Genomic DNA, 72,089 nt, shown 5'->3' with positions numbered 1-72,089 from the left:
TTGTTGCTCCAATAACCAAGAAGGCCTAGTGCCTCGTCACGACCTGGAAGCTAAAATATTGAAGAAAAAAATGTTTAATTAACTTTCTGAAAAAGCATTAAACTAGAATTAAATAATGCTTTAAAAGTTCTTAAATCTTTTTAAAATTCTAAAAAGTCAGATTGTGAAAATTCAAAAATTTAAATTTGACTTAGAAATTTTTTTTTATTGACTTAGAATTTTTTTAAAATTCAAAAATTTGACTTAGAAATTTTTTTTGGAAAAATTCATATTGACTTAGAAATTTTTTTTTTGAAAATTCAAAAATTTGACTTAGAATTTTTTTTGTTTGGAAAAATTCGTTTTTGAATTAGAATTTTTTTAAATTCTATACATTTCACTTAACTTAGGTTATTTTTTTAACCCCATTTTTGCTGTGATCAAAGGGGGAGAGAAAAATACAAGTTTAGGGGGAGTTAGAAAATTTTGAAATTTCTTATTATAAAAGTGTTACAATTTTACTAATTGCAAAAATTATGCTTAACTTGTTAGTTTAGTAATTTTTCTTTAAAATTACTTTTATGTCTATTTTAACCCTAACTTGAACTTGGGTTGATGCACATCAAAAGGGGGATTGTACCCGTAGTAGTTTTGATGTGATCAACCAAGTTGATTAGGTCTCTTGTGTTTGATCCCGTATGCGGTGTGCGGGAGCTTGGAACACGAAGTCGGCGGAAGGCAGCTAGCGAGAAGGGCGACACGGGAAGGGAGCCGGCGGGCTCGGTGCGTCCGAGGGCCGAGGTGCGGAAGAGTACTCGGTGGGCGTGAAGGCGTCGCGACGTTCGAGGGCGTTAGGCTGGGACGGAAGGCGCTCGAGGAGAAGGCGGGGTGGGTTGGGTGAGCCCTATTCGGTTGGTGTAATCACCCAAAGAGCGGAGCTTGAAGCTAAAGAGGAGAAGAAAAGAAGACAAAAGAGGTGAAATTACTGTAGCAGGAATGGCGGTAACCTTGAGGCGCCTTAAACACATTGAGCGCCTTGAACACATTGAAGGCGCCTTGAATGATTGTTTAGGCGCCTTGAGCAGATCAGATTTGACCGTTTGCGCTGCGGATAAAGTTTTATCCGAGATCGAGTTGAGGCGCCTTAAACCTTGTTGGAGGCGCCTTGGACCCTCGAGATAGACTTTCCAGGAGCTATAAAAAGGCCCCTGGAGCTAGGAATTCAACAACAACTCAAGCAATCATTGTGTAGCCATTCCTAGCAATAGTTCTAAGCTTCCAAAGTGTAAAAGGCTTCTCCGCCTTCAGCAAAGGAGATTTTTCTACTGAGCTTTTTCTTACTGCCCTGGATTAACAACCTCCTTGGTTGTAACCAGGTTAAATCCTGTTTTCTACTTAATTTCTATTTCCTTGCTTAGTTTAATTTTATTTCTGCCTTTACTTATTTACTATTGCATTAATTGAGTTGAAATCCGAGGAGGGTATTTTTATTTTGTGTTTTCAGCAATTCACCCCCCCTCTTGCCGGCCTCCACTGCACCAACAGATTTATATGCTTGTGATGTTGGATTGTACTCGAGGATTTTATCGACTTCTGGTCTACTGCATTTGTTTTTTTTCGCTGCGTTGTTTTCTCTGTTATGTTTTGCATTTTCTGTTGTGTAGTGGAGTAGGTGGTTTTCAAATATAAACTGTGTGGTTGTGTCAGCTAGAGGCTGAAATATATAAATTGCGTGGTTGTTTAGTTGTATTTTATTATTATTGTTCCGACCGTGTTGGCCGAGGTATATGTGACGCAGATCACTTTGTAGTAAAGTCTCAGATTATCACCTGGACGGGGGAGATACTACCGAAATTTCTTCTAGCAGGGACTACCTAGGGTGTGACAATTTATTTGGTATCAGATCCAGGTTTCGATTTCAGATTTTTGTGTTCTGGACTTTCAAGTTAATCTGATACCAATTTATTTGGTATCAGAATAGGTTACGATGCCTGTTTTTCTTTTATGCGTTCTGTAGTTTTGAGTTAATCTGATACCAATTTATTTGGTATCAGAGCCTAGTTTTACGAGTCAATCTGGGTATTTACAGATTTGTATGTATTTCCGTTATATTCATGTTTCGGAATTCCGTTTCAGATTTGTATGGATTTCCGTCGATTTTCTCGTTTCGAAGTTACGAGGTCATAACTGGGGATTGGACAGCGACGAAACATCTTTAGACGGTAAATAGGTAAAATGTTAATTTTTATAATTTTGATACTTGTAGTAATATCTGCATCATAATCTAACAGATATGAGGCGAGATGCACGTGTTCCTGTGCCGAGACGTGGTGCAGGACGGCCACACAAGAGGACGTTGGAATCCTTAGCAGCAAATTCGCCAGAGACGTCTACTGGGGTTGAGCATGTTGGTCAGGGACAGACTCTTTATGGTGTTGTGGGCGCGTCGGGCTCCCAGACCTCGATGGTTTCTTTAGAGGTACCTACCTCGGGGGTACCTGCTGTACCCACTCCTACCGTATTTACGGTACCACCGGCATACTCGATACCTACTCCGGTCATGCCCACTGCGTACCATGCACCCCCGCCACTAGTGCCTACGGCATACCCGACACCACCGCCACCAGTGCCTACGGCGTACCAGGCACCACCGCCACCGGTGCCTACGGCTCACCCGACACCCGAACCAGCAGTAGTAGTTGCTCCACATCCGGTACCACCACCTACCGCACCTCCAGTCGCACCCACTTATGTTGACCCTACAGTGCCACCAACAACACTTGCCCCTATTTATGCAGCAGCACCGGGGATACCTCCCTTGACCTATCCAGCGGTACCACCTGTAGTACTAGTTGTAGTGGTTCCGCTAGTTCCCGCAGCAGTCCTTACTCACCTGATTGATATAGTTGCGCACGAGCTCGGATCCCCGCTTTGGCAAAATCGATGAAAAGTCGATTTACACTATTTTACGGAGAGACCGATCCGAGTGTGGCCTAGTACTGGATAGAGACTATGGAGTGGACCTTCTTCTACATGGCTTGCTCCGAGTGGGAGAAAGCAGAGCTGACTGGTTTCCATTTACGGGACGAGGTTGATATCTGGTGGAATACGCAGCGCTCCATTCTAGGCGAGCAGAACATTACTTGGGCGAGATTCAGATAGGCTTTTGAGAGCCAGTACTTTTCACGGGCATATCAGACAACTCGCCGACAGGATTTTCTGAGTCTACTGCAAAATAATCACACCGTGATAGAGTACAATGCTGAGTTTAATCGGTTGGCTAAATTTTGTCCAGAATTAGTTGCTGAGGACACATCTCGTATGCTACAGTTTGTCCAGGGACTGGATGGACATCTGTAAGTAAATATTGTTGGTTTTGGTAATTCTTCCTACCTGGAGACATTGGACATGGCTCTTATGATTGAGTCAACTCACCAAAGAGCGTACCCGGACAAGAAAATGAAACAGACGGATTGGACATTAGGACAGATTCAACCGCTACAGGCTACCAGACTACAGCAGAGTGGTCGCAGCCGGTTAGGGCAGGATACTTCTGGGCATCTGGTCAGCCTTAGAAGTCAGGGCGATCTTCATCAGGACATTTCCGATCTCCTCAACAGAACTAGAAATAGGCCGCCAACGACATTCACTGCACCAGATGTGGGGCTAGAGACCACATCACCTCAGCCTGTGACCTGAGACAGTCAGTTTGCTATTACTGCAAATAGCCCGGGCACCTGAGTCGAGATTGTTCGCTGAAGGCTCAACATATGGCTTCTGGAGTTGCTGTTCATGAGGGACAGTACAGTCAGTCATGGACTTATCGAGGAGGGCGGAGAGCCCAATCTTTGCATAACCTGCAGAGGGTAGATCCCCCTGTAGTAGCTGCATATGGCATGCACGAACAGGAACACTCCAACACCCTTATAGTATCCCAGAGCTCTATTCCGAGACCTCAGCATCTGACGCAGGGGAAATATCAGTCGCAACCTCAGCCCCTAGTTCAGTATCAGCCGCAGCCACAACCACTGGTCCAGTACCAGTCACAGCCCTAGCCACCGGTTCAGTATCAGTCGCATCCCACATATCCATCTCTGGCACAGTACCCGCACCGTTATAGTGGCAGGCTCAGACTCAGATGTAGCAGCCTTTGGCAGCCTTACCACCTCCACTACCGTTAGAGACTAGACGTATTCACGCGGTTACCAGAGATGATGCGCAGCGGGCCGACAGATCCGTTTTTCGTGGTATGGTTTTACTTTATGCATTATCCGCTGATACATTGATAGATACGGGTAGCTCACATCCTTTTATTTCCTGTGCATTTATGAAGGACATAGGTTAGACTACCTACTCTTAGATCACAACGACTGACCGTCTCCCTACCGTCCGGTGATACATTGGATGTCATTCAGGAGGTTAGAGGTTGTCCATTAGACTTTGGCAATATGATACTCATGGTTGATTTATTAGTACTGGAAATGGTCGAGTTCGACATTATCCTTGGCAAGGATTGACTGTTTGCATATCATGCCACGATTGATTGCCAGATGAGGGTGGTCACATTCCGACCTCCGAACCAACCCTCGTGGGATTTCACTACTCATGGTTGATTTATTAGTACTGGAAATGGTCGAGTTCGACATTATCCTTGGCAAGGATTGACTGTTTGCATATCATGCCACGATTGATTGCCAGATGAGGGTGGTCACATTCCGACCTCCGAACCAACCCTCGTGGGATTTCACTAGCATTAGGGACGACGACATATCGATCATTTCTACGATGCAGGCTCAGAAGCTGTTGTCACATGGATGTCACGGATTTCTTTTGTCTTTGATTAATACTGACGACAGTAGTAGTACTCAGCTCTCAAACATTCCAGTTCTCCGAGAGTATCCAGATGTATTTCCAGATGAGTTACCAGGCTTGCCTCCGAGAAGGCAAGTAGAGTTTGCTATTGAGCTGATTCCGGGAACCGCGCCGACATCGAAAGCTCCATACCGTATTACACCGAAAGAGTTGGACGAGCTAAAGGCCCAACTCCAGGAGTTATTAGACAGGGGATTTATTCGTTCTAGTGTTTCTCCTTGGGGTTCTCTGGTATTATTTGTCAAGAAAAAGGATGGTACTCTGAGGTTGTGCATTGATTACAGACAGCTGAATACAGTGACCGTCAGGAATAAGTATCTCTTACCACAAGAATTTGTTTGATCATCTCAGAGGTACATCAGTGTATTCTAAGATTGATCTGCGGTCCGGATATCATTAGCTGAGAGTTAAAGAATCTGATATTCAGAAGACAACATCCCGTACCAGATACGGACATTATGAATTTTTGGTAATGCCATTTGGGCTTACCAATGCTCCAGTCGTGTTTATGAATTTGATGAACCGCATTTTTCTGGAGTATCTAGATCAGTTCGTTGTCGTTTTCATCGACGACATTTTGATCTACTCGCAATCCAAGGAGGAACATGCACAACACCTTCGCATAGTTTTGGAGACTCTTCAACGACATCGTCTATACGCGAAGTTCAGCAAGTGTGTCTTTTGGCTACCCTCAGTTGGTTTTCTGGGTCACGTAGTTTCCAGCCAAGGTATTCAGTAGACCTCAGAAGATCGAGGTTGTCACCAGTTGGGAGCAGCCGAAATCAGTTCAGGAGATCCAGAGTTTCTTAGGATTGGCCGGATATTAAAGATGTTTCATCGAGGGTTTCTCTCGCATTGCTATGTCGTTGACACACCTGACCAGGAAAAGCGTGAAGTTCGCATGGTCTGAGGCTTGTGAGACTAGTTTTCAGGAGCTGAAGTGGATATTAATGTCGACACCAGTTTTGATTTTACCTTCTAGAGAGGGCGGTTTTGTACTCTACACCGACGCTTCTCTACAGGGTTTGGGTGCTGTGTTGATGTAGCACGGCAGGGTATTTTCCTATGCTTCTCGTCAGTTGAAGGAGCATGAGAAAAACTACCCAGTACATGATCTGGAGTTGGCCGCCATTATATTTGCTTTGAAGGTTTGACAACATCATTTTTATAGTATTACTTTTGAGATTCTCACTGATCATAAGAGTTTCAAATATCTTTTCACTCAGAAGTAACTAAATCTCCGACAGAAGAGATGGATGGAGTTCCTAAAGGATTACGACTGTACTATTAGCTACCACCTGGGGAAGGCTAATGTGGTTGCCGATGCACTTAGCAGGAAGTCCAGAGGGACTTTAGCTTGCCACCGAGTTGTGGTCACGGACTTGATTCAGGGGTTCTCTGAGTTGGGCCTTAAGGAGTAGGGATGAATAGAGTAGGGTATTCTGGTTACCATGGTTTCTCAGTCATTGATCAAGACGAGGATCAGAGAGGCCCAGGCTGGTGATCAAGGATTACAATCCATTGGAAGTCAGATAGCTTCCGGGCAGCAGACAGAGTTCGCTCGAGATGACGCGGGTATTATTTATTTCCGAGGCCGATTATGCATACCTCCATCTCACCCGGTCAGGGAGGAGTTACTTTAGGAGGCTCATCACTCTCGATTTGCTATCCATTCAGGTGGGACCCGCATGTATCGAGACTTGAGGCGTTCCTATTAGTGGAACGACATGAAGAAAGACATTACGAAATTTGTAGCTAGATGTCTTGTCTATCAGCAGGTGAAGGCTGAGCACCAGAGACATGCCGGATTACTTCAGAGAATTCCGATTCCAGAGTGGAAATGAGATCACATCACTATAGATTTTGTGGTGGGATTGCCTAGGACACGACGAGGCCATGATGCGATTTGGGTAGTCGTTGATCAATTAACCAAATCCACACACTTCTTAGCTATCCGGAAGACTGATTCTCTGGATCGATTGGCAGAGCTGTATTGCTGAGAGGTCATTAGATTACATGGAGTTCCATTGAGTATTATATCAGATAGAGGCCCACGGTTCACGTCCCGGTTCTAGCAAAGTCTGCAGCAGGTCTTGGGCACACAACTCCGTTTCAGTACAGCCTTCCATCTGCAGACAGATGGACAGTCAGAGCGGACTATCTAGACTTTAGAAGATTTGCTGAGGTCTTGTGTTTTGGATTTTGGAGGTAGTTGGGAGGACCACTTGCCATTGGTAGAGTTCTCTTACAACAACAACTATCATTCGGCTATCCAGATGGCACCGTTTGAAGCATTGTATAGTAGGCCTTGTCGGACACTCACCCTCTGGGAGGAGGTTGGGGAGGCCCAGCTGTTAGGACCTCAGAGTGCTCAGCAGGAGGCAGAGTTGGTCCGCACTATTAGACGGAGGATGTCCGAGGCGCAGGACCGCCAGAAGAGTTATGCTGATATGAGATGCAGACCCCTAGAGTTCTCTGCTGGTGACCATGTATTCCTAAGAGTTTCACCCACGAAAGGGGTGAAGAGATTTGGCCTCCGAGGTAAGCTAGCTCTACGATACATTGGGCCTTTCCAGATCTTGGAGAGGATTGGAGTAGTAGCTTATCGTCTGGCGCTACCACCGGCTCTAGCAAGCGTTCACGATGTGTTCCATGTGTCTATGCTGAGGAGATACATAGCTGACCCAACACATGTTCTGGCATATATATTAGTTCCCATTCAGCCTGATGTTACCTACGAGGAGGCTCCGGTACAGATTCTGGACCAGAAAGAGTGTCAGCTGCGGAACAGGACTATCCGGCTGGTTAAAGTCGGATGGCAGCATCATTCTGACGAGGAGGCTACCTGGGAGCTCGAGGATACGATTCGAGCTCGATACCCCTATCTGTTTACCTGAGGTATGTAAGTTAATTTTCCATTCAGCATTTATACTATCTATCTATTGATAGTAGTTGCTGACGATAAATAACGGAATTTGGGGACTAAATTTTTATTAGTGGGGGAGAATATAAAATATGACAACAAATATTAATTAAATAATAAGGTTAAATAGAGGAATAACATTAGCAAATTTTTTCGAAATTTTTAGAATTTTTTTGGAAATTTTTTGGAGACCATATGGCTTAAGTTACAGGGATAAATATTGGACCACGGGAAACTTGTTTGAGCTACCCTATTTTAACGAGGAAAAGTTGAATTTTATTTTTCTTTTTCTTTCTTTTCCTCTGTTTTCTCACCCGTGCCTTCGCCAACTCCCCCAACCCGAGCCGCTTCTTCTTCTCTTTCGTTTCCAGCCGACGGCGCTACCTCGACGATTCTCCTCCCACGCGGACAAAAAGGGGTGGCCAAAGGGGTAGTCGAGCACTTCTTCTCCCGACCTCCAGAGTTCTCCTCACCTCTGCCCTGATTTTCCACTCTTCTGATCTCTGCGCGCCGATGCCGACCCCCGATCGCCGTGCCCTAATTCCACGTCACCTTCTCCACCCGACGGCACCGACACCTGTAGATGCCTCGATCCCTCTGCCCTAGCACTGGCAGCCGACCGCCTCCCCTGTGCCTTAGTTTTGGTTCGGAGCCACGGATCGAGGCGATGCGACCCGATCGCCGGAGTGGAGGGCGTTCAAGACTCCGGGGAAAAACTAGCCACGACTGAAACCTTCTTCTCTCAAATCTTCACGACTCTGTGCCCTAGTGCTGTCGGTTCTTCTCTATCTCTCTGGTTGACGGCGATAGGATTTGGGAGGTAAGTGTTCTACACCTAATTGATGAGTGGGTATCCATCTCGCTGTATAGTTTTGATTTGGGTGCTGTGGATTTGGGTCACCTCTGGCATTGACAGGGGATAACTGCTTTCGCTAGATCCGTGATCAGCACCGGTGATTTAAGAGAAGAGGTAATAGAAGCTATTTGTTGCTAGATTGTAACAGTTAATAGATTTCTGGATTGATTTCCTTATCTCCTTTTTACTCCGGGCAGTGGGGAGGTGTCCAGCAAGAGCTGTGGTTTTTTCCTAGTATTTCCAACAGCTCACCTGGTGCCAACAACAACAACGGCTGTGAATTGAGGTAAGGTGTAGGAATTTGATACATGTTGTAGATGATTTCTAGATAGGTTATCAAGAAATGTTAACTTAGGTTTATGTTTTGAATTATGTATGATTTGGATTATGATTAGTGAGGGTTAATGAATAGATTGAATTAGGTTTGAGGATTTGATTTAGCTATTTAACTTATAAGTAATTAGCTAAATCTATATATGATTTACAGGACTTTGATTCGAGATGTGTGTCTCGACGTGAGATCTTTCGGATACGATCTCCATTTTTGAGGCGGGTACCCTGACTTATCTCTTTTGATATGTCATGTTGATATGCTTAGTAGATTTTTAACAAGTAGTAATAATTATGTTTATATCTGCATCGGTAAGTCACTATTTGTGTCTGAGCCTGTTTTGTATGTTACATGTTTAGCATTCATACCCCTGTTTATTCTTTATGTTATAGAGGTAGTGACATGTCATGCCTTATGATATACCAGACTGGTTAGATACCATACCTGACCTGTGTACCCAGATCATATTATTTGATCCACGTAATTTGGTACATGTTTTATGGAGGTAGATATGGTCAGGATCTTCATGCTTAGTGTCATGCATCATCTCACACGAAAGCCAGTTACATGAATCTGCACACACAACCACTCATTGTTAGTGGTATATCAGGCAAGGTGTGTGACATTTATGCTCTGTTAGGCTCCGCTGGTCCACTCATGGGTAGTGGTGATGCAACGTGGTAGCCGGCAAACAGATTTGCTCTGTTTGGCTCCATTGGTCCGCTCATGGGTAGTGTGATGCAGCGTGGTAGCCGACAGGAATCCCTCCTCTGAACTGGCTCAGGGAAATGAGAGCATTGAGCTCCCCCACTTATGATTTGGGATAGGAGGATAGGTGTACTCCGACAACATCCTATCCACTCGGTCACTCATCAGGAGCAGTGATGGCAGAGTACACAGTTGTCATAGCCCTACCCACTCGGTTTCATCATCATGTGTGAGATGGCTGGCTGGCGTCAGGGGTGACCAGGACATGTCATTTGCATCATATGCATTATTGCATTTATTGCTTGTGTTTGCTGCATTTATTTGTTGCATATTGGATGGATGCATATGATTGAGATGCATACAGGGACATGTTCTTTTCGATCTGACGACCTATCCTGATAGGAGGTCCTGGTGAGTATAGCTTCTCCCTTTTTCTTTCAGTTTTACATTGTATATTATCTCAGGAGAATGTACGCATATTTATTACTATTAGTTATAGTTTGCTATGCATGTCAACTTGGTATCCGCTGTGGAGTTGACTCACCCCGTTGATATTACCATTTCAGGTTGATGCTGTCGGGAGGTTCCAGTCGCTAGTCCCCCATCACTTCGTGTCGCGACGATTTTTGGTTTACGGACTTGGGTTCCTTGTTTGTGTTGATATACTATGTTGATTTATATGCTTGTGATGTTGGATTGTACTCGAGGATTTTATCGACTTCTGGTCTACTGCATTTGTTTTTTTTCCGCTGCGTTGTTTTCTCTGTTGTGTTTTACGTTTTCCGTTGTGTAGTGGAGTAGGTGATTTTCAAATATAAACTACGTGGTTGTGTCAGCAAGAGGCTGAAATATATAAACTGCGTGGTTGTCTAGTTGTATTTTATTATTATTGTTCTAACCGTGTTGACCGAGGTATATGTGACCCAGAGGGCTTTGTAGTAAAGTCTCAGATTGTCACCCGTACGGAGGAGATGCTGTCGAAATTTCTTCTGGTAGGGACTACCTGGGGCGTGACACATATATAAAAATTTAATCTAAATATGATTTTAGAACTCAATATAGGTTCCTACCTATTGAATTAATTAGAAATTTTTTCAGAACATATTTTGGTGATAATTTTCTAATTTTGACCTTTTTATATCTAAAATGTCAATTAAGTTCATGATAATTTCTAAAAATAGTAAAATTCGAACATGCAAAATTCTTGAAATTTTCTATTTGTTCTTTCAGTTTTTCATTTTCTATTTTTATTTTGTCGAAATCTTCTAGTCGACACGATTTTGTTAAAGTTCCTTTTAGCTCTTTATTTTCCATTAATAATTTTTTATTATCATTTTCTAATTGACAAGAATTTTTGGACAGTATTTTAATAACCTTGTAAAGCTAGTAAGGAGGTAGAGACCGTACCTGACTTATCTCCTCGATCCCTTTATCTGAAACTCCCCCCTGTAGTGCTGCTTCCTTCTGACGTTGCTCCCCTTTCATCGATGCTCATCTCGGATGAGCTTGCTTCATCATCTTCTTCGTGACTTGCCATCTGCGCAAGTCCGACGTAGGCTTCAATCTATGATTCTGATAATGTTTCGTCCCATATTGCTTTTAGGTTCTTGTATTTTTTCTGGATCAGTCTTTTGTTCTTGTCCTTGTCCTTGTTCTTCAATTTTGGATAGTTATCTTTGACATGCCCTTCTTCATTGCAATGATAACACCTCACTTTCCTTTTTCTTCTTACACTTGATTGAACTTATTAGCTTTAAAAATATTTTAAACTTCCTTACCATGAATGTTGTTTTGTCATCGTCAAGAGATCTGAGATGTTTTAGAATCTGGTCCGACTATTTTCTCTTTTAATATAATATTTTTCTTCTCCTCCTTTAAATCTGCACATCTAGTCTCATGAATTTCAAATGTAGAAACTAGCTTTTATAAATTACTTACTTCTAGATCTCTAGAGATGTAATATGCATCTACTAGAGTTGACCATTCAGGTGTTCTAGGAAAAGCGTTAAGTGCACAACTTAGTAATTTCGATTGGTTACCTTTTCTCCGATATTTGTGAGTTCGGTCACCAACTCCTTTAGCTTAGCGTGCAATTGAGGAATTATTTCACCTTCCTTTAGTCGCAGATTCGTCAGTTGATTCTGAAGAAGATCTCTTCTTGCAAGATTGGCTTCGGAGGATCCTTCGTGAAGCTCTAGGAATTTTTCCCAAAGGTCTTTTTGTTACGCTTCCGCAAGTGCACGGATTCGTCGTCAGTAATAAAGAATATCGATCTCACGAGCACTGGTTATAAGCACTAGTGATGACACACTTAGGATTAGCTACACTAATGATGGTTGTAAGTAATTTAAGAAAAGAGATTAGAAAGTGGGGAATGAGAACTAGCAACGAGAAGAAATCAACCTGGGTAATGAAAAGTTCTAGGAGTTCAGTTTCATTGTAGCTGTATTGATGTGTCACATACTATCCTATACTCATTGTCCATCAACATACATTCACCGGAAGCTAAAGCAACTATCCTTAAGCACCAAACAAAGACGATCCCTATGAAATCCTGTTACGGTTAACCCCTATCACTAGGGCGTCTCGGTAGATCACAAGGACACGACTCTAATTGTTGTTATCAAAGATAGACTTAAGAAGCTTAGTTTGGTCTCTTACTTCCTTGTGGAGGAGTCGCCACTCCTTTCAAGGAAGTACCCTAGCTGTCCGTGAACGGGTTACCCCTGTCACTAGGGCCCCTCGAGTGTACGATCTAAGATATTCCCTCTAGGAGGTTGACAATTCCTACACAATCAATCAACACGACAAAGAGATCGAGTAGTCGAAACAAAGCAAGCGAAATCATCCAATGAATATAAGCATAATATGAGTTTTACATCAAAACCAATCCACAATTACTCTCTCATCATAGAACAAGGACTCTACTCTATAGCCGCCGGAGAAAAACCCGAAGACATGATATATATAAACATACAAATTCTCAACACGAAGAGAGAAAGAAGAAGTATCCTTATCCAACGACGATGAGTGATCTTTGGATCCAATCCCTTGCTTCTGGAGTTGATGAGGTGATGAAAGATCGCTGGATCAATGTCCTGGATGACGTGGAACGACACTAGAGTGATTCTCCTCTTAACGGATTGCCTCCTGGCTCTCCCCTCGGAAAAAGGGTTAAAACCCCTTTTATAGGCTAGGGCGTGGCGCGGCGGCATGGTCGTGCAAGGATGGTACGACCGTGCCCTTTCTTGGCTCTGGATGCGCTGCACGACCGTGCCAATTAGCACGGCCGTGTGATGCTGGGACTCGACTTCTGGGGACACGACCGTTCAGGGTTACACGGTTATGTGCTGCTTGGTCACGGTCATGTGCTGCTTGGTCTCAGTCATGGGGGGCATGACTATGTAGGGTTGCACGACCGTGTTATGATCCGCCTCTGGATTGGCCGCACGGCCGTGCAAGGGTTGCACGACCATGCACTTCTCCTCTTTTGTTTGGCCACATGACAGTGTAAGGTTTGCACGGCCATGTTCTCTGGCTCACTCTGGTGTGTCGACAAACGTTGTTTCCGCTCAGAAAGTTGTCCCTATCAATACAAAATCAAACAAAGAGCAGATATCCGTACAAAAGAGTATATATGATGAGTACATGATAAAAGAGGCGATCATACAAAAAATATGTACGTATAAAGCAAGTGAATATGCGTAAAAACATGCATAAACCATCATAATATTTACGCACATCACACTCCCAGACTTGAACCTTTGCTTATCCTCAAGCAAAATGCTACAAACTATGTTCATGAGCGCATGACAGAGTTTCATAATCCTTAGTGCATTCGCCTAACTCTATCAACTAATTTCATTGATAAGTATGATTGTGGAGTTACCTAAGTATGGCCTAAGTATAAGTAGCTCAAACTCTTCAAGTTTCAATTCTTTGTCCTAGTTAAGTTATCATACAATTGAGTTCCTTATGTTCCCAGTGATAGACACTTACCTACCGCACACTTGGTTCATTTTTCTTAAGTTACACAAGGTCTCAAAGGATACTTTCCGGAATCAAGAGAAACATAACATTCATTTCCTCAGTAACCTAACTCGGTTTCAAAGGGGTGAATTGTTAGTTTCCACTCACGATAACTATTTTTTTTTATCCCTTATTCATTTTTTTTTGGTGCTATAGTGTAGCACTAAGTTCCAACACTAATCACACATGCTGGATGCATATGTTGGGATCAAGATTTTTCCAAATGAGCTTTCATGATCTGAGGTCATCCAGTAACCAAAATGTAAATAAGAAATCACTATGGGAACAACAGTACTAAACAATTTGGATGAATCATAACTATTCCAAAAGTATTTCTACTATTCAAGGTCAAGTACTTAAGTGTAGTGTAAATAAGATCCTTAAGGTTAGGCCAAAACTTATACCAAACTCCGTACAATACTTAGCTTATTTCATGCTACTAGAGATAGAGAAAGGAGATATATCAAACATACTAACACTATCTTGACACCACATAAACTAAGAAAATGCTAGTCATTTTGCTATTGGGCAAGTAGCAGCAAAAGTAGAAGGTTTGATGTTCTCAAATAAATAAAGCAAAGTGCAAATGAGATGCAAATAAAAACATGAAACTAGAAAAATGAAAATAAACAAAACAGACTAATAAAAATAAAATATGCAAAGCAAAAATAAAATGCAAAAAGAAAAGAAAACTCGACTTGACTCAGGTTGTGCAGACAGAAACAACACCCCCCAGACTTAGACTTTTCATCGTCCCGATGAAATCAAAATGGTCGATGAGGCCGAATGTCGGGGAGATCTGGAAGCTCAGTATAAGCCTTAACCACCCATCTCAGATCCCTTACCCATTTATGATATGCAAACAACTCATCGATATTACTCTGAAAGTTCCTCATATACCACCTAAAATCTTCGTTCCAAACCATTCTCTTTCTATGAGCCTCCATAAATCCAAGCATTTATGTGCATAACTCTCTCTCACTCTTAAAACAGTCTTGTAATTGCTTAAACTGCTCATCCTCCATACAAAAATTCCTAGTAAGCAATCTATTATTTTGTTCAAGATCATGATGAAGAGAGTCAATGATAGGGATAAACTCTTGAAAATCAAATCACAAAACATCCCGACTAATCGAAGGCATATCTCTAGGAAGGGAGGTTGGAGGTGGCCTAATCTGTTGCCTTGCTAAAGTCAAATGTCAATTCTCCTTAATATGGATCGTAGTCAAAGCCGGGTTGGGTAATCTAAGGGGAAAACTATCCTTAATCACAAGACTATACCCAAATTCCTCTTGGCAATCAAACGAGTGGTTAAACAAAAATTTAGATTCATTCGAAAACATCTTCAATCATTTCAAGACCACTCAAGTCATAGCCCAATACTACTGCAATGTGAGTAAGCAATCCACCTAAAACAATGGGGGTAGGGGAGGAAGTTTTCCCTAATTTTACCAAGTGCTTCAAAAAGAAATATCCTGAATTAATAGACACATTTTCTACCATTCCCCATAAACAATACAAGTCTGAAAGTCTTACAATTCCATCCTTATCGCCCTTCCAAATATCGTGTTTCTCATCATCATTTGGACATATTGAAAGATTGGGTTAATGATACTACTACCATTAGAAACGTGTGGATTAAACCCAGTCTCTCCACCAATTTGCTCCCACAAATTTATTTTTTCAAAAGCAGGTGGGATTATGTAAGCTCCGTCCCTAGGCAAATCATAGCATATATTAAAATCCTCAAGACTCAATTCATAGTCATCATTAAATAAATGAAATTTTAGTTTCCCTCCTTGAACATTATCAACAGAAATGGAGCTTAAAATTTTCAAGATAATATGAGGATAAGTTGGGTACCTTAGGGCCATTATGCTAGACCAACCTATTCTATCAAGCAACCAATCAATATCATTTCCAAACCCCAATGCTTCTAAGGTCTCTCGGTCCATAAATCTAGTGCTTAAAATGGGACATTTAGATAAAGAATAAAAACGATGCAATTGATCATCATTAGAGAAAGTAATACCAAAGTTGTTCGATATACCTTCGAAGCGTGCATTCTCCTCGTTTGAGATGACCACACTTCTTTTCCTTTCCTTTGACGAGAATTCCTTTTTGTGAAGTTTGACATCATGGATGATCGATTGGAATGAGATGAACTTGGGGAAGGAGTGGGAACACCTTGGGATGTTGGAGGGAGAGAGGATAGAAAGGAGGTGTGGGGGAGAAGGTGAAAACGGCGGCACGGGCGTGTAGGGTTGCACGACCCCTCCACGGTGATTCTGCACGGCCGTGCCAATTGGCACGACCCCCTCTTTTCTCCACTAGGCCGAAGTTGCACGGCCGTGTCAATTGACACGGCCCAATCCTCCCTATTCTCTGGCCAAGTCTCACGGCCATGCCAATTGGCAAGCCCTGAGTCACCTCCTTCTCTGGCAGTCTTGCACGGCCGTGCCAATTGGTACGACCTGTGTCCTTCTTCTCTTTGCATAGGCCACATGACCGTGCAAGGTTGCACGACCCGTGGCCTTCATCCTTCTGTTGGCTTCGCACGGTCGTGTGTGGTCATATGACCGACTCCTTTAGGCTCACGGTGACTCGCCTTTCGCTCTTTCGGTTCCTCTGACGCCTCCACGCCCATGAAATGCTCACGACCAGCTCGTGGGGGCTCTGCACATCCTGAAAATGAATACCCAAAAATAAAGAAATAATAAAAATGCTCAACTAAACTAGAACAACGAACTAGAATTAAAAACCCTTGAGTTCCCTCCCAAGAAGCACTTGTTTTAGGTTTTTAGTTTGACCCCGTATCAACTCATTCAGGTGGACGTGGATCTGAGAAGTATATGTGTCACGCCCCAGAGGAGTCCCTGTCCAAGAAAATTTCGGCAGCATCTCCCCTGTACGGTGGACAATCTGAAACTTTCTACAAGCACTAAATACCTCAGCCACATGCGGCTGGAATAATAACAACAAAATAAACCATCACCACGCAGTTTATATAAGTAAACAGAAAGATAATACTCTGACTCGAAATCCACCCTACTCCACTACACTCGTAAAGCTCAAATCCGACGAACTCACCTCTTCTGCCGTTCAGGCAGGCATGTAGTAGAATAAAATCCAAATCATACCAAAAATCCATCAACATCTCAAAATCCATACAAAGTCCAAGTATCCAAACAAACCAAGTCTATAACATAGTCAAAAAGAAAACAAACAAAACCAGTAGATCCGTAAGTCTTCGGGTCTTCAGGGGACCAACAACTAGAACTCTCTCTTGACAGCATCATCCTGAAATATAACAACAATGGAGGCGGGGTGAGTCCAACACTCAGCAGGTACAATTGATATACAAAGTAGGGAAATAACACCTAACACTAATCATGCGTACAGTCTCCTGATGAAATAAAGATAAATGCCAAACTGAGGTAAGCAGGAGAGAAACTGTACTAACCAGGACCTGAGTATAAGATCAAACAGTCCGAGTGATATAGAAATCCTGTATGCATGTCAAACATAGGTATCCAAACAATATGCAGCATATAAATGCAGCAACCACAAACACAAACAATAAATGCATCATGCATATGATGCCAATGATGCGTCCTGGTCACCCCTGACGCTAGTCAACCATCTCACACAATAGTGAGGCCGAGTGGGTAGGGCTGTGACAACCGTGCACTCTGTCGTCACTGCTCCTGATGAGTGACCGAGTGGACGGGATGCTGTTGGAGTACACCTATCCTCCTACCCCAAATCATAAATGGGGGAGCGCAATGCTCTCAACTCCCGGTACATGATGACGGGGAGGAATCCCTGCCGGATAACACGTTGTGTCACACTACCCATGAGCGGACCAACGGCGGTGTGAGTCCCTGCTGCAACACACTCTGCCTGAATCGACCACTAACCCATGAGTGGTGGTGTGTGCAGATCCATGTAACTGGCGATGTGCTCAACAATAATGGAGCGGACTATCGCACAGCATGCAATCATGCAAATGGTGCATGACAATAACCATAAAAACATCCTGACCTAATCCATATATATAGAAAAGTGCACCCTAGGTCAACGAATCATATCGAATCAAAGGTACACAGAAGGTATAAAAACCTAGGTCCTGAACATGGTGAAGCATGGTATATCACTACCCCCTATAAGCATGTATAAACAAATAAAGTATACATGGGATGCAAATCAAGCAATCAATCAATCATGTATCAGATATTGGGTAGTGACTAACCGAAACAAATAAAGGACATAATTAATGCAACTTGTTAAATTCACTACTATGTATATCAAATGACATAAGTCAAAAGTACCCGCCTCCAATCGAAAAGGTCCAATCTGATCCAAATACAACGTCGAGATACTCGTCTCGCGTCAAAGTCCTGTATCACCAACATAAATATATTTTATTTAGCTAAAATTCACATAAATAGCTAAATAAAACCTCTAACTCTAGATTAGGATAAACCCTAATCATACCATTAAAATATTCCAATAGGTATATTTTTATTTAGCTAAAATTCAATTGAATTGCTAAATAAAACCCTTGAAACTATTTAGGGCAAAACCCTAAATCATAATCAACCTAACCTCATCAATTAAACTAAAACCTAAATCAATAATTATTGCTAACACAACTAGCAATAATCTACCACAAAGATCAAAACCATAAACCTTACCTCTAACTCTCCTTCAGTCGTCTGTGATGGCAACGGACCCGATTCACAACGGAAAGACCGGAATCCAGCAACTTCAAACCATTCACTGCCAATTGGAAAACAAATTCCAAATCCAACTAAATAGAAAACCTTATAGTAGTATACCTCAATCCATATCACTGTTGACGTTAACAAAAATCCTTACCCAAATTTTTCGATGCCTCAACACTGCTCAAATCCTGTAGAACTTACTGCCAAGATCCGGAGAAGCTTATCCCACCTTTGTATCAGCAGTCCCTTCCCAACCAAACCACTGATGATGCTGGTTTAAGTGCTGCCGGCAAGAAACACCACCGGAACCAAACTTCCCTGCTGGAGTCTTCCTCCCGTATGGTCTAGAGGAACACCAAAGTCCACTTCCCGATGACCCTCAACCATGGTTGGTTGCTGCCTGAAGAAGACTCCACCACCAGTTTACCTCAACAATCCTCACGGTACGCTGCTTACCTCCAAGATCCGGCTAGGGCACGGGGCAAGGAAAGAGGATCGGCTCGGGCAGAGGAGGGAAGGTCGTCTGCCGGCGCTAGGGCAGAGCACCTGGGGGTGTCGGCACCATCGGGTATGATTCCGCAGTGGACGGCAGCGACACAGCCTCGGCAGAGAGGAAGAAATCGCCGTCGCTCGGCGAGGAAGAAAAGAAGGGGGTCTCGGTGGCTGGCGGCTCGGGCACAGGGAAAAAGAAGTCGGTGCCGGCGCGCAGAGGAGAAGAGACGGAAGGGAGGCTCTCGTCGCCGGCGGCCTGGTTTCGGGTGGAGGAGAAGAGGGCGGTTAGGGCAAGCCGTCGGGTTCGCGAGGGGGAAAGAGTGAACGGCGACACAAAGAAAAGAAAAGAAAAATAAATAAAGAAAAAGAAATTTAGAAATTCAACTTTTCCTCATTTAAATGGGGTAGCCTAAACAGGCTTTTCCGGACCCCGTTTTTATTCTCGTTAACTCGTCCGTACGAACTCCGGAAAATTCCCGAAAAATGTCCAAAAATTTCAGAAAAATTCCCTTATTCATATTCGCCTATTTCCGGTATTTTACATTCTCCCCCACTTATAAAAATTTGGTCCCCAAATTTCGTATCTACCATCAGCAAGTACTAACAATAGACAGGAAGTATAAATGCTGAACGGTAAACTGAATCACATACCTCAAGTAAAAAGATGGGGATATCGAGCTCGGATAGTATCCTCGAGCTCCCAAGTAGCCTCCTCGTCTGAATGATGCTGCCATCCGACTTTAACCAGCCGGATGGTCTTGTTCCGCAACTGATGCTCCTTCCGGTCGAGAATCCGTACCGGAACCTCCTCATAGGTAATGTCAGGCTGAACTGGAACTGGGATATTTGCCAGCACATGTGTCGGGTCGGGCACGTATCTCCTCAGCATCGATACGTGAAATACATCGTGAACGCCTGACAGGGACGGTGGTAGTGCCAGTCGGTAAGCTACTGCTCCGATCCTCTCCAAGATCTCGAAAGGGCCAATGTACCGCGGAGCTAGCTTACCTCTGAGGCCAATCTCTTCACCCCTTTCGTGGGTGAAACTTGCAGAAATACCTGGTCGCAAATGAAGAACTCTAAGGGTCTCCGACTCCGATCAGCATAACACTTCTGGCAGTCTTATGCCTCTGACATCCTCTGCTGATAATATGGACCACTTTACCTCACGTTGAGCTCCATGAGGTCTCAACAACTGGGTCTCTCGGATTCTCTTCCTGATCGACGACTGAGCAACCATCGTAACAAGAATACCCTGCTCTGTCTGTCCCTTCTCCTCAATGTCTAACTCAGATAAATCCTAAATCAAATCTGTGACCACAACTCGGTGGCAAGCTAAAGTCCCTCTGGACCTCTAGCTAAGTGCATCGGCAACCACATTAGCTTTTCCCAGGTGATAGCTAATGGTATAATCATAATCCTTCAGGAACTCCATCTATCTCCTCGGTCGAAGATTAAGTTCCTTCTGAGTGAACAGATATTTGAGACTCCGATGGTCAGTGAGAATCTCAATGTAATATCATACAGGTACTGCCGCCAAATCTTCAGGGCAAAAATAATAGCGGCCAACTCCAGATAATGAACTGAGTATTTTCTTCTCAGGCTCCCTCAACTATCGAGAAGCATATAAGAATACTCTACCGTGCTGCATCAGAACAGCACTCATACCCTGTAGAGACGCGTCGGTGTAGAGGACAAATTCGTCCTCTCTAGAAGGTAAAAATCAAAACTGGAGCCGACACTAATCTCCGCTTCAGCTCCTAGAAGCTGGTCTTGAAATCCTCAGTCTAAATAAACTTCATGCCTTTCATGATCAGGCGTGTAAGTGGCATAGCAATCCGTGAGAAACCCTCAACGTATCTCCGGAAATATCGAGCCAAACAAAGAAAGTTATGAGCCTCTTCTATAGACTCTATCTACTTCCAACGGTAACAACCTCTATCTCCTGTGGAACCATGGTATACTCCTACTGGTGACCGTGTGTCTCAAACATCTCACAGAAGACAATCAAAATACGCACTACTAATCTTCACATCTAGACGTTTCCATCGAAACATCTCTAGAACTATGCAAAGATGATGTGCGTGACTCACCGTGGATCCAAAATAAATCACAACATCGTCAACAAAGACAATGGAAACCGATCCAAACATCCTGAGAATACCAAAATCATCCAGTCTCTGAAAACATCTAAGGCTTCCTAAACCCTAATGGTAAAATCATGACACATAATGTCCATATCACAGACATTTCTAACCATAAGATCTCTGACAATAAGTCTGAAATATGATCACCATCGATAAAAATCACCTAAGCATAGATCCTCCAGTGTGAGAGCAACGCTCCATCATAGAAAATACCATATATGGGGGAGCAACGCTCTTCCACAAGAAATCCTCAATATGTAGGAGTAACACTCCACTACAAATAATCCATAACATGTATCTGCAATAGATATGGGAGCAATGCTCCGCTACAAGCAATCCGAAATATGTATATGTGGGAGCTTCGCTCCACCACAAACGATCCATAAGTGTCCAAGGTACCTAACTATCCAACTAAAGGCTGCACGAGATCACTCGACCACATATCACTGTGGGCAGCCAAAGGTATAAACAACCTAATAAACAAATAAATCCATAGTCAACTCTATCATCATCCTAGTGGGTTGGTCACCCACTAATAGGAGAATTAGTTGACAGGGTTATACAACCAATAACATAATGTAGACACTCAGCATTCTACATTCAACATAGGTAGAATCATCATGATGCTACCCACCATACACCTGGCACACATGCACACACAACATATGTATGATCGACATAATTCTCTAATTAGTACACACCAAACATACTCACAACATAGGCATAAATCATCGTGCTACCTCCAACAATGCATACCGAACCCGTGTGCATATATCAACATAGATATAATCGACAATACACCTCAAACAACCTCACATGGCATATATACACCTATGCTAAGAGTATAACAAACATATACTTCCAATAAAGCATACTAAACCCAGGTGCACTCACATATCAAACATAATCAAAAAGATACCTCAGATACCACACCAAACACATATGTACATATCACAACTCAGATTAAATCGACAAAATGCCTCCATCAAAACACCACCGATGTACTTATACTACATCTCGGATTTAATCAACAAGATATCTTCAATAATACCTTCAGATACATACACCCAACTACATATCTATGATCCACAAGGAACCTTCAAACCATGTCAGAACATGGATACATATACTACTTGCAAATGGACAGTCTACCACAGGACTCCTACAACCCAAAACAATCATGATATACATGCAAAATCAGCATACCAGCTCAATCAAAGAGACCAACCTTATGCTACCAACACTCATGGGTTACCGGTATATCTAAACAAAATTCATGCATATGTATCAAGCATGAATACATCAATCAAAGGCAACCCAAAATAAAGCAGCCTAATCATCCAGTAACAACCCTGCTCTAGGTTCAAAGGAACTGGTATCGGACAAGAAAAATATACACACCGTGGTATAACATTGCCAGTCAATGTCATACACTACCAAGACTATATCCAATGGGAAAAATTTTATCATCATAAATCCAAATGTACTCTCCCAGTTTACACTAGTAACGATTGTATCCCATAAGTGTTAAGCAATTAGCTCTACACTTCCTTACACCAGCGGGGTCACATATCCCAACGCACCCTCTTAGTTATCCCACCAAGTATATACAGTCCACGGTCAAAGTCTTCATGGAATAGGATACATCGATCCTTTATAAACTATCCAAGCTGAAAATGATTTCTGACTAAATCAGTCCTTCCCACGTCAGTACAAAACATGTACTCAAAGGTGCTCTAGATACATAACTAAGCACAAATAAGCTAAAAGTTCGAACCTCTAAAAATAGATCATGGCAATCCTTTACTGATCAACCAACAAAACTAAATCATTCATCTACTAACTAATCAAGAATACCTTAATCCTCCACAAGCAACTAAAGTATATCCAACCACATAATATCATATGTATAAATGTGTACGACCCAAAAGAAAAAGTCAGAATTTAGGAACATCAAGACACTCTCATCTTCATCCTCAAAAACATCAGCCCACACTATATCAGATGAATAAATCTCTACTCCCCATGAGGGCAAGTTAGCATTCAAAACATCAATCATTATTTATCTACATAGTCCCATATCAGAGGAAGCATATATCAAAATTTTTTTTTCATCCTGTTAACTATCCATAACCAACCAGACTTATTAAAATCTCATAGGCACATTCAACCGTAAACTCTCCAGCACCCAATTTATAATCTGATCACCAACCATAATCATCAAACCTGTGAATATCATAAATGACACTCACTATGTCACCATCAATGACAACCCAAATATAAATCCTCAAAATAGTTATCCACTAATAGATCATCAAAACAAATATCTAGTAATTGATCATCAGACAACCACATAAGATTTTACTCTAATAAATCATTAGAAATCAACATATCATAATATCTGATCTCACAATATCCCTCAACCTCAAACCATTCTCAACAATGATCAAACATGGTAACCCCCAATGATCAATTTCCATCATACCTGATACCCTAATATCCAAAAGATATGAGTATAAAACTCTCCTGGCTAAGTCAACAGGAATATGTAGGTATCATCCACTACCCCGCTAACAATAGCAGAGGCTAGTATGTGCCTCCATCTCCTACAAGTAGTAATAGAAGCTAACACTACTGATGGTATGATAAGAAAAATCACCAGAGATTATAATCCTTTATCTCTATTAAGGTCAACCATCCTCAATGGCTAACCCATCACAAGTAATATGTGCTACAGCAACCAGATAGGTACTAAATAAAGAATGCTAATACCTGTCATAAACTATAAAATTAAACATCATACCTATATGTCGTCCGGAGATGTTCCGTCACTGTCCAGTCCCCAACTTGACCTCAAAATTTCCGATCATAAAAATCACCGGAAATCCATATAAATCTGAAATGGAAGTCCAAAATATATACATAATGGAAAATCCGTGCAATCCAAATAACTACCCAGTTTACCTCGCAAACTTGGGCTAATTCAAAAATCCAGAATACCAAAAGCAGGTATCATAACCCACTCTGATACCAATAAATTGGTATCAGCCAAATCTCGAAAATTCGTAACACGAAAATCAAACAAATATCGCCAAACTTTGGCGCTCTGATACCATATCAATTGGTATCAGGTTATACCAACTATCCAAAATACGAAAACAAAGATCGTAAAACCTAAGCTCTGATACCACTAAATTGTCACGCCCGGAGGTCCGTCAGAAAATTTGGCATCTCCCTGTCGGTGGACAATCGAAACTTTCTACAAGCTAAATACCTCGTGCGGTGGAATAATAACAACAAAATAAACCATCACCACGCGGTTTATATAAGTAAAGCAAAAGAAAACACTCGAAATCCACCCTACTCCACTACACTCGTAAAGCTCAAATCCGACGAACTCACCTCTTAGCCGTCAGCAGGCATGTAATAGAATAAAATCCAAATCATACCAAAATCCATCAACATCTCAAAATCCATACAAAGTCCAAGTATCCAAACAAACCAAGTCTATAACATAGTCAAAAGAAAACAAACAAAACCAAGGTGATCCGTAAGTCTTGGTCTTGAGGGACCAAACTAGAACTCTCTCGGCATCGTCACGAAATATAACAACAATGGGCGGGGTGAGTCAACGCTCGGCAAGTACAATTGATATACAAAGTAGGAAATAACACCTAGCACTAATCATGCGTCCAGTCTGATGAAATAAAGATAAATGCCAAACTGAGATAAACAGGAGAGAAACTGTACTAAGCAGGACCAGGGTAGAAGACCTGCATGCATGTCAAACATAGGTATCGAACAATATGCGGCATATAAATGCAGAACCACAAACACAAACAATAAATGCATCATGCGTATGATGCCAATGATGTGGTCACCCCTACGCCAGTCAACCATCTCACACGAATAGTGAGGCCGAGTGGGTAGGGTTATGATACTCTGACGTCACTGCTCCCGATGAGTGACCGAGTGGACGGGATCTTGTTGGAGTACACTATCCTCCTACCCCAAATCATAAATGGGGGCGCAATGCTCTCAACTCCCGGACGATGACGGGGAGGAATCCCTGCCGGATAACACGTTGTGTCACACTACCCATGAGCGGACCAACGGTGCCTAACAGAGTCCCTGCTGCAACACACTCTGCCCGAATCGACCACTAACCCATGAGTGGTGGTGTGTGCAGATCCATGTAACTGGCGATGTGCTCAACAATAATGGAGCGGACTATCGCACAGCATGCAATCATGCAAATGGTGCATGGCAATAAGCATAAAAACATCCTGACCTAATCCATATATATAGAAAAGTGCACCCTAGGTCAACGAATCATATCGAATCAAAGGTACACAGAAGGTATAAAAACCTAGGTCCTGAACATGGTGAAGCATGGTATATCACTACCCCCTATAAGCATGTATAAACAAATAAAGTATACATGGGATGCAAATCAAGCAATCAATCAATCATGTATCAGATATTGAGTAGTGACTAACCGAAACAAATAAAGGACATAATTAATGCAACTTGTTAAATTCACTACTATGTATATCAAATGACATAAGTCAAAAGTACCCGCCTCCAATCGAAAAGGTCCAATCTGATCTAAATACAACGTCGAGATACTCGTCTCGCGTCAAAGTCCTGTATCACCAACATAAATATATTTTATTTAGCTAAAATTCACATAAATAGCTAAATAAAACCTCTAACTCTAGATTAGGATAAACCCTAATCATACCATTAAAATATTCCAATAGGTATATTTTTATTTAGCTAAAATTTAATTGAATTGCTAAATAAAACCCTTGAAACTATTTAGGGCAAAACCCTAAATCATAATCAACCTAACCTCATCAATTAAACTAAAACCTAAATCAATAATTATTGCTAACACAACTAGCAATAATCTACCACAAAGATCAAAACCATAAACCTTACCTCTAACTCTCCTTCAGTCGTCTGTGATGGCAACGGACCCGATTCACAACGGAAAGACCGGAATCCAGCAACTTCAAACCGTTCACTGCCAATTGGAAAACAAATTCCAAATCCAACTAAATAGAAAACCTTATAGTAGTATACCTCAATCCATATCACTGTTGACGTTAACAAAAATCCTTACCCAAATTTTCTGATGCCTCAACACTGCTCAAATCCTGTAGAACTTACTGCCAAGATCCGGAGAAGCTTATCCCACCTTTGTATCAGCAGTCTCTTCCCAACCAAACCACTAATGATGCTGGTTTAAGTGCTGCCGGCAAGAAACACCACCGGAACCAAACTTCCCTGCTGGAGTCTTCCTCCCGTATGGTCTAGAGGAACACCAAAGTCCACTTCCCGATGACCCTCAACCATGGTTGGTTGCTGCCGGAAGAAGACTCCACCACCAGTTTACCTCAACAATCCTCACGGTACGCTGCTTACCTCCAAGATCCGGCTAGGGCACGGGGCAAGGAAAGAGGATCGGCTCGGGCAGAGGAGGGAAGGTCGTCTGCCGGCGCTAGGGCAGAGCACCTGGGGGTGTCGGCACCATCGGGTATGATTCCGCAGTGGACGGCAGCGACACAGCCTCGGCAGAGAGGAAGAAATCGCCGTCGCTCGGCGAGGAAGAAAAGAAGGGGGTCTCGGTGGCTGGCGGCTCGGGCACAGGGAAAAAGAAGTCGGTGCCGGCGTGCAGAGGAGAAGAGACGGAAGGGAGGCTCTCGTCGCCGGCGGCCTGGTTTCGGGCGGAGGAGAAGAGGGCGGTTAGGGCAAGCCGTCGGGTTCGCGAGGGGGAAAGAGTGAACGGCGACACAAAGAAAAGAAAAGAAAAATAAATAAAGAAAAAGGAATTTAGAAATTCAACTTTTCCTCATTTAAATGGGGTAGCCTAAACAGGCTTTTCCGGGCCCCGTTTTTATCCTCGTTAACTCCTCCGTACGAACTCCGGAAAATTCCCGAAAAATGTCCAAAAATTTCGGAAAAATTCCCTTATTCATATTCGTCTATTTTCGGTATTTTACAATATGAGCATATCTTCCTCTGTCGGCATATCATGGAGGTATTTTTTTAAACGCTGCCTGTTTACTTTAAATTCTCAATGCTCCTTGCTCCATATGTCAACAACTCCAAACGGGTAAACCTTCTTGACTTGGAATAGTCCTGCCCATCTTGATTTCAATTTTCCGGGAAAACTTTCAATCTTGAATTAAACAACAGCACTGAGTCCCCTTCCTTGAATTCTCTCCGCATGATATGTTGATCATGCCATCTCTTTGTTCTTTCTTTGTAGGATTTGGCATGTTCGTAGGCATCCATCCTCAACTCATCAAGCTCATTTAATTGGAATTTCCTTCTGTCTCCTGCTAACTTCAGGTCCATGTTAAGCTGCTTGTTCGCCCAATAAGTCTTGTGCTCTAATTCTACTGGAATATGACATGACTTTCCATATACAAGTCGGAATGAGGTCATACCAATTGGAGTCTTGAAAGCAGTATGGTATGCCCATAAGGCATCATCCAATTTCAATGACTAGTCTTTACGGGAATTGGACACTGTCTTTTCTAATATTGCTTTGATCTCTCGGTTGGAAATCTCCGCTTGTCCATTGGTCTGGGGATGGTAGGGTGTTGCTACTTTGTGGCTAACTCCATATTTCTTTAGCAGATTCTCAAACTATCTCTCAATGAAGTGCAAACCCCCGTCGTTAATAACTGCCCTAGGTACATCGAACCGTGGAAAAATCACCTTTTTAAATAGTCTAATTACTATTTTGGCATCACTAGTAGGAGAAGCTATGGCTTCTACCCATTTCGACACATAGTCCACTGCTACCAAGATATAATTATTTCCACATGCTGAAGGAAAGGGTCCCATAAAGTCTACTTCCCATACATCGAACAGTTCCACTTCGAGGATGCAATTCAGTGGCATCTCATTTCTTCTAGTAATGTTCCCGGTCTTCTGACATTGGTCGCAGGACTGCACAAAATTCTTCGTGTCTTTAAATAGGCTTGTCCAAAAGAACCCTACTTGTAAAATTTTTGCAACTGTTTTTAACACGCCCAAATATCCACTGTAAGATGATGAGTGACAATGAAATAAAATGTCCTTAATTTCATCTTCTGGCACACACCTTCGGTAGATTGTATCTCTGCATTTCCTAAAAAGTAGTGGTTCATCTCTTATGTAGTGTTTGACGTATGAGAAAAACTTTTTCTTCTACTGCCAGGTGAATTTTGGGGGAAGTACTCCACTTGCAAGGTAATTAACAAAGTCCGCATACCAAGGAACTCTCTCAGAATTTACTACCAACAAATGCTCGTCAAGGAAAACATCATTTATGAGAGGATCAAAATCCACATCTTTTTGCCCATTTGGCCATACTCAGGATAGATGATCTGCCACAACATTTTCAGCTCCTTTTTTATCTCTAATTTCCAGATTAAATTCCTGAAGAAGTAAGATCCACCTTATCAAACGGGGTTTGGCATCTTTCTTATTAAGCCGATATCTTATGGCAGCATGATCAAAATACACTATCACTTTTGAGCCCACTAGATAGGACCTGAACTTATCGATTGCAAACACTATGGCCAACAATTCCTTTTCAGTGGTAGAATAATTCATTTGGGTTGCATCCAATGTCTTGCTCGCATAGTGGATTGCGTGCAGTACTTTGTCCTTTCTTTGTCCTAAAACTGCACCTACTGCAAAATCACTAGCGTCGCACATGATTTCAAATGGGAGTTCCCAGTCTGGAGCTTGAATTACGGGAGCTGAGATGAGAGCACTCTTGATTTTCTTAAACGCCTCATTGCAGTCATCATCAAAACAGAATTCAACATTTTTAATCAACAGATTAGTTAGTGGCTTGGAAATTTTTGAGAAATCCTTGATGAAACGCCTGTAAAATCCAGCATGTCCTAAAAAGCTCCTAACCCCTTTTACATTAAGAGGTGGAGGTAGTTTCTCAATTGTCTATATCTTGGCTTTATCTACCTCAATTCCTCGTTCTGAAATCTTATGTCCTAAAACAATTCCCTCTTGGACCATGAAGTGGCATTTCTCCCAGTTCAGAACTAAGTTCACATCTTCACATCTCCGAAGAACTTTAGAAATGTTCAGAAGACAAGAATTGAAGTCATTCCCATAAATTGAGAAGTCGTCCATGAATACCTCCATAATCTTTTCTGTGAAATCTATGAATATTGCCATCATACATCGTTGAAATGTAGCTGGTGCGTTGTAGAGTCCAAACGACATTCGTCGATAAGCATAGGTACCAAAAGGGCACGTGAAGGTGATCTTTTCTTGATCTAGGGGATGTATTGGAATTTGAAAGAAACCAGAATATCCATCCAGATAACAAAAATAGGAATATTTTGTCAATCTTTCTAGCATCTCATCAATGAATGGTAAGGGAAAATGATCTTTCCTAGTCTCCTTGTTTAGCTTCCTGTAATCAATACACATCCGCCATCCTGTAACTGTTCTTGTTGGAATCAATTTGTTATTTTTATTTCTAACCACGATCATTCCCCCCCCCTTCTGGGGACCACATGGACTGGACTCACCCATTCACTATCCGATATAGGATAAATAATCCCAGCATCAAGAAGTTTCAATACTTCTTTCTTCACCACCTCTTTCAAATTTGGATTTAGCCTTCTTTGATGCTCAATTGAATTTTTATATCCTTCTTCGAGCAGAATTCTGTGCATGCAGATCGAAGGGTTGATCCCTTTAATGTCATCAATGGTGTATCCGATTGCTTTTCTGTGCATTCTCAGCTCCTGGATCAATTTCTGAGTCTCCATCTCCGTCAAATTGGCGTTAATTATTACTGGGAAAGTGAAATCTGGACCAAGAAACACATATTTAAGGTTAGGCGGCAGAGGCATTAACTCCACTTGAGGTGGTGCAATCTCAGGCAAGGTCGGTTCCTGCTCTAATAGTCGTACTTCTTCGTTTACCACGACTTCTTCTGGGGCTCCCTCAATTTCTTTAGCTATTCCCTCAATGTCATCGTCATCATCTAAGTCCTCCTCCATACATGATGCTGAGGTAGATATCAAACCTCCTGACGATTTTAATAAGATCTCTCCACACCAAGGGAACATTTTTTGTACATCCTCGGACCGCACACTGATGGATTCCTCTAATTCTACCTGATCCTCGTTCCCTACGTGTCTTAATTTATTTTTATTTATTAACACTTCCATATCCTCTCCTATTTTGACCGGGTGTAGAGATAAGTTTAGCACGTCTTGTCCTGACCACTCGTTGAGATTTGACACCACCATATGGATTATTTCTTATGCTTCATCCAAACTTTTTTTCATGAGTGCCTAATGTGAGCTCAAGTGTCGTGCTACGGGAGCTTATCAAATTACAATTAAAGTTACTGAGCCCCTCTACATTAAAGTAGTATGGAGATGACTCGGGTCGTCTCCCAAAGAATATAACGATAGGATGATAACTTCAGGATTGGTTATGACTTTTGGATTTTTGATATGAAACTGGGGGTTTAGGTTTTGAATTTTGAACTACGATATGAAATAACGAAACAAGTATGAAATTAAACCTAAACAACAAAAGAGTAAAGCAAGTATAAAATCTAATTCTAATTAATGAAAGACATCCTATCTCTCCATTAGTAGTGATATCATAACGCATTGTCACTCTACGCTACGATTTCACCAATAATAGAATTAATCTAAGGAATGAAATAGCAAAACATTAAATGAACCTAACCTAGTAAATGAAAGACGATGCAAATAAGAAAACCTAGTCTAACTTAAACTATGATTGCAAGGAAATTAAAGACAACATAGAATAAACAAATAATGAAACTAAGCATGGAATGTACCTTAGAGCATTAAAGAAAGCTAATCTACCCTAGCCTAATTACATTCAAACGAAGAATAAAACTTATAGTAATTGCAAAAGACAAGATAAGCAAACATTAAGTGAAATAAAATGCATGAATTTAACCCTACTGTTGTAAGAAACATTTTGTCGAACACCTTATGAGCATAAATCAAAATGACATGAGTACGTGCACTAAAACATGGGAGAACAATTTAGTACAAGCATTAAATAATCAACCATACAAATCAACATATCAATACAAATCAAGTGAAGAAATGCAAAGATCAAAAGCTGGTGGAATCTGTCCGAAAGAAGATCTGCTGCTGGAAGAAAAGGTGGTGTTGTGACTGGCCAAACCTGGTGAAGATCTACTGCTTGGACTTGCCGGAACGAAGAGAATGGCCATTGGAGCTTGAAAAAGATCAGATCTATAGAAGATGAATCTAAGTCTTCCCAAATTTGGTCTGGATGAAGGAAGTAGAGCTGGAATTGAAGTCACGTGCCCTAGCTTCCTCCTCTAATTCTCCCTGCGTCACACGAAACGCCAGCTCCAGAACCCCCGGAACTAATGAACAACAACTAACTCTACTGGTGTTGCTTGCTTCAACAACGATGGGATTAATGTAAACTTCCAACGAAGAACCCCTTCGTTGGACGTTTGCTGGAGATGAAAACTAACTGCTATGAAATGGAAGAACCACCGCTCCTCTGAAATCTACCGCCTGAACCCCAGTCGGAAGACACTGTCGGAAGGTGGATGTCTTGCCGAAGAAACCCTCTCTGGCGAGGTGAAGATCGTTGCCGTCGCTTGCCGCTCCCTGCCCGATTGCTGCTGTTGCACGCCGCTAGAATCAAGGAGAAGAGGAAGTGGTGGGCTGAGGATAGATGGCCGGCCAGCGACAGTGACGAGAAGAGGGAAGAAGGAGGTGCGCTGTGCCCTAGCCGAGCAAGAAGAAAACGCGAGCCGAGGGATGTCACGTCCCTGTTCATCCGCTTGAGAAGAGGTTTTGGTTTCTTAATGGATCGGGTTGTGGAGTTAGGATTTGGGTTAAGAGAAAAGATCCAAATCCAATAAGAGAAATTGAAATTGGGTTTTTTTTGGAATTGGGCTTTAAGAGTGGGCTTTTGGATTTGGTTTGAATTGGAGCTCCACTTCTTGGATGAAACCTTAAGTATTTGATCTTGATCAATGGTCCAGATTACTTCCCTACAAAACATAATGCACCTTTTAGATGAAATACCAGAAAATATAGGAAAAATTAGATCAATGCTCCAAATAAATCTCAACTCATAAAACATGATATAAATATATAATTAAGCATATGAAAGGGTAAAAATATCAAGTCTAAGAGCAAAAATAACATATAAAAATGCTAGTTATCAACTCTCCCGCACTTATTTTTGCACGTCTCGAGCAAATAAAATAAAACTAGGAAGCAACCAAAAACTTATCTCCCTATCAATTCCCTAACCATACTCTGAAATTAGTAAAAGAAAATGACTTAGGATCATCAAGTTTTAAGAATCAAGGTATTCATGGTTCCAATTCTTACATAAGTCAACAAGCATGGAAATTTCAATCAACTTGAATAGATTAAGTATGATAGAACCTCACAAGATGGGTATATGCACTAATGCTCACATAAATAATAGACATGAAAGTGGAGCTCTCTCCAAAGCAACTCATGATATTGCACTACCATATGCTTGCTTATTTTCTAGTTCTCCACTAATGTAAACATAAGTGCACATAAATCAAGAGGACTTTTCATGAATAATAATGAAACCACACATGTAAACAATAGAACAAGAAGGATAGACAACAATGGAATTCAAAGAGAATATGAGAGCATTGGGGTAATCAACATGAAGGATACAATCAAATAATATACTCAAAAACTCATTCAAACATCCAACACTCAACTCTCTTTGCACATTCTCATTGTGATATACATCAACCACTATAACATCTCCAAAATACATGTATTCACAACTTAACTCATGAGAATCTCTCAATAACAATATAAAATGAGTATACATCAATCTTTCCATGGAGACTTCCTTCTAGTTCATCACTAACAAAATAACAAATGCTTGAGAATTTTTTTCCCTCTCTTTTTATTTTTTTTTCACCATTTTTTTTTATGTTTTTTTTGTACATAGAGAGATTTTTTTTTCAACAAGCATTCGTCCATATCGTCCATACATATTTGCCTCCCCCCACACTTAAACTTGTCCGTCTTTGACAATATAACAAATCATCATAAAACTCCCAACAATAGGGGGCTAAAAATAAATCAATAAAGATGTGACAATGAAAATGTAACTCATCATGCAATCGCTCAATGCTCTCATCAAAGGACTAGGGAATGAATGAATCGATAAAGATATGATAGTGAAAATATAACAACAATGAGAAGATATAACAAGGGAAGTACAATGAAACATGAAAGCAATAGGTGAAATGGTTACTGGTAAGAACAACAACGTAGAGGAACAACTAAGAGATGAATAAGAAAATTTGCCTCTATCATATTTATGCAAGCTTATGTTACCATAATTTCAAAAAGAATCAAAGTAAGTTCTAAAGTGTCAAGTATCACAAGTACTATCACACACAAGAGGATTAAGGATAAACGTGGAAAAAACCTCACTAGGTGAATAACAAAATATCATGCATAATCTAACAAGATAGATTCCATCACCACAACAAATGACTAATGCAATTAATGTACCCAAATATACCCAGAAAACCAAGACTTGATAGTCCAACTTAACTATCTTTTACAATTCTCAAAGCATTATAAAGGGACATCTAGGGAGATATGACTCAAAATCAAGCAAGGTATAAAAAAAACCAAACAAAATGCAAAACAAGAAAACAAAGTATGAAAGCCAAGTATGGAAGCAAACAAACATGTAAATATAAAGATAAAGGAAAGCAAGAAAAAGAAAGGAAAGGAATGAACTCTCCTTTATTCCTGGTGGTTGAAGATGGTTCTGAAGTAGTATCCACGCAGGTAGTGGAATGATCCTTCATGGTGGTTGCAAACGATTAAGGTGCAAAATCCAAGTTGGGAGTGGAATGTTTACATTTGAAGTAAAGACCGCTCCCTTCATCCTATTCTTTTTGAAAGTTTTTCCAAGAGGTTGAAGGCGATTCAACTTAAGCATCCACTCCAAGGGCCTGTAAAAACCTGCAAGGCCAAGGACAGAATGCACCTTCCACACACATGTGGGGTAAGGAAGAGATGAAACAATATCAAACTTAGACAAACATGAATCCAAATATGAGTCACATCCAATAAAATCAATATTTGGAACCTCTATGGAATTCTCTACAATATCACAAGAAATATTTACCTTGCTGTACTGAAATGTACCTGGAGGTTCTAGAACAGTGGATGTGACCTCCTCTTCATCAAGTAATAACTCAGACTCTAGTTCTAGCTCAGGTTCTGGTGGTGCATCAAAATGAAGTGATTCTTGGGGTTCTGCCTCCACAACACAAGTCCCTACACTCTTATCATCAGGTGGTCGTGCAACAAAACTAGGTGATTCTTGAGACATTGCTTCCACTATGCAAGTCCCTACACTTTCCTTATCGATAGATGCATAATCCAGCTCAGCTACCTCCTCAACATCACCAACAACACCTGCATCAATAATATCTACAACAACAATATCATCAGAATTAAAATAATCACAAATTGCAACATCATCACACAAAAGGCTAGAGGAATCCTGTATAGGAGTAGAATCAGGTCAGGGCTATGACATTCTCTAGAATCCATCTCCTCACTAGATAATTGGGCTTGTCGTTGGCTGATGGATGCTACAATTTGATCCAGATACATCTGACAATTCTGTAGTGATGCTTCATTTCTTTGTTGAGACTGGATATATACCTCTTGTTGTTGCTGCATCTGCTACATTACATCCTTCAAATCTTGAAATATTGATTGATTAGGGACATGAACTTCTTTAGTGCTCTCTTGAAATGCCCCCCAAGGAGCTGGTTTGGTCTGCTGGACTGAATGTGACCATGTAGGCATAGGATCATCCTGAAATCCTTGTGGCATTTGATATGTTGAAAAAAATTGATTCAATTATTGTTGCTCGTTCCCATGCATAAAATTTGGATGGTTCATCCAGTTTGAATTGTAACACTGAGGATGCTCAAAAGCTTGTTGTTGTGTATTCTCATACTGCTGTTGGGGTTGATAGCCTTGGGATTGTAAGTATCCATGCTGCTCTGGAATCTGGGTTTGAAAGTACTGAGTCGAATAATTACCCCAGTCATGACTATAGGTACTAGGAGTTGGATCATATGCCTATTGATATTGATGTTGGAAATACTGGGGTTCCACAGGAAATCTAGCAATCTTTTGGATGAGATGGCATATAGCAACTGGATGAGAAGGACTGCCACAATTAGTACATATGTGTCTCACTTGCCCAGTATCCAAATTGTGATATTCATTGAAGCCTCCAAATTGCTGAGAATAAAGATCCATGTTGAGCTGAAAGAATTGTCTTGGTCTTACACTGAAACACTAACAGACAAGATTAGAAGACACAGGAGTATATGATATCAAACACATGAATCTATGAACATTAAAGTATTTGACAATTTTTTTTAGAATTTTTTTTGTAGAAAAATAAGAAAGCAATCCTAAAATTATCAAACACCACTACAATATCCCCGACAACAATGCCAAAATTTGATGTAGAGCTCGAGTGTCATGTTACGGGAGCTTATCAAATTACAATTAAAGTTACCGAACCCCTCTACACTAAAGTAGTATAGAGATGACTCGGGTCGTCTCCCAAAGAATGTAACGATAGGATGATAACTTCAGGATTGGTTATGTCTTTTGGATTTTTGATATGAAACTGGGGGTTTGGGTTTTGAATTTTGAACTACGATACGAAATAACGAAACAAGTATGAAATGAAACCTAAAGAACAAAAGAGCAAAGCAAGTATGAAATCTAATCCTAATTAATGAAAGACATCCTATCTATCCATTAATAGTGATATCATAATGCATTGTCACTCTACGCTACGATTTCACCAATAATAGAATTAATCTAAGGAATGAAATAGCAAAGCATTAAATGAACCTAACCTAGTAAATGAAAGATGATGCAAATAAGAGAACCTAGTCTAACTTAAATTATGATTGCAAGGAAATTAAAGACAACATAGAGTAAACAAATAATGAAACTAAGCATGAAATGTAACTTAAAGCATTAAAGAAAGCTAATCTACCCTAGCCTAATTGCATTCAAACGAAGAACAAAAGTTATAGCAATTGCAAAAGACAAGATAAGCAAACATTAAGTGAAATAAAATGCACGAATCAACCATACAAATCTGTTGGTTGCTACTCGGAAAACCTAGAGGTTCCACTGTACAAAAATTTTGTACAAAGGTCTGAACCTTTTCCTAGCTACCATGTGTTCTTTTAAATTAAATTTTGGATCACCTGCGGAACTTAACACGTTTGATCCAAAACTTAATCTATTCGTTCTTTTAGGTTTTGACTTGGGTCTCCTGCAGAACTTAACACGTTCGACCCAAATCACCTTAAGTTATTAATTCCATTAAATATTAATTTCCATAATTGATTCCCAGTACTGACATGGCGAGGCACACGACCTTCTTGGATATGGGAGCAACCACCACCGACTAGACAAAACCTTTTATGGAAAGCTAATATTTAATTTCCTAAAATAACTTTAGGTTAACCGAAAAGAACAATCAAATCGCAAGGATAAATAAAACAAAAGAACACAACATCGAAAAACATATTCGAAATACTAGAATCGTAAGCCTCTTGTATTTGGTATTATTTCCATAAATAACTAGTATGATGCGGAAAAGAAAAATTACTAGTTATACCTTCTAGAAAGACCTCTTGATCTTCTACCGTATTCCTCTTCTAACCTCGGACGTTGTATGGGCAACGATCTTCCGAGATGAGAAAACACCAACCACCTTCTTCTCCTCCTAGCTAGGTTCGGCCACAATAAGGAAGGTTTACCAAGGATGAAGAACAAAACACCAACCAAGTTCCAAGAGATGCAAGCTTTCTCTCCTTCTTCTTCTTCTTCTCTAAGTAGTATCCGGCCACCACAAGAGCTCCAAGGGAGATGAAGGATTCGGCCACCACAAGAGGAAGAGAGGGAGAGGATGATGGCCGGCCACAACACCAAGGAAAAGAGGGAGAGAAATAATAGAGGTTGTCTCCAATGAAGGCACCCTTACCCCTTCTTTTATATTCCTTGGCTTTGGAAAATAAGAAAATTTATTTATAATAAAATTTCCTTAACTTTCCTTGACAATAATTAATTAAGAAAAATTTCTTAATCAGCTAATCATGGCCGGCCACCTCAAATAGAAAAATTAGGAGAGTTTCAATCAACAATTAAACTTCCTTATTTATCTTTGGAAATTTTAAAAAATAAAATTTCCCTTTATAATCCCTTCATGGTTGATAAAAAGAAATTTCTATAATTTTAATTTTTCAACATGTGAATAATTTTTAAAGAAAAAATAAAATATCTTTCCAATCTACAAATAAGGAAAGAGATCTAATCTCTTTCTTTAATCTTTTGTAGATCCTTTTAAGAGAGATATTTTAATTTTAATTCTCTTTAATAAATTATATCTTCCACATAATAAAAATTAAAATTAAAAATCCTTTTTAATTTAATTATGGCCGGCCCTCTCTAGCTTGGGTTCAAGCTAGGGCCGGCCACCCTAAACCATGCTTAGGCCGGCCCTAGCTTAATTCCAAGCTAGCTTGGCTGGCCCTCTTTAGGTGGGTATAGAAGGTGGGTATAGGTGAGTATAGTACTCTATAAATAAGAGGCTACGATAGGGACCGAGAGGAGGAATTGGTTTTGGTCTCCTGATAAAATTAAGCATCCCGTGTTCGCCCCGAACACACAACTTAATTTTATCAATAATAATTCATTCCACTAGAGAACTATTATTGAACTACCGCACCAATCCCAAATTACATTTTTGGGCTCTTTCTTATTATGAGTGTGTTAGTCTCCCTGTGTTTAAGATATCGAATGTCCACTAATTAAGTGAGTTACTGACAACTCATTTAATTAATATTTTAGTCCAAGAGTAGTACCACTCAACCTTATCGTCATGTCGGACTAAGTCCACCTGCAGGGTTTAACATGAAAATCCTTATGAGCTCCTCTTGGGGACATTATCAACCTAGTATCTCTAGGACACAGTTTTCTTCTATAATCAACAACACACACTATAAGTGATGTCATTTCCCAACTTATCAGGTTTATTGATTCATCGAACTAAATCTCACTCATTGATAAATTAAAGAAATAAATATCAAATATATGTGCTTGTTATTATATTAGGATTAAGAGCACACACTTCCATAATAACTGAGATATTTGTTCATTTATAAAGTCAGTATAAAAGAAACAACCTCAAATTGTCCTACTCAATACACTCTAAGTGTACTAGTGTAATTATATAGTCAAGATAAACTAATTCCTAATTACACTACGACCTTCCAATGGTTTGTTCCTTTCCATTTTGGTTGTGAGCTACTGTTTATAATTTATAAGGTACTGATAACATCATTTTCTATATGTGACACCACATACTATGTTATCTACAATATAAATTAATTGAACAACTACAAACAATTGTAGATAAATTGACCAAATGTGATTCTTTATTTAACATAAATGTTTACAAAAGCTTAGACTTTCAGTATACACTCCAACAAAATCAACATATCAATACGAATCAAGTGAAGAAATGCAAAGATCAAAAGCTGGTGGAATTTGTCTGGAAGAAGATCTGCTGCTGGAAGAAAAGGTGGAGCTGTGACTGGCCAAATCTAGTGAAGATCTGTTGCTTGGACTCGCCGGAACGAAGAGAATAGCCACTGGAGCTTGAAGAAGATCAGATCTATAGAAGATGGATCTAAGTCTTCCCAAATCTGGTCCAGATGAAGGAAGTAGAGCTGGAATTGAAGTCGCGTGCCCTAGCTTCCTCCTCTAACTCTCCCTGCGTCACACGAAACGCCAGCTCCAGAACCCCCGGAACTGATGAACAACAACTAACTCTGCTGGAGCTGCTTGCTTCAACAATGATGGGATTAACACAAACTTCCAACGAAGAACCCCTTCGCTGGACGTTTACCGGAGATGAAAATGAACTGCTATGAAATGGAAGAACCATCGCTCCTCTGAAATCTGCCGCATGAACCCCAGTCGAAAGACACTGTCGGAAGGTGGATGTCTTGCCGGAGAAACCCTCTCTGGCGAGGTGAAGATCGTTGTCGTCGCTTGCCGCTCCCTACCCGATTGCTGCTGTCGCACGTCACTAGAATCAAGGAGAAGAGGAAGTGGTGGGCTGAGGATAGATGGTCGGCCAGTGGCAGTGACGAGAAGAGGGAAGAAGGAGGTGCGCTATGCCCTAGCCGCGCAAGAAGAAAACGCGAGCTGAGGGATGTCACGTCCCTGTTCATCCGCTTGAGAAGAGGTTTTGGTTTCTTAATGGATCGGGTTGTGGAGTTAGGTTTTGGGTTAAGAGAAAAGATCCGGATCCAATAAGAGAAATTGAAATTGGGTTTTTTTGGAATTGGGCTTTAAGAGTGGGCTTTTGGATTTGGTTTGAATTAGAGCTCCACTTCTTGGATGAACCATTGATTATTTGATCTTGATCAACGGTCCAGATTACTTTCTTACAAAACATGATGCACCTTTTAGATGAAATACCAGAAAATATAGAAAAAATTAGATCAATGCTCCAAATAAATCTCAACTCGTAAAACATGATATAAATATGTAATTAAGCATATGAATGAGTAAAAATATCAAGTCCAAGAGCAAAAATAACATATAAAAATGCTAGTTATCAGTGCCCCCATAGCTGCTGTGTCCAGAAGGCTCTTGTTCTGGAACGAGAGTCCAATGTAAAATATGTGGAGAACCAGCCAACTCTCAATACCGTGATGTGGACACTGATATAGAATTGACATGTACATATCCCAAGCTTGATGCAATGCTTCTTCGTCATGTTGCTTGAAGTGCAGAATCTAATCCCTCAACTGAACAATTCTTTTTGGAGGGAAGTATCTGTTTAGAAATTTTCTCTCTAATTCGTCCCATGTCCTATTGCTTCTCGGCTGTAGAGTGTTGAACCAAACCTTTGCATTACTTCTGAGACTGGATGAAAAAGCTATAAGTTGTATTGAATCAGCCGAAACCCCCTCAACTCTCAGTGTGTTGCAATAGTTGTGGAAATCTAGGAGATGCAAGTAAGGATTCTCTGAATCTAATCCCCAAACTGATTTTCCTACACTTTAGAGATGAATGAAGGCCTGAGCATAAAATTCTTCGATGGGATTTCTGGAAACAAAATGGGCCCCAGCTCTTTAGCAGACTTCGGTGCTCCATAATCCTTTAAGGGTTTTAACATCATGTCCTATCCGAACAGACTGGGAGTGCAAAGTAGACAGACATGCAGGGTAATTGAATCTCCTGCAAGGTTAGCTTTGCATGCAAAAACAATATATGGAATAAAATACATAATGTAAAGAAAAACAAGAATAAAATTATTTAGCTCTAAATGCAAACTAAAGAAAAGATAAAGGAAAAGAAAGCAAAGTCTAGTCTAATCTAGTATGACTATCACCAATGTTATAGACGTAGTCCCCGACAACGACGCCAAAAACTTGTTACGCTTCCGCAAGTGCACGGATTCATCATCAGTAATAAAGAATATCGATCCCATGAGGACTGGTTATAAGCACTAGTGATGGCACACTTAGGATTAGCTACACTAATGATGGTTGTAAGTAATTTAAGAAAAGAGATTAGAAAGTGGGGAATGAGAACTAGTAACGAGAAGAAATCAACCTGGGTAATGAAGAGTTCTAGGAGTTCGATTTCATTGTGGTGATATTGATGTGTCACATACTATCCTATACTCGTTATCTATCAGCATATATTCGCCGGAAGCTAAAGCAACTATCCTTAAGCATCAAATAAAGACGATCCCTATGAAATCCTGTTACGGTTAACCCCTATCATTTGGACACCTCGGTAGATCACAAGGACATGACTCTAATTGATGTTATCAAAGATAGAATTAAGAAGCTTAGTTTGGTCTCTTACTTCCTTGTGGAGGAGTTGCCACTCATTTCAAGGAAGTACCCTAGATATCCGTGAACGGATTACCCCTGTCAGTAGGGCCCCTCGAGTGTACGATCTAAGGTATTCCCACTACGAGGTTGGCAATTCCTACATAATCAATCAACACGACAAAGAGATCGAGTAGTTGAAACAAAGCAAGCGAAATCATCCAATGAATATAAGCGTAATATGAGTTTTACATCAAAACCAATCCACAATTACTCCCTTATCCTAGAACAAGGACTCTACTCCATAGACACTGGAGAAAAACCCGAAGACATGATATATATAAACATACAAATTCTCAGCACGAAGAGAGAAAGAAGAAGTATACTTATCCAACGACGATGAGTGATCTTCGGATCCAATCCCTTGCTTTTGGAGTTAATGCGGTGATGAAAAATCGTTGGATCGATGTCCTAGATGACGTGGAATGGCACCAGAGTGATTCTCCTCTTGACGGCTCGCCTCTCGGCTCTCCCCTCAGAAAAAGGGTTAAACCCCTTTTATAGGCTAGGGCGCGACGCAGTGGCATGGCCGTGCAAGGATGGCACGACCGTGCCCTTTCTTGGCTCTGGATGCACTGCACGGCCGTGCCAATTGGCATGGTCGTGTGATGCTAGGACTCGGCTTATGGGGACACGACCATGCAGGGTTGCACGGTCGTGTGCTGCTTGGTCTCGGTCATAGGGGGCACGGTCATGCAGGGTTGCACGACCATGTTTTGATCTGCCTCTAGATTGGTCGCACGGCCGTGCAAGGGTTGCATGGTTGTGCACTTCTCCTCTTCTGTTTGGCCACACGGTCGTGTAAGGTTAGCATGACCGTGTTCTCTGGCTCACTCCGGTGGTTCAACAAACGCTGTTTTCGCTCCGAAAGTTGTCCCTGTCAACACAAAACCAAACAAAGAGCAGATATCTGTACAAAAGAGTATATATAATGAGTACATGATAAAAGAGGTGATCATACAAAAAATATGTATGTATAAAGCAAGTGAATGTGCATAAAAACATGCATAAATCATCATAATATTTATGCACATCACTTTTGTAGACTCATAGACTCTGATTCTATTTACCTCTTATGGTGGCAGCACACTTAGTGTTGGTGCAATTGACCTCTAGGGTTTCGATGTTTGACAATGTACCTTAGTTTAGTTAGTTTAACTAAGACTTGATCCAAACAAGACTTGATATTTGGAAGAGAAAAGTCTAGGGGTAAGTCTTAACCAGACCCTAGTGAGTGAAGCTAGATAGTAGAAGTACTGTGAGTGAAGCCGAACCCTAGTGAGTGAAGGTATGTAGTGGAAGTCTTGATGAGTGAAGTCAGACCCTAGTGAATAAAGCTAGGTAGGGGAAGTCCTAGTGAGTGAAGCAGGGCTCTAGTGAGTAAAGCTAGGTAGTGAAAGTCTTGGTGAGTGAAGCTGGACCCTAGTGAGTGAAGCTAGGTAGTGAAAGTCCTGGTGAGTGAAGCCGGGCCTTAGTGAGTGAAGCTAGGCAGTGGAAGTCCTAGTGAGTGAAATCGAGCTCTAGTGAGTGAAGCTAGGTCGTGGAAGTCATGGTGAGTGAAGCCAGGCAATGGAAGTCCTAGTGAGTAAAGCTGAGCATCCCTAGGGGTAGGCAACCCTTGGTAATATGTGATCGACTGGTTTCTGGTCGACTACGCGCGGTCGACCAGACCAACAATTATTAATAATGCTAACACTGTTTTGTCTTTACAATTTTATATCTATGGTGCTAACTTAGTGTTGTAGGCAAGTCTTAGTAGATCATTTTGGTCAGATATTAAACAAAGCCAAAGAAAGTCCAAACAGATCTGAAGGACTAGATGTTTGGCAAGTAAGAAAAGGTAAGTCACTAGAGGAGAGTGACTCGGTGAGGACACGCCCTGGTTGAGGAGCAGTAAGCGTCGGTCCAAGTTAGGTCCATTTTGGATCCCTAATCTGAGACCTTGACTAGTTCCTGGTCTTGGGAGGATAAGAGCTAATTACTATTCTTATTATCACTATGCTAAACTTGTTTTGCAGGTTAGATGTTTTAGATTTGGATTAACATAACTTGCAGGGCAAAAGTAGCAAGCCTTCGGATGAAGGGTACTTGAAGGCACCTTCATGCATTGGAAGGCGCCTTCGCATTGTTCATGGAAAGCGCCTTCAATGACTTGAAGGTGCCTTCCAAGGGATAAATTTTAGATCTCGTCACAGATAAGGCACAGCGAAGTGGGGACCAGATTTACCACATTGAAGGCACATTCAATGGCTATGGAAGGCACTTTCCATGCCCTTTATAAGCCAGTCTCGACCAAGCATCAATACACAACTGATATACGAGCTACTATGCGTCCATTTGAGGTTCCAACTACTCCAACTTCTTACTGTGTCTTTGCTGTGAAGTTGTTGCGCCTAACTACTGCTCCGAGGACTTCTAATCGTGGCCGGTAGTCCGACACCAACACACGAGCATTTTTCACTTTGATCCTTATGTGTCGGTAATGAAGTTATTTCCTTGTACTTAATTACTAAGAAAGGGAAGTATAGCGTGTTACACTTCACCTATCTTCTTTATACTCGATCCCCTCTTCCAAAGGTACCAGAAGAGGTAATTTAGTGGATTGTCCGTCGATAGGTCCGCATGACCTAGATCTTGGAGTAGGAGTCGCCGAAAGCTCCGAACCAATTAAAATTGATCGTCTTTTATTGTGTTCATTTTTTACTTAGTTTTTCCCTGCATACTCATTTTTTTAAAATTAAAAAAGAACAAGTTTTCAAAATCACATGATTCACCCCCTCTCACGTGCGACTCAATCCAACACTTAGCAGATAGAACTCTGCTTTCCTGTTGGCCACAAATTCGGCTTGTTCCTTCTTTGTCCAACTTTCTTCTTTCTTTAACTCACCGCTGCAATCGGTAGGTACTGTAAAACCATTTTTTAAGATAAAAAATATAAAAAAAATCAGTTTTGAAATAAACCTCCATCTTCTTCTTCCATTATACAAAATCTCCCTCAAATTTCTACGAATGGATGCTTGTTCCGGCCATTGTCTTTTGTGCTTCGTTTGGCGGTTAGTCCTTCTAAAGCACTTGGGCTCTGATTCCAATTGTTAGTCCCTTGCGGTCGGCAAGAGGGGGTTGAATTGTCCCGTACATTATAAAATAGCAAACACCTTTCTCAACCAATAGGGCTTTATCAATTACACACTTAAACAAAATATAAAGGAATTAAAGAAAAGTATGAGACACATAAATTTTTACTTAGTTTGCAATCAGACAATTGCTATTCCAACGAAAGTCGGCTCAGTAGAAAAATCTCATTCTCAAACAAAACGTTGGAGGCGGAGAAGCCTTGTACATGAAAATGATGCACGAAAATGAAAGATAGAAAGAATACTTGAACTACAAAGTGTGTTATCGAAAAGGAAAAGACTAGGGCTCTATTTATTTCTCACTGGTCGAAATGACCGTTTGCTTATGTGGCACTATTCGGGTGCCCCCAACGTGGCAAATCTTATCTTCTCGCAAACGGTTGTGCAACGGGCGCGGGATAAAAGTTTATCCCACTCTGGGCACTCGGACCCTCACTGATCTGATCCCGCCGCCAAAGAGGTCGAGGCACCCTAGATGGCACCAAACTGGTCCGAGCGCCCCGGACTAGATTCAACTGAAAGTTGACTTTCTATCCGGGCTTCCGCTCTGGTTCCACTCACTTGGATGATTTCGGCCTTCCGGAATAGGGCTCACGTGAATCTATTTTTCTATCTTTTCGAGCAGTCTTCCGCTCCGATTTCTCGTCTCTTAGAAATGTCGCGCACTTCTTTATCGTCCTCCAGCGTACTCTTTTGAGGTACCTCATCCTTCGGGTGCACTGAGTCCGTCGACTCTCTCCCTTGTCATCCTTCTCACTAGATGCATCTTCGCTCGACTTCTTGTGCTCCTAAGTTCCTGCACACTTAGACATAAGACATCAAAAGATAATAGGACCTAACTTGACTTGGTTGATCACATCAAAACTACTATGGACTAGTATTGGTGCAGGAAGCATCCGACGATCAAACCTAAATTTTGATAATGACAAAGGGATTCAAAGTTAAGGTTATTTGTTATCTGATATATTGAATGAGTTTGCAGGAAAGTCCTAACTACGGTTAGACAGGTTGGAAGCCCTAAGGGGCGGTAACCTTAGGTCCTAGGGGGTGGTAAGCCTAGGTGGAGGAAAACCCTAAGGGGTGGAAACTTTAGGTCCTAGGGGGTGGTAACCCTAGGTGGAGGAAAACCCTAAGGGGCGGCAACCTTAGGTCCTAGGGGGTGGTAACCCTAGGTGGAGGAAAACCCTAAGGGGCGGCAACCTTAAGTCCTAGGGGGTGGTAACCCTAGATGGAGGAAATCCTAAGGGGGGGGATAACCTTAGGTCCTAGGGGGAGGTAACCCTAGGTGGCGAAAAAATCCTAGGGTGTGGTAACCCTAGGTCCTAGGGGGTTGTCACCCTAGGCAGAAAGTCCAGTCGGTCTGGAGGACCGGACTGGCATCAGGTATGCTCTCCTGAGTGGAGTAGGTGAGGACGCGTTCCCTGGAAGAGGGAACAACATGCGTCGGTTCGACCTAGGGTTTCTGGTCAGAAATTCGAAGTCAAAACCGGACAGTACGGTGACTGTCGATTACTTAATTTATCATATTTATATTGTGCTAACTTTATCTTTTAGGGTATGTTATTGTTTTGTGGACTAACATATTTTGCAGTGACTAAAGTGCACATTTTACCTCGGATGAACAGTACTCGATGCGCCCTCTATAGAGCTTGGAGGCGCCTCGGGTGCATGGGTGAGCTAGCTGTGCAGAGGAGCTAGAGGCGCCTCCATGGAACTTGAAGGTGTTGGACCCCGTAGTTGTTTTGATGTGATCAACCAAGTTTAGGTTAGGTCCTATTTGTTTTCTGATCCCTATGTCTAAGTGTACAGAACTTAGGAGCACAGGAAGTCGAGCGGAAGACGCAGCTAGCGAGAATGACGACACGGGAAGGGAGCCGACGGGCTTGGTGCATCCAAAAGACGAGAGAGCTACGGAAGAGTACACCGGTGGACGAGAAGAACGTGTGCGACGTTCAAGGGACGTAAAGCCGGGACGAAAGCCTTCTCAAGGAGAAGGCCAGAAATTGGGTTCGGGTGAGCCCCATTTCGGTTGACCGGAATCACCCAAACTCATGAAGCTTCGGAAGTGAAAAGCAAGGAGAAAGCAAGCTTGAAATAAAGCTTAAGGCGCCTCAAGCCAGTATTGGAGGCGCCTCCACCTTGGAGGCGCCTCAATCAAACATTGGAGGCACCTTCAATCTTGTTTGAGGCGCCTCCGACTGGTCAAAGATGACCGTTTGAGCACGGATAGAGTTTTATCCGCTTGACTTGGTAAGAGGCGCCTTGAACCTTGTTGGAGACGCCTTGGACCTTCGAGACAGGATTTCCAGGAGCTATTTAAAGGCCCCTAGAGATAGGAAATATTTATTAATTCAAGCAATCAACTCTGTAGTCATTCCTAGCAATAGTTCTAAGCTTCCAAAGTGTAAAAGGCTTCTCCGCCTTCAGAGAAGTTGATCTTTCAGAGCTTTTCTTACTGCCTTGGATTAACAACCTTCTTGGTTGTAACCAAGTAAATTACCGGGTTCTTTTTCTTTATTTCTGTTAATTTACTTTATTAACTATTGCACTGTTTGAGTTGAAAGAATCGAGGAGGGTATACTTTTATTTTGCAGGCAATTCACCCCCCTCTTGCCGGCCCCGCTGCACCAACAAGTGGTATCAGAGCCCGACAACCTCAGAAGGACTAACCACCGACTGAAGTACAAAGATTAGGACGATGGCCGACGCGAACATTCATCCCCCGAAGTTTGACGGAGACTTCGCTACTTGGAAACGAAAAATGGAGATATTTTTTAAAACTGAATTTGATATACTTTTAATAATGAAATATAGATATGAAGCACCAAAAGACAAAGAAGAATTCAACTGGACAAAGAAGGAGCAGGCCGATTTCGTGGCCAACGGAAAGACGGAATTTCACCTGCTCAGTGTTCTGCCGCCTCAGGAGGTAAGTCGGATCGAAAGCTACGACTCTGCGAAAGACCTCTGGGAAAAATTCCTGGAGCTTCATGAAGGTACCTCCAAAGCAAAGCTTGCAAGATGCGACATCCTCCGGACTCAGCTTACGAACCTCCGGATGAACAATGGCGAGAAGGTAGCGCAACTCCAAGCAAGGATTAAGGAGCTAATAACTCAACTAAGCAACCTTGGAGAAGAAGTATCGAACCAGGACTCGATCTGGTATGCGTTCAACGCTTTCCCCAGAACTCCAGAATGGACGTCCTTAGTAGATACATACTACATCTCTAAGGACTTCAAGGTAAGTACTTTAGAAAATTTATTTTCTACTTTTGAACTTCACAAATCTCGAGTTACAGAGCCTAAATAAATAGAAAAGTCGAACCTCAACATTACCCTACAAGCCTAAAAGGACGATCCCGACTCCGAAGCGTCGATCGACAAAACTGAAGCGGCTCTTCTAGTAAGAAAGTTAAATAAGTTCATTAAAACTAATAAGTTTAAATCGCAGTCGAGGAAACATCAACGGAACAGAAGGACGGTCCGATGCTACAACTGCAACGAGGAAGGACACATCAAGGATGACTGCCCCAAGTTGAAGAAAAGGTACAAGGAGAAGCCTCAAAGACCGACATCCTCTACACGCAAGAATCTGAAGGCCACTTGGGATGATTCTTCATCCTCTAAATCAGAATCCAAAGCCTTCTCAGGATTAGCACTGATGGCCAACCATCTCTTCGAAGATGACTCAAGCTCAGAGATGAGCATAGATGAAGGGGGAGGAACATCAGAAGAAGAAGAAAGCTACGACGAAAGGGGAGCATCACCAAGTACGGTAAGTAAGGTACGTGATCTCACTCCTAATCAGTCCTTTCAATTTCTCAAATTACTTATGAAAGATCTAGCAAAATTAGAGAAAGAAAATGTTGAATTGAAATTGAACTTAGCAAAAACATGCCCACTAGAAATGTATGATAATTTAAATTTAGAAAATGAAAAATTAAAAAGTGAAATTATGAAATAGAAAAATACTGCATGGTTAAATAAATTTTCAAAATCGAAACTAAGGATTTATGGAAAATTAAATTGGTACATTAGAAAACATCAACGACAACTTAGGAAAATTTCTAGAAACTATATACCCCCTAAGTTTTTAAATAACCCAGTAGGAAGGAACCTTTATTGGGTTCCAAAATCCATTTTAGACTGATGTTTTTTTCCTTAAATTAAGGCTTTCAGAAGTAAAATTAAACAGATAATTTCTTTTGAGGCTTTGTCTAAGGAAGTGGTTGTTGCTCCAATAACCAAGAAGGCCTAGTGACTCGCCACGACCTGGAAGCCAAAATATTAAATGAAATGTTTAATTAACTTCTTATTAAAGCATTAAAATTAAATTAGATAATGCATTAAATTTTTTTTTCATACTTAGGAAAATAGTCTTGCTTAGAATTTTTACTTGGAAAATCTTTAGAACTATTTTTGCCTAAGTTAAAAAGTCTTCTAAAGTTAATTATTTTTTGGTCTAACTTAAAATTATTTTTGCAAAAACTTAAGGAAAATCTTAGGAAATTTTTTTACAAAAGACTTAGAATTTTTTCAACAGATTTAGAACATTTTAGAAAATCTTTTTCAAAACAAATATTTGTTATCCCGTTTTTGCTGTGATCAAAGTGGGAGATGTTGGTTAGTCCTAGGAAAATCGTACCGGTTCCATTGTACAAAAATTTTATACAAGTGTCAAACCTTTCCTTAAATAGCGTATTGTGTTCTTTAGAAGTTAAATTAGGAATCGCAGACGGAACTTAACATCATTGATTCCAAATTTAACTTATCTGTTCTTAATGGTTTAGATTTGAATCGCAAGCGGAACTTAACACTATTGATTCAAATAAACCCTAAAAACAAACCCTAAACCCTAAACCCTGTATCTACACACCAGGTGTTGGTAGATAACACCGCTAAACATGTTTCAACTACTAGAGCATGAGATATAACTTTATTGTTCTGATTCCTACGAAGACAGTCCGTCTTCCAATGTCCTGACTACTTGCAAATGAAGCACTTGCCCTTCGGCTTCTTCATTCCAGCTTTTTGTCCCTGAGGTTTATTCACTCTTTTTGCTGAAAAGACTTGTTTCTTCTTATTCTTTCCTTTCGGTTTAGAAGTAGAACCATTTTCAGCATAGTGAATCTGAGAACTTTGATGAAATATACCTTCTGCTGCCTGTAGTTATGTCAGAAGTTCCGCCAATATATACTCTCTTTTGTTCATGTTATAGTTCAGACGGAACTGCTCAAAACTTCTGGGTAGCGTTTGGAGAATTATATCGACCTGGGTTTCCCCATCGATTTCTCCTCCAGGAACTTGTATTTCGTTCAGATATGCTATCATTTTGAGGATATGATCCCTTACGGGTGGTTCCTCAAACATGGTGGATGTCATTAATTTTCTCATTGCCTCTTGCCTAGCAGTCCGACTCTGGTGCCCAAAGAGTTCTTTGAGATTGTTCATTATATCATAAGCTGTTGGTAAATCTTGATGCTGATGTTGCAATACATTTGACATTGATGCCAAAATGTAACACCACGCCATCTCATCAGTTTTTACCCATTTCTTATGATACTCAATCTCCTCTGGGGTAGAATCATCGTCAGGTGCATCAGGGCAAGCCTCAGTCAGTACAAACTTATAGCTTTCAGCAGTAAGAACAATGTCCAGGTTTCTTTTCCAATCAATATAGTTGGGACCAGTAAATTTGTTCTCTTTCAGTATAATGGCTAGTGGGTTGAAAGTCATCCTAAGAATAAAAAAAATTAAACTTTGGTCAAGACCCTAAATTTAGAATAATATTGATTCCTCAAACAATACTATTTTAAATTAACCAACACCTCAAATCACTGTGAATTTTGCATGCCACGATAGTGTGGACGTATACAAAATCAAACATTTATAAGAGGAGGCTTTACCCATTAATTTTATTCTTGTCAACCTAACTTTATGATAAATAAAATTAATAGTTGATTTTCCTTTGGTCACACAAATAGTAGCAGTGACTCCGATAGGGAGGATACTATTAGACGTGCCTAAGTGTATATCATTACTTGACACTAATTCCATTAATAAGATTGTGCCCCTTCCGATGGGGAAGATCACACGTTCTTAATTAATTTTCTATAGTCATCCTAAATGGAAGTTTGATCTAGTGATCCACAAACAAACTCATCCGATATGGAGGAAGGCACTCAGAGCCAATGCGCAAGTTTGTTTGCATCACTTACAAACCAGTAATGAAGACCGTGGAATTTATTAAAATAAATCCCTCTCCCACTTAGTTATTTAAAGTGAGGAATTTTAAACTATCCTAGCATACATCACATGCATACACACACATCACAGTAAATAAAAGCAATAAATATGGAAATTTATTTTCCAACTATTATGACATTTTTCCATCACTGTCTTCAGTATGCTCCAACCTTAGCTACTGTCATCTTTAGCCACCGCTATCGGGTCGAGACATCGTATCCATCTTGCTTCGTATTCCGCTACGCCTCTAGTCCTCCAAAAGTACCACGCCTTGCAAGCATCCGATCCATGACAAATATAGAATTTTACATATATCGATCCTATATTCCATAAAGGAATGTACATGTATTCTAGATCAAACACAAATAAAATTCTAAAAATAATACAGCTCCTGCTGTATTTGATACATACAATCATGCACACAAAATAATGCTCTTGATATGTCCAAGGGTCCAATCACACACAATATCTAAAAGCCATAATAGTTGGAGCATGTAACCACAGAGTTAGCACATCCTACTATTATCCTGCCTAAATTATGTATGGCATGTGCATAATTAATTTGAAAACCAAAACACACAGAGGCAAAACCTAGCTCTGATACCAATTGTTGGTTAGTCCTAGGAAAATCATACCGGTTCCATTGTACAAAAATTTTGTACAAGTGTCAAACCTTTCCTTAAATAACGTATTGTGTTCTTTAGAAGTTAAATTAGGAATCGCAGACGGAACTTAACATCATTGATTCCAAATTTAACTTATCTGTTCTTAATGGTTTAGATTTGAATTGCAAGCGGAACTTAACACTATTGATTCAAATCCACCTATATTATTAATTCCATTAAATATTAATTTCCAAAATTGGCTTCCAGGACTGCATGGCGAGGCACATGACCTTCTTGGATATGAGAGCAACCACCACCGCCTAGACAAAGCATTTTAAGGAAAGCTAATATTTAATTTCCTTAAATAACTCTAGGTTAACCAAAAAGAATAATCGAATCATAAATTCGAAAAAGAAGAAAACACAAACTCGAAAAACTAATTCAAAAACTAGATCTAATGCCTCTTGTGTTTGGAATTCTTGCAAAAAGAAATAACTAGCATGATGCGGAAAACAATTGCCAATTATACCTTCTCTTTATATGCTAATGACCTCGAGATCTTCTGCCGTATTCCTCGCCTCACCTTGGACGTCGTGTGGGCGACGATCCTCCAAGATGAACACCACCCAAAAGCTTTCTTCCTCTTCCTCTAAAATCCGGTCACCACCACCACCAAGGAGAAGAGAGCAAAGGGAAAGGGAGAAGAGAGAGGGCTGACCACCAAGAGATCCTCCAAGAAAGAGAATAAAAGTTGTGTCTCATGAAGCCTCCTCACCCCTTCTTTTATAATACTTGCCCAAGGTAAATAAGGGAAGAATTTTTACAAAAATTAAAATCTTCCAAGAGTTTTTCTTTTTCCCTTTTATTTTTTCTTTTCTTTCCTCTTGATTGAATCAATCACCAAATTAGTTGGATGATGATTTTATTTTAATTTTATTTTGGCCGGCCACCTTGCTTGGGCACCAAGCAAGGGTGGCCGACCTCTATAAGAGGAAGGAAATAATTTTTTTATAAAATTTTACAAGAAAAAACTCTTATAAAATTTTATAAGCTCTCTTTCCTAATGTAGGAGTTAAAAAAGGAAAGTTCTAAAAATTAAAACCATGTTTTAAAATTTAAAACTTCTCTTATAAAATTTCTTTTTTTAACATGGTGATAGAAAATTTAAATTTTAAAACTTATCTTCCTTTTTTTCCTAAACATGAGGATGGTTAAAAAAGGAAAGTTTTAAAATCTTTTAAACCTTCTTTTAAAATATGTGGCCTAATTCAAATAAGGAAAGTTTTTAAAATTAAAATCTCTCATTTAAAACTTATTATTTTATACAAAGAGAAGATTTTAAAAATTTAAAACAATCCTCCTTTTTTGATTAATATGGTCGGCCCCTACTAGTTTGTTCATCAAACAATAGGGCCGACCCCTATGGAAGAGGATGTGGCCGGCCCTTGCTTGGTCACCAAGCATTGGACCGGCCCCCTTCTTGGACACCAAGATGGGCTTATAAATGGATGGACTTAAGGCTATAATGAGGCTACGACAGGGACCTAGAGGAGAAATTAGTTTTGGCCTTCCGATGAGCTTGAGTATCCCGTGTTCGCCCCGAACACACAACTCAAGTTTATTGATAATAACTCATTCCACTAGAGAGTTATTATCGCACTACCGCGCCAATCCCAAATTACATTATAGGCTCCTTCTTATCATGAGTGTGTTAGTCTCCCTGTGTTTAAGAATACGAATGTCCACTAATTAAGTAAGTTACTGACAACTCACTTAATTAATATCTAGCTCCAAGAGTAGTACCACTCAACTTCATTGTCATGTCGGACTAAGTCCACCTATAGGGTTTAACATGGCAATCCTTATGAGCTCCTCTTGGGGGCATTCTCAACCTAGATAACTAGGACACAGATTTCTTCTATAATCAACAATACACACTATAAGTAATATCATTTCCAACTTATCAGGCATATTGATTTATCGAGCTAAACCTCACCCTTTGATAAGTCAAAGAAATAAATATTAAATATATGTGCTTGTTATTATATTAGGATTAAGAGCACACACTTCCATAATAACTAAGGTTTAGTTCTTTTACTAAGTCAGTACAAAAAGAACTTACTTAAATGATCCTACTCAATACACTTAAAGTGTATCAGTATAATTTATTAGTTAAGATAAACTAATACTTAATTACACTACGACTATACTGATAGTTTGTTCCTTTCTATCTTAGTTGCGAGCAACTGTTTATAATTTATAAAGAACTGACAACATGATCTTCTAAGTGTGACACCACACTTCATGTTGTCTACTATATAAATTAATTGAACAATTACATTTAATAAATAAATGCAAATATTGACCAATGTGATTCTTTTATTTCAAAAATAAATGTTTACAAAAGCTAGGCTTTTAGTATACACTCCAATAGGAGAAATAAGTACAAGTTAAGTTTAGGGGGAATTAAAACAAATTACTATGCTTTTCAACAATTAGTATTAAAACTAAATTTTATGCAGGTTGCAATTTAGTTTAATTGCAAATTTAGAGTTTAAATGTTAGTTTTGTAATTTCTTTAAATTACCACTTGTCTGTTTTTACCCTAACTTAAACTTGGGTTGATGCACATCAAAAAGGAGGAGATTGTTGGACCCCGTGATTGTTTTGATGTGATCAACCAAGTTTAGGTTAGGTCCTATTTGTTTTCTGATTCCTGTGTCTAAGTGTGCAGGAACTTAGGAGCACACGAAGTCGAGCGGAAGACACAGCTAGCGAGAAGGACGACACGGGAAGGGAGCCAACAGGCTTGGTGCGTCCGAAGGATAAGAGAGCTGCGGAAGAATATATCGATGGGCGAGAAGAACGTGCGCAACGTTTGAGGGACATAAAGCCGGGACGGAAGTCTGCTCAAGGAGAAGGCCGGAAATTGGGTTCAAATGAGCCCTATTTCGGTTGGCCAGAATCACCCAAACTCATGAAGCTTCGAAAGTTAAAAGAAAGGAGAAAGCAAGCTTGAAACAAAGCTTAAGGCGCCTTAAGCCAGTATTGGAGGCACTAGTTATTTTTCTTTGTAAGAATTCCAAACACAAGAGGCATTAGATTCTAGTTTTTCAAATTTGTAATTTGTGTTTGTGTTTTTTTTTATTTTTGAATTTGTGATTCGATTGTTCTTTTTGGTTAAACCTAATGTTATTTTAGGAAATTAAATATTTAATTTCGTTAAAAGATTTTGTCGAGGCAGTGGTGGATGCTCCCATACCCAAGAAGGTCATGTTCCTCGCCATGTTTGTCCTGGGAACCGATTTTCAAAATATATATTTAATTGAATTTGTAACATAGTTTGATTTGGATCAATAGTGTTAAGTTCCGCTTGCGATCCAAGTCTAAACCATTAAGAACAGATAAGTTAAATTTGGAATCAATAATGTTAAGTTCCGTTTGCGATTCCTAATTTAACTTCTAAAGAACACAATAGGTTATTTAGGAAAGGTTTGACACTTGTACAAAATTTTTGTACAGTGGAACCAGTACGATCTTCTTATGACTAACCAACACTTAATTTGTAACACTTTTTCAGAATTATAGTTGTTGCCTAAAGTAAACGTTCAACGAACGTGGGCCTTGGAGTAGGAGTCACCCTAAGCTCCGAACCAAGTAAATCTTGGAGTCTTTGGGATTGTGTGTTTGTTTCCTTTCATTATTTCCGCTGCGTTCATTCTCGATACGTCTTAAAATCGAACAAGTGAAAGCCACGAGCGCTATTCACCCGCCCTCTAGCGGTTCTCGATCAAATAATTGGTATCAGAGCGGGGTCGCTTCGAACAGATGAAACCACCTTTCAAGCAAGTTTTTCGTGGTATTTTCAATTTTTCGGAGTCGATCAGAATTAGTATAATTGCTATATTTCGATCTATCTTTATCGAATCAATTTTTGCTCGAAGTTGGTGCAACACCACTCGAGTTCATTTTTTTATATATACATCCTGCACTACTAATCCAAGACTAAGTCTTGGAACAATTTTTTTTTTCTGTTTTTGCGTGTGCAAGTTTTCAATGGCCCAACAAGAAGGCTACAACACTGTCCGCCCACCGCTCTTCATCGGAGAAGACTTCGGCTATTGGAAGGGCCGAATGGAGTCATACCCGCAGACCCAGTTCGAGATGTGGATGATCGTTAAGACCGGACTCAAACTTCCAACTGGCAGCGTCGGCAAACCGATACCTTGTGAGAACTGGGATGCATCCCTAATCAAGAAAGTAGAAGAAAATGCCAAGGTGACCTGCACCCTCCAGTGTGGTCTGACAAAGGAGGAACTCAACAGAGTAGGACCTTTCTCAAGTGCAATGGAGTTGTGGCAAAAGATGATCGAACTACACGAGGGTACATCAGACACAAAGGTAAGCAAGAGAGACCTTATTTTAAACAAACTATATAACATTAAATTGCAAGAAAATGAAATGGCAAGCCAACTACACGCCCGCATACAAGACCTATTGAACAGACTCCATGCAATCGGCCAAAGGGTAGAGAACAGGAATGTTATAAGGTATGCACTCAACGCCTTTCCTAGGAATATCTTGTGGGCATCCATGGTAGATGCTTACAAGGTATTCAAGGATCTCTCATTAATAAAGTTAGATGAACTTTTTTTTGAATTCGAATTGCATGAACAGACTAATACACGCCCAGCCGAGAAGGGTATAGCTTTGGTTACAGGTACAAGCAGAAGGCGTAGAACCAAAGCGGAGTCGGAAGAAGAACCAGATTCGGACGACGATGACGATGACGATGAGCTCATGACCGAACTTGTCAACTTGGTGAGGAAGCTCTACAGAAAGAAGAAGGGCTTCAACAAGAAGGATGTTAGAAAGGAGATCCAGTCCAAGGATACCCAACCAAACTCAAAGCTAAAAGTCGAGGCGACGTGCTATGGATGCAACCAAAAGGGGCACATCAAGGCCAACTGTCCGAACCAAAAAGATGCGAAGACCCCAAGAAGAAAGAAGTCACTAAAGGCGACCTGGGACGAGTCTTCTTCCGAAGAGTCAGACAATGAAGAACTCGAGCAGACGAGTTTTCTTGCAATGACGGTCTGGGACCAAATCAATGAATCCGAAGCAAGGATGAATCGGAAGTCGAGTCCGAGAGAAGCCACGGATTCGTATCCGTTTCTAAAGGGCCTAACCCCTCTTTAAGTACCTCGCGCTTATACAATTTAATTAATTACTTAATGTAAAAGTTAGCAAAATCCAACATTCGGATCAAATCACTTCTAAAGGAGGTAACAACCTTTAAAGAAGTGACTAACTCCGAATCCTTGACCGACCCAGTTCAGATTGGAACCTCAACTCAAGTCTAAAAGCTTGAGGAAGAGAATTCCAGCCTGAAAAGTCAAGTCAAAGATTTGTAGTTTGCATTGGAATGTTTTACACTGGGTTCCAAGAATCTTCACTTGATTCTTGGAAATCAGAAAGCCGTATACAATCGATCCGGACTAGGATTTAGAACTAAAAAGAAATATCGGTATTATTTATCGCTTGTTAACAGACCGAATAGAAAGATAGTTCAAGCATGGGTACCTAAGTCCAACTTAGTCAATCAAGTTGGACTTGGTCAATATTGGGTCCCCAAGGATCAAGTACATTATCTTGATAGACCATATCGAGACTATGATCCAGGGGGAGCCAATAGAAAAACTATTTTAATAAATAGATAAAATTACTTGATGCTTGTTTATTTTCCTTTCCTTGCAATATGCATGTTTAGATTAGGATAGAAAAAGGACCTAGGCGTAATTTACACTTGTTTAGTTAAACTTAGGGGTTTCAAAAGGGAAATTAAATATATATTTTCTTTAAAAGACTTTGTCTAGAAGTGATGGATAATCCCATACCCAAGAAGGCCCAGTGCCTCGCCATACCCTGGGAGCCAATCTTCGAAATGTATATTTAATTAACCAATTGGAAAACCTAAGTTTAACTCAAATGTAAATTAATCCTAAGAAATAATCTAAATTAAGATAACCATCTCACAAAACTACTAAAGGTTCCCTGATTGATAAACTTAGAATCGGGTGAGATGGATCTAGGTTGAACTTAGTCTAATCTAATTAAATAATTTAATCCAATTAATTAATTAACTTAACAATTTAATAACTTAATTAGCTTAATAATTAACTAAAATCTAATTAATTAACTTAACTAATCAACTTAACTAATAAATTAACTTAATCAACTTAATAAACTAAAATAAATTAACTTAGTTAACTTAATAATTTCTAATTAATCAATTTAATAACTTAATTAACTTTATAATTAACTTAAAATCTAATTCAATTTAATTAATTTAATAATTATCTAAATCTATCTTAATCAACTTATTAATTAATAACTCGATAATTTAACTATTTCAATTTATCAACTTAACCTTTTAATTAAATAAATTAACTTAATCGACTAAATCTAATTAACTTAATCAACCTAATAAATAAACTTAATTTGTAAAATACCGAAAAGAGATGAATAACCATAAGGGAATTTTTCAGAATTTTTAGAAATTTTTCGAAAATTGTTTGGAGCCCATATGACTTAGGTTACGAGGATAAATATGAGTTATGGGAAAACCTGTTTAGGCTACCCCATTTAAACGAGAAAATGTTTGATTTTCTTTTTATTTCTCTTTTTCTTTCTTTTTCTTTCCTTCTTACGTTTCTTCACATGCGCCCGAGCCGTCCCCCGATGCCAAACCCGTGCCCGTGCCCTAAGCCATCGACGCCGTCCGTTCCCTTCCTAACCGGCGCCGCATGCGACGGTTTCTCCTTCCTCCTGCATAAGGCAGTGGCCAAGGGAAGCCCCACGCCTCTCCATCTTCTCCCGATCGCCACTTTCCTCTCCCTGTGCCCTAACCGTCTCCACCGCTGCCCTTCTCCCTGCTCGACCCGTGATTGCGACTACGAGATGAGGCCGAGTGCTGACGCCGATCGATCACCTACTCGTCGCAGAGATCTTAGCCACCACCGGTCCATGCCCTAACCTCCACCTTTCTCATCTCTGTCGATTTCATGTCTCAATGTCGCCCTCTCCGATCTCCTATGTGCCAGCCACCGAGATTTCCTAGCCGGCCAAACTCCTCTATCCTAGATCTGCCCCTCTCTGCTGCACCTCTGCACAGCGCCACCGCCACACGGAACAACGCCGACCGCCTTCACGCTATGCCCTAGTTTCCAAATGTCGAGTTCTTCCTCTCACTGACCTGGAATAGAGGTAGGTCATGATCTCGTTTTCAGTTTCTGTTGTGGAGGGATTAATACTTGCTTAGTTTTAGTTTATATGGTAGATTAGGATTTTTCTTAATCTGTTGTGGCTGATCTTGCTTCAGCTGAGGGTTTTTACAAAGGAGGTGGACTTAGTCTAAGTTGTTGGCATTTGGTAAGTTTGATAGATAATGTTGCTGCTAGATTGTGGTAGTGAATTAACTTCATGGTTACTTCCTTAATCCTCTTTTATTAGGGCAGTGCAGAGGTTTCCAACAAGAGTAGAGGTGTTTTTTCGAGGATTTCCAGCAGTTGTGATCCCTAGCTGTGGACTAACAGAAGAGGCTTAGTGTTGAGGTCAGAAGTAGAAGAATTGTTGTAGCGTTCACAGATTTGAAGCTAGGAAAGGATAATGATAAATTGTACTTGAATTTAATTAAGTTTAGGTTGATAATGCTAGTTGCAAATCCTAATTGGAAGGTGAAATAGTTAGAGTTTGTTTAATTCAAGGATTTTAAATATAAAGGAAGGATATGATTATTAAATAGGGTTGGAGATTTTATTTAGCTATATAGCTAAATACATTATGTTTGATATCATAGGACTTTGATTCGAGACGGTGTCTCGACGAGGGATCTATTTCGGATACGATCCTCTTATTGGAGGCGGGTACCTTGACTTATCTATTTTGATATGTTATATTGATATGCTTAGTAATATTTAATAAATAGTAATATTTATGTTCATTTTGCATCGGTATGTCATTATCTATTACCTGAGCATGCTGTATTTATTTCCTGCTGTTGCATTCATGTTCCTTTGATTATATACAACCTTAAGGTAATGACATACCATGCCTTATTATGTTCAGGACACTGATTTATTTTACCATACCTGACCGGTGTACCTAGATCATATTATTTGATACATGTATCTTTTGGTACACATTTTGGTAGAGATGGATAGGATTATGATATTTCCATGCTTAGTGCCATGCATCATCTCGCATGATTACATGTTGTGCAATTGTTGGTTCCATTATTATTGAGCACATTACCGGTTATATGGATCTGCACACACAACCACTCATGGGTTAGTGGTTTTTATCATGCAGGGTGTGTTGCAGCAGGTTACTCTATCAAGGGCTCTGCTGGTCTACTTATGGGTAGTGTGACACAGCATGGTAGTAGGATAGGGATCCCTCCTCTGGACTGGCTCAGAGAGATGAGAGCATTGAGCTCCCCCACTTATGATTTGGGATAAGGAAGATAGGTGCACTCCGATAGCATCTCGTCCACTCGGTCACTCATCAGGAGCAGTGATGGTAGAGTGCACGGTTGTCACAATCCTACCCACTCGGTCTCACCATCGTGTGTGAGACGACTGACTGACAGTAGGGGTGACCAGGACATGTCATTGCCATCATACGCATTGATGCATTTATTGCTTGTGTTTGCTGCACTTTATATGTTGCATATTTGGTGGATGCATATGTTTGACATGCATACAAGATTTATGATACTCTCGGTCTTACGACCTTGTTATCTTTATATAAGGTCCTGGTTAGTACAGATACTCCTGTTCCTTACAATTTGGCATTTTTCATATGATATGTATATCCAGGAGACTGTACGCATATTTATTATTAGTTGTTATTTCTTACTATGCATGTCAGTAGTTACCCGCTGAGGAGTTGACTCACCCCGTTGATATTACTATTTCAGGTTGAGGCTATCCGAAGGATTTCCAGTCGCTAGTCCCCCCTGCAGATTGCAAGGATGTTGTTTGGTCTTTTGGTTTTCTTATTATACTATCCAGACTATGTTTTAGATTTATTCTGGTTTTGCTCTATGGATATTGTATGGTTTTTCCTTTATTTGTCGATGGGATTTTATTTGGATATGTTCTGCTACATGCCTGCCTGGATGCCAGAAGAGGTGAGTTGATTTTATTTGCATCGTTGTGATTTGAGCTTTATGGGTGTAGTTGAGAAGGAATAAGATTTGAGTTTATGAGTATAGTGGAGAAGGATATTTGGGATGATTTTCCTTATCGTTGTTTTAGTGGATTGTGATACTAAACTGTGTGGTACACTACAAGAAAAAAGCTAATAGACAACGCTTTTAAAGCGTTGTCTATGTACCTGAAAAAACGTTGTTAAAAGCACTGTTGTTAAAAGTCTGTTCAACGACAACGCTTTTAAAGCGTTGTCGTTTGTAGCGAAGACAACGCTTTTGCAACGCTTTAAAAGCGTTGTTGTTTTTTGTAAAGACAACACTTTTTGCAACGCTTTAAAAGCGTTGTCGTTTTAAAGAAAAAAAATTAAAAAAAATATTTAAAAACTATTATTTTTATATTTACGAAACTATTATTTTTCTTTTACCATGTCAAGATTTGAATTTTACATATAATCAGCTCAGCTAATGATTTCAAATTCATACCAAAATAATAGAATTCTGACATTAAAATAATATTAGTATTTACATGAGAAGCTAGTAAAATGTATACAGTATTTACAGAAAGAAAGCTAAAATGAAACGTTCTTTAGAATATGAGTTTAACCAATAGTGAAAAATTGCCAACTTCCTAAGAAAAGCTTGTAGAATCTTTAGTTTAACATGCTTGATAGACTTAAAGCTTGCATATCTATTAAAGCTTGTAGAATTGTCACAGTTGGTGCATATCTCTTTTGTGCATCTATCGAGGACTTTTGGCAGAAAAACTTTGTTAGATTTCTTGACCATAACGTGGGATCGAAGGAATTCCTTCTTGGCTTTCTCCAGCTCCTCTGTCACATTCTTGGCACTGTAGACTCTTAGCTGCAGCAAGATTGAATGAGTGTGTGAATTTATATCTTGAATGACATGAGCAAGCGAGTGAAGTGAAAAAGATGATTACAATGGGGTCCGAGGAAGCTCCGGTGCAGATTGCAAAGAAAACAAGGGGATGGCAACTAGGGAGACCCATTTTGGACCAGATAAGCTACTTGTCTTCCCCAGATTTCTTCCTCGTAGCATTTGAGAGTATAGTTTCAAGCCACTGATGAAGAGAGAAGACAGTGATGTGGCTAATGAGTGATCAGACCAAACATACAATTTCATATTAGATCAATAACGACAGTTAGAAGTTATTGGCACGACGAAGTTGATGATAAAGAATATTGAATTTCTAATCATACAAATTAAGATCATACACGACCCATCCGAGATGTCCGACAACCCAAAATAGAGTACTCAATGCAGTTGGCAGTAATGACTTGCCCTCCAATATTATATGCAGCCTGAAAATGCAGAGAAATGAATCGGGTGCAAAAAGAAAAAAGACAAAATGGTGTTTGCACTTTTTGGTGATTCCATGAATGGTTCACACGATATTTTGAATAGATGAAATATGGATATGTGCTTCGAATTCTAAAGTATACATTCAATTCTGTATTTTTAGAAAGAGAAACTCATTTTAATGGGCATATTCTAAGAATTGCATCACTATTTTGAGGAAATATAATCTAGGAAAAGTAACTTCTGTTTGAAAATTGCACAGAGAGTTGAAAACAAATTGTTGGAACCCCAAGGTTGTTTTGGTGTGATCAACAAGTTAAGTTAGGTCCTGCGTTGTTTCTAACCTTGTGTCTAAGTGTGCAGGAGCTTAGGAGCACAGGTACTCGAGCGGAAGACGCAGCTAGCGAGAAGGACGGCACGCGGTGCGTCCGAGGGACGAGTCGTGCGGAGAGTACACCGGCGGACGAGAAGGAAGTGTGCGCTGTGAGAAGCTGAGGCGGAAGATTGCTCGGGGAGCAAGAGGCAGCTAGCGAAGGTCGGCCTGAGGTGCGGCCAGGGGAAATCTGCGGATAATCTGTTGGTGGACGAGAAGGACAGCAGCGATTCAGGGCGAGAGCGGAGGAAGCACGCTCGAGAAGACCGGAAGATGGGTTCGGGTGAGCCATATTCGGATGTCGAGATCACCCAAGCAAGCGGGCCGGACCGGACCAGAGGCGAGCTGAACCGGAAAAAAGAGCACGGACCAAAAGTCAACTGGGTTGACTTTTCGCTCCGGGGCGCCCGGAAGTGACTTTTTCCCAGGATCGAGCTTTGACTCGATCCAACCATTGGGGGATAAATTTTATCCCCCCCAGGGTGCCCGGAACCCTTCCAGGCGCCCCGACCAAGGCTATAAATATAGCCTTGGTCCAGAAGCTTTTCAACAACCACGATTATTCTATTTCCAAACACTTGTATGCTTTAGTTGTAGTTAAGCTTCTGTTTTCTGGCCTAAACGCTGTAAGAGGCTTCTCCGCCTGAAGGAGTTTTTGAGCTTAATCTTCCTTGGATTAACAACCACATCGGTTGTAACCAAGTAAACATCTGGTGCCTCGTTTTTTCTTTTATGCTTTTAATTTACCGCTTAGTTTATTTATGCAAGTGTTAGCTTAAAGAGTTCGAGGAGGGTTTGCTTTTCTTTTGTGTTAGCAGGATATCCAACAACCCCCTCCTAGCCGGCCCAACGGTCCTACAAGTGATATTAGAGCCGAGTACGCCTCAGAAGGACTAACCGCCGTCTGAAGCAACAAAACGATGGCCGGAGCTAGCGAATATCCACCAGCATTCAAGAGGGAGTTTTCTTCATGGAAGAAACAAATAGAGGTATATCTTAATTCTGATGTTGGTATTTCTTTCATATTAAAATCTGGCTATGAAGCACCAAAGACAACGAATGGAGAAGAACTCGATCTACGCCTCTGGAATAAGAAGCAATGTGACGAGTTTGTGGCAAACGGGCGAGCTGAATTCCATCTTCTAACCGTAATACGAAAAGAAGATCTCGACAGAGTCGGAGAGTACAAAAATGCAAAAGAACTTTGGGAAAAGTTCTTGAAGATCTGTCCGAGAATGAATCCAACAGTCCGAGGATGAATCCAACACCGATTCAACGCCAGAACAGTCCGAGAATGAGGAAACTGTCGAGATAGTCGATCTCCATCCCGAGGACACAGAAAGCTCATCCCAAGTGAGCATCATTGAAGAGGGAGAGATATTGGAAGAAAGCAACTCAACAAGGGGAGAATCAACGGTCGACGAGGTAAGTAAGGTATGGTCTCTACCTTCTGAACAACCGGTTAATTCAATAGAAAAATTGCTTGAAGATTTTTGCGATTTAAAAATTGAATTACCGAAAAAGTTTTTTGAATTAGAAAATCAATTGTCAAATTTGTCTTGCAAATTAGAAATATTATCAAAAGAAATTTGCAAATTTAAAAATATTTTGACAAAAGAATTATTCAAATTAGAAGAATTTTTTGAATTACAAATTTCTCTCTCGAAAGAATTTTGCGATTTAGAAATTGAGTCACCGAAAAGGTGTTTCAGATTAAGAAATCTGTTAATAGATTCCTGTAAATTAGAATTTTTGTTGTTAAAAAATTCTTGCAAATTACAAAATATTCTTTCGAACGAATTTTGCACATTGCCGAAAGAATTTTTTATATTGTCGAAAAATTTTATCAAGTTAGAATCTATGCTATTTGAATATTTTTGTGAAGTTGAAATTCAAAAAATAATAGAAATTAACATGATACAAATTATTGCATGTTTAATATATGTGGCTTTAAATTTGAAAAAGTGTAATTTGAGAAGTTATGAAAAATTGAAATGGAAATTTAAAACTTGCTGATATAAGTATCAATATAAAATAAATAAATAATAAATGCATAGAAAATTTTTTAATGCTACCAATTTTTTTTAAAATTTTCTTGCATAAATTTTTGGGCTTAGAAAGATTTATTTCTGGTAAAAACTTAGAAATTTTTCGAAAGTCATTCTTTGACTTAGAAATTTTTTTCTTTAACTTGAAAATATTTTTTCCGAAAAACATTGAAATAGATTTCTATAATTTTTCTAAGTGTCAAACCCTTAGATTGTTTTTCTTGAAACCCCATTTTTATTGTGATCAAAGGGGGAGAAGGGAAAGTATAAGTCTAGGGGGAGGTAGAAAATTGAAAATTAAAATTTGAAATATTTTGAAATTCAATTTTTTTTTCTATCATGTTGCATGTTATTGCAATAAATTATTTTTATTCTATGTATATTTGTAACCCTAGCTTAACTTGGGTTGATCACACCAAAAAGGGGGAGATTGTTGGAACCCCAAGGTTGTTTTGGTGTGATCAACAAGTTAAGTTAGGTCCTGCGTTGTTTCTAACCTTGTGTCTAAGTGTGCAGGAGCTTAGGAGCACAGGTACTCGAGCGAAAGACGCAGCTAGCGAGAAGGACGGCCTTGTGCGTCAGGAGGCGAGTCTTTGGGAAGAGTACCGTGAGACGAGAAGGAAGTGTCGTGATGGTTAGAAATGTCGGAGCGGAAGATTGTTCGGGGAGCAAGAGGCTAAGCGCGAAGGTCGGCAGGGAGTGCGGCCAGGGAAAGTCTGCAGATGAGTCTGTTGGTGGACGAGAAGGACACGGCAATTCAGGGACGAGGCGGGAAGGAAGCATGCTCGAGAAGACCGGAAGATGGGGTGAGCCCTATTCCGGATGTCGAGATCACCCAAGCAAGCGGGCCGGAGCGGAAGACCTGCACTGAGGCGAGCTCAACAGAAGAGAGCTGGACCAAAAGTCAATGGGTTGACTTTTCAGCCGGAGCGCCCGGAACTATCCGGGCCGCCCGGACCCTGGCGCCAGGCGCCCGGAAGTGACTTTTTCCCAGGATCGAGCTTTGACTCGATCCAACCGTTGGAGGATAAATTTTATCCCCCCCAGGGCGCCCGGAACCCTTCCAGGCGCCCCGACCAAGGCTATAAATATAACCTTGGTCCAGAAGCTTTTCAACAACCACGATTATTCTATTTCCAAACACTTATATGCTTTAGTTGTAGTTAAGCTTCTGTTTTCTGTGCCTAAACGATGTAAGAGACTTCTCCGCCTGAAGGAGTTTTTTAGCTTAATCTTCCTTGGATTAACAACCACATCAGTTGTAACCAAGTAAACATCTGGTGCCTCGTTTTTTCTTTTATGCTTTTATTTTACCGCTTAGTTTATTTATGCAAGTGTTAACTTAAAGAGTTCGAGGAGGATTTGTTTTTCTTTTGTGTTAGCAGGATATCCAACAACCCCCTCCTAGCCGGCCCAACGGTCCTACACAAGCCATATACAGAAACAATGTATATTGCAATGCAGAAAGCACATATTGATGCTTAAGTTATATTTTAAGCAAAGAATGAAACGGAATGCTATCTTGCTTGTGATCTAATGCTTACAATCTAAGCGTTAGCAATTAAGCTCAAGGAATATCAAAATAGGAAAGAAAATTAAGTACGGTTCTATGAAGAAGTGCGTCTTTCAGTACCTTATTAAACAAAGCAACGTCTCAAAGAACTATTTGGAACCCAAGTTCCTTCTCCATGATCGTAAGCACCTCCTTAACCTGTGATCCCAGAAGCATGGTTACTGTCTTCCATCAAAGCTATGGAATTGAAAAGTCAAAACTTTTCCATAATCAAATTTAAGAACTTGCATTTCTAATTACTCAGTCATTTCAACAAACAGTTTGCGACCGCTAGGGCAAAAAGAACAAGACTGATCGATCAAGTTGTAAATCCAGCAACCTTGCGCTTGTGCGATGGGGAGTCACCGTCGAGAACCAATAGGATGCGGGAATTGCCTCCGCTGGGCGTCGAGACAACTCTCTCATTGCGCCAACCCTGTGCATCGAAATTAAACAATCTAGAGAACAAGGACGAAATGGAAACAGAGAATAGATCGAAGCAATCAGATTGACCTTGAACCGAATTCCTTCGTAGTACTTCTTATGGAAATCCCCGTGGAGCTTCTCGTCTGACTCGTCCCCGGGGGCGTACATCATCCCGCAGACGGAGCAGGAGCGGAGGAGGAAGTCCGACTGCCCTAATTCGAGATGGTACTGCGCGTAGCTCCTCTTCTTGTTGAGCATCCTGGAGCTCCTCTTCTTGTTGACGGAGAGGACTTCGGAGGGGAGGTTTACAGAGAGGGGTTCGCCGGAGAGGGGTTTGCCGGAGAGAAGTTGGACGGAGAGGGCGTGAGAGGAGGAGTTGGATGGAGAAGGCGAGAGATGAGAAGTCGTGAGAGGGGTTCGGGAGGTTTTAGTAAGATAGGTGGGTGCGAGTGAGTGAAACCTAGGGGGTTTTCAACTCCTTACTTGATCCAACGGTGTGTATCATTCTAGATTTAATTTAGATGAGAACTTGACAATGGACAACAATAAAAAAATGGTAAAAGATAACGCTTTTCAAGAAGTGTTGTCATTGACCTACAAAAATCACTAAAAGACAATGGTTTTAAAAAAAGCGTTGTCTATTAGTAAGAAAATAAAGAAATAGACAACGCTTTTCACTAAAAGTGTTGTTAAAAAAAAACGACAACGCTTTTAAAAAAAAAAGCGTTGTCTTTTAAGTGTTGTAAAAACTCAATTTTCTTGTAGTGGTATGTTATTATATATATGTTCCGGCCGTGTTGGCCGAGGTATCTGGATTGATGTAGTCAAGTTTCATATTGTCACCCGTACAGGGGAGATGCTGCCAAAATTTCTTCTGACAAAGACTACCTGGAGCGTGACAATTTATTTGGTATCAGAGCCAAGTTTGCGAGTCAAACTGAGTACTTTCGAATCTGTACAGATTTCCATTATGTTCATGTTTCGAAATTTCATTTTGAATTTGTACGGATTTCTGTCGATTTTCTTGTACGAGATTTCGAGGTTATATATGGGGACTGGACAACGATGGAACATCTCCTGATGGCAAATAGGTAAAAAGGTAATTTTATAATTTTTGTTACTTGTAGTAATATCTGAGTTATAACTTAACATATATGAGGAGATCTACACGAGCAGTTGCATCGAGACGTGGTGTTAGGCGGCTACGTAAGAGGACTTTGGAATCTCTGGCAACGGACTCGCTAGAGATCCCTACTGGGGTTGAGCCTGTCGGTCAGGGACAGAGTCATGAAACTGCGGGTGCGTCGGACTCTCAAACTCCGGTGGCTTCATTAGAGGTACCCACCCATACATTATACACTGTACCACCCGTCGTAAACTCGGTACCTCCACCAGTAGAGCCTGCGGCGTACCCGGCACCACTGCCACCTGGACCTATCGTGTACCTGGCACCAGCAGCACCAGCGCCCCCAGTGCCACAGTGTACCCAGCACCCGCACCAGTGGTATCGGTTGCTCTATTTCCGGTACCACCACCTACCGTACCTCTAACCGCGACCACTCATATCGACCTTGCACTACCACCAGTAGTATATGTGTTAGGATGTATACTAAAAGTCTAGCTTTTTATATAAACATTTATAAAAATCACATTGGTCAAAAGTCTACATTTATGCTAAGTATAGTTGTCCATTTAATTTATTTTGTAGATAGCATGGTGTGGGATGACACACAGAATATCATGTTATCAGTTCCTTATAAATTATAAATAGTAGCTCACAACCAAGATGGAATGGGGCAAACCATTGGAGTGGTTGTAGTGTAATTTGGTGTTAGTTTATCTTGAATATAAACTTACACTAGTACACTATGAGTGTATTGAGCATGACCATTTAAGATAGTTTCTTTTTATACTGACTACATAAAAGAATAAAATCTCTGTTATTATAGAAGTGCGTACTCTTAATCATGATATAATAATAAGCACGTATACTTAATATTTATTTTTTTAATTTATCAAAAGGTGTGATTTAGTTCGTTAAATCAATAGACCCGATAAGTTGGGAAATGATATTATTTATATGGTGTGTTGTTGATTATAGAATGAAATTGTATCCTAGTAATCTAGGTTGATGATGTCCTCTTGAGGAGCTCATAAAGATTGTCATGTAAACCCTGCAGGTGGACTTAGTCCGACATGACAATAATGTTGAGTGGTACTACTCTTGGAGCTAGATATTAATTAAGTGAGTTGTCAGTAACTCATTTAATTAGTGGGCATTTGATATCTTAAACACAGGAAAACTAACACACTCATGATAAGAAGGATCCCATATTGTAATATGGGATTAGTGCGGTAATGCAATAATAACTCTTTAGTGGTATACGTTATTATTGATGAACTTGAGTTGGGTATTCAGGGTGAACACGGGAAGCTCAAATTCATCGGGAGACCAAAACCAATTCCTCCTCTCGGTCCCTGTTGTAGCCTCTTATTTATAAAGTCTTATATCCACTTAAAGCCAAGCTTCTTACCCATCTTGTTGTGGCCGGCCAAGCCCTTCATGGAGCCCAAGTAGGGGCCGGCCAAGCCATGCTTGGTGACCAAGCATGGGGCCGACCAAAGTAAAATAAAAGGAAGTTTTGTAAACAAAATTTTGTTAAATTTTTCCTTATTTGTAGTAATCTACAATGGTTAAAAGAGAGATTTTATTTTGTTAAAATCTTTCCTTTTTTGTAGTTATCTACAATGATTAAAAGAAAGATTTTAATTTTGTTAAAAACTTTCCTTTTATAGCCATCCTCATGGTTTTACAAGAGAGTTTTAAAATTTTAAAATCTTTCCTTTTATAGCTATCTACAAAAGATTAAAGAGATATTTTAATTTAGTTAAAATCTTTCCTTATTTGTAGTTATCTATAATGTTTAAAAGAGATATTTTAATTTTTGATAAAACTTTTCTTTTTGTAACCATGTTTTAAAAAGAGAAGTTTTAATTAATCTTTCTTCTTTTGTAGTTGTTTACATGTTTTAAAAAAGAGAGATTAATTTTAAAACTTTCCTTTATTGCCATGTACAATAGGAAATTTAGAAAAAAGATATTTTAATTGTTGTTAAAATTTTCTTTTTTAAAGGGAGGCCACAAATAAAGAAGTTTTAATTATGTTTAAAACTTTCCTTTTTTGCCTTGACCAAGGATTACAAAAGAGAAGGAGAGGGTACCTCATGAGACGCAACAACCTAGAGTCCTCTCTCTTTTCCTTGGTATGGCCGGCCCTCTCCCCTCTCCTTTTCGTCTTCTTAGAGTCGGTGGCACCTTCCTTCCTCTCTTCTTTTCTTCTTTCTAAGGTCAGCATCCATATTCCTTGGTGGCTGAAACTTGAAGGAAAAAGGAGAAGATTCTACATAGGCGGTCGATTACTAGAAGGAGAAGAAAAAGGAGAAGAAAGGAAGAAAGTTTCATATTTTGGTATCCCTTGGTGGCTCATGAGTCTTGGAGGAAAAGAAGGAGCTTGGGTGGATTTCATCTTGGTAGATCATCGCTCACACGACGTCCAAGAGGAGGAGAGGAATACAACAAAATATCAAGAGGTCTATAAGCTACAAAGAAAGGTATAACTAGTTATTTGTTTCCGCATCATAACTAGTTCATGTTCTTTGTATAGATCTTGAAAAACCAAACACAAGAGGCTATCAATTTTATGTTATCGTTTTTTTAATCAATTTTGTGTTTCGATTTCATGTTTCAATATTGTGCTTCTATTGAGTTCTCTGTAGTTAAACGTAGTTTACTGTAAGAAGTTAAATATCCGATTTCTTTGAAAGACTTTGTCTAGGAAGTGGTGGATGATCTCATACCCAAGAAGGCCTAGTGTCTCGCCATGTTTAACCTGGAAGTCGATTTTTGAAATAGATATTTAATTAACTTCTGTAATATGGTTTATCTTAGAAAGATCACATCGATTAAACTTGGAGTAAAAATGTTAAATATCGTTTCCAATCCAAGTTTAACTTCTGAAGGACAATTTGGATTAATAATGTTAAGCATCATTTATAATCTAAATTTAACTTCAGTAGAGCACATGGATAGCTAGGATAGTTCTATGCTTGTACAAATTTTTATACAGGAGAACTAAGACGATATTCCGAGTAGCAACCAACAATATGCTCCAGCCAATGTAGCAGCACCGGGAGTACCTCCCCCGGTATATCCAGCGGTACCACCGGTAGCACCAGCTCCAGTGATTCCGCTAGTTCCTACGACGATCCCTACCCACCTCACTGATATTGTCGTGGCACGAGCCCGAATTCCAGCATTGGCACAGTCGTTGAAGAGTCGATTCACACTATTCCGAGGAGAGACTGATCCAAGTGTGGCCCATGTTAGAATGTATACTAAAAGCCTAGCTTTTGGTATAAAATATTTATCTAGAAATAAGAATCACATTGGTCAAATATCTACATTTGTGATAAATGTAGTTGTTCAATTAATTTATACTGTAGATAACATAGTATGTGGTGCCACATGCAGAAGATGATGTTATCAGTACCTTATAAATTATAAACAGTAGCTCACGACTAAAATGGAAAGGAACAAACCATTAGAAGGTCGTAGTGTAATTAGGTACCAGTTTATCTTGACTGTATAATTACATTAGTACACTTAGAGTGTATTGAGTAGGAACATTTGAGGTCGTTTCTTTTATACTGACTTTATAAAGAAACAAAGACCTCGGTTATTATGGAAGTGTGTGCTCTTAATCCTAATATAATAACAAGCACATATATTTGATATTTATTTCTTTAATTTATCAATGGGTGAGATTTAGTTTGATGAATCAATAAGCTCGATAAGTTGGGAAATAGCATCACTTATAGTGTGTGTTGTTGATTATAGAAGGAAACTGTGTCCTAGAGATACTAGGTTGATAATGTCCTCAAGAGGAGCTCATAAGGATTGTCATGTTAAACCCTACAGGTGGACCTAGTCCGACATGATGATAAGGTTAAGAGGTACTACTCTTGGACTAAAATATTAATTAAATGAGTTGTCAGTAACTCACTTAATTAGTGGACATTCGATATCTTAAACACAGGAAGACTAACACACTCATAATAAGAAGGAGCCCAAAAATGTAATTTGGGATTGGTGCGGTAGTTCAATAATAGTTCTCTAGTGGAATGAATTATTATTGATAAAATTAAGTTGTTTGTTCGGGGCGAACACGGGATGCTTAATTTTATCGGGAGACCAAAACCAATTCCTCCTCTCGGTCCCTATCGTACCCTCTTATTTATAGAGTAATTTACCCACCTATACCCACCTTCTATACCCACCTAAAGGGGGTCGGCCAAGCTAGCTTGGGAACCAAGCTAGGGCCGGCCTAGGTATAAATTGGGGTGGCCTACCTTGAACCCAAGCTAGAGGGCCGGCCAAATTAAATTAAAAAGGAATTTTAATTTTAATTTTTATTATGTGGAAGATATAATTTATTAAAGAGAATTAAAATTAAATTATCTCTCTTGTAAAAGATCTACAAAAGATTAAAGAAAGAGATTAGATCTCTTTCCTTATTTGTAGATTGGTGAGATATTTTATTTTCTCTTTAAAAATTATTCACATGTTGTAAAATTAAAATTATGGAAATTTCTTTTTATCAACCATGAAGAGATTTTGAAGAGAAATTTTAATTTTAAAAATTTCCGGAAACAAATTAGGAAGTTTTAATTGTTGATTGAAACTTGTCTAATTTGATTTCATGATGTGGCCGACCATTAGAATTTAATTGGGAAAATTTTATTTTATTTTTCTCAATTAAATCATGTCAAGGAACTAAGGAAATTTTATTGTAATTAAATTTCCTAATTTGCTTAAGCCAAGGAATATAAAAGAAGGGGTGAGGGTGCCTTCATGAGAGACAACCTCTATTATTTCTCTCCCTCTTTTGTTCCTTGGTGTGGCCGGCCATCATCCTCTCCCTCTCTTCTTCTTGTGGTGGCCGAACCTCTCTCTCCCCTTGGAGCTCTTGTGGTGGCCGGATACTAC

The 72,089-nt window shown here is 40.2% G+C and overlaps 1 protein-coding gene across 1 annotated transcript; it reads right to left on the bottom strand.

Annotated features, from left to right (window-relative positions):
* Positions 1–32,921: 32,921 nt before the first annotated feature.
* On the bottom strand, positions 32,922–66,469 carry LOC122052698 (protein CHROMOSOME TRANSMISSION FIDELITY 7-like). The gene is made up of 4 exons (XM_042614367.1): positions 66,132–66,469; positions 65,959–66,054; positions 65,700–65,777; positions 32,922–35,470 (listed from the first exon to the last, which is right to left on the bottom strand). Exons 1-3 carry the CDS (start codon positions 66,300–66,302, stop codon positions 65,721–65,723), a joined length of 324 nt encoding a protein of 107 aa, XP_042470301.1. The 5' UTR covers positions 66,303–66,469; the 3' UTR covers positions 32,922–35,470; positions 65,700–65,720.
* Between the last annotated feature and the right edge of the window lie 5,620 nt (positions 66,470–72,089).

Source organism: Zingiber officinale, chromosome 3A (assembly GCF_018446385.1).
Source record: "Zingiber officinale cultivar Zhangliang chromosome 3A, Zo_v1.1, whole genome shotgun sequence".
Classification (NCBI taxonomy): domain Eukaryota; kingdom Viridiplantae; phylum Streptophyta; class Magnoliopsida; order Zingiberales; family Zingiberaceae; genus Zingiber; species Zingiber officinale.
This window is presented reverse-complemented; position numbering and strand designations above follow the sequence as displayed.

Bases quoted from the DNA above. Each gene is read 5' to 3' on its own strand.
- LOC122052698 (XM_042614367.1), bottom strand. From the start codon at position 66,302: ATGCTCAACAAGAAGAGGAGCTACGCGCAGTACCATCTCGAATTAGGG. The intron at 66,055-66,131 runs GTCAATCTGATT...TTCGATGCACAG, and splicing joins ACGAAGGAATTCGGTTCAAG to GGTTGGCGCAATGAGAGAGT. The intron at 65,778-65,958 runs GTTGCTGGATTT...CTGGGATCACAG, and splicing joins CCCCATCGCACAAGCGCAAG to GTTAAGGAGGTGCTTACGAT.